The 72089-nt window shown below is 42.9% G+C and overlaps 1 protein-coding gene across 1 annotated transcript; it reads right to left on the bottom strand.

The window, feature by feature from the left end:
- Positions 1-32572: 32572 nt before the first annotated feature.
- On the bottom strand, positions 32573-61073 carry BLOC1S1 (biogenesis of lysosomal organelles complex 1 subunit 1). The gene is made up of 4 exons (XM_088480431.1): positions 60905-61073; positions 54141-54213; positions 44272-44404; positions 32573-33038 (listed from the first exon to the last, which is right to left on the bottom strand). Exons 1-4 carry the CDS (start codon positions 60963-60965, stop codon positions 32928-32930), a joined length of 378 nt encoding a protein of 125 aa, XP_088336557.1. The 5' UTR covers positions 60966-61073; the 3' UTR covers positions 32573-32927.
- Between the last annotated feature and the right edge of the window lie 11016 nt (positions 61074-72089).

Here is a 72089-nt window from a genome sequence, read left to right as displayed (position 1 = left end):
TGCTAATAGTAATATCGCCACATGTACTAAAGTGTGAGTTTATCTAGAATGGCGCTTGGGCGGCCATTCGCAAAATGGCGTCTTGCGATCTCATTTCCAAGATGGCGTCTTGTGGCCAGTCGCAAGATGGCGTCGCTGCGATTCAATTTTAAACTGATCTTGTCTCAGCCAATAATCCAGCTTCGACAATCCACCCTTTGATAGCGAACAACATGCTATCACAATCTGATTTTAAAATATAATTTAGGCTTACATTTATATACTATTTAGTGTTATTATGGGATGGCACAAGGTGGTTCTTAATCCATCAATAATGTCTCTGGGTGGGGACATAAAACTACTATTATACGCACACTGCGGATCTTGGAAGATTATGTGAAAGGTGTGCGGATGCACCAGTCTTATAAAGGCAGTCTTGAAGGGGAATTGAGACTTTACATTATCTGAGGTGTTTTAAAAATAACATTTCAATAATACATTCTATACACGTCTAAATATAATACATTAAATGATGGTATTTCCTAGTTCAGGGTTGTAATGCAGTTCTATATTTACCTCGGTATTCATATTGTCATTACTGACTACCATCATAGTTTCATTCTTTCGTTTTACTCTATTTTTACATTTTCGCACTTCAACACAATAGGAACACACCGGACACATATGCCAATTATTATGATGACAATCAGTATAAGGATCAAGAATTTGCCTATGCTGGCAATCACTTCCTGAACCCATTCCCCTAGACCTGAGAACCATTTCATGCACGTCACCAGGTATCATATTTCTTTTGCCTCTGTGTTCATATTGTGTGTGAAGATATGGTGATGGTGTGTTCTTATGTATACCAAGCATTTCAACATGTGCGAGGGTCATAACTTCTGGGACTACTCTTCCCAGGTAACACAAACCTTCGGAACTCGGGGAGAGCCACTTATACGCTTTTCTTCCACATATAAAATATACATTATCAGGGAGAACATAAGAGATTGTATGCATCATTATCGTTAAGCACATTTCTCTTGCAAACAATCCTATTTCTGGGTTTTCCATCTGGTCCATGCAAGTCTCTGGTTGTATTATTTTAGCACAATAACCATCTGGCAGCTTACCAATAATTTCTTTGGTGGAACTCAATGTATACCGATACCTAAAATCTTTCCCACCAGATTTAATTGAGCGTAACAGATCATGGTTTATGGACTCATTATCAGCTCTTTGTGAGATGGTCATTGTCTGATTATTCCCCGTCACTTCCCAACTCCCGGGTTTATTGGGGTTGGTTATGTTTAAACACAAAAGTGATCTATCTACTTGGAATTGATAGAGTTTGAAATGAGGTGGTTTGGATGAGAGGAATTTTCCATCCAATGTTTTCCCTTTTTGTAATTCTAAAATTTCCGTGATATTCAGTGGAAATGGCACCATCCCCACGTTATGCTGTCCCTGTGGCACATGTGAACACACCCAGCAATCAGTTTGATTTAATACTTTGCCTACCATGCTATGATAATCCTCTAAAGGATACCCACCCCAGTATGGGTTATATTTAGGTTGGCACTGTTGAATACAGTTCTCATCAACTAGGGACCCACAAAGCTCACAAATACAGGAATCTTCAGACGATAAACCTCCACACCATCCCCGAGTATCCGGAATGACAGCTCTCTTAACAATAACAGTACTAAGATTGGTCAGACACTCCCCTGATTGGCATTGCACTCCTCCTGACTCCACTCCATCAGCACTGCCATCAGCTCCCATTTCCTCAATCGGTCTCCCATCACAGAAACTCGATATTCCCGAACCGGCCAGGATGGTGAACACTCTAAAAGAGAATATGAAAATGAACACAGCAGGCCCGTCCATTGTCACAACAAGACCTGCAAATTTCTCTTAGTTCAGGTATCTCACTACGACCTTTTCAATCCTCCCGGAACAAGCTTGCGAGCGACAGGTCCACGCTATCAGTCTTGTCTCCGACTTGTTTCTCCACCGGTTGATTGACCTTTTTGCAGTGAGTGGAATGGACTCAGGTATCTCTCTCAGCCACCTTCAAAGATGTAGTACTTGTCAGCAGCACCTGGTACGGACCTTCCCACCGATCAGTCAAACAACCTGAACGCAAATTTCTGATCATAACATATTCTCCTGGTTCAATATCATGACAGTTAGTTTCAGGCATATCATGGGACAACAATTTCAGTTTCTGCTGCTGTTGCTTTAACTGCTTACTCATTGATATAAGAAACTTTACAGTTACCTCGTTGTTACCCTTCAAGTCTTCCTGTGGACTTATAATCAAATGAGGTTGTCTACCAAACAGTATTTCAAATGGGGACAGATTTAGAGGGGGTCTAGGAGTTGTCCTTATGCTATGTAGGACCAAAGGTAACGCTTCTGGCCATCCTAGTCCAGTGTCTGCCATAATTTTACTTAACTTATTTTTAATAGTCCCGTTCATCCTCTCTATCTTGGCACTGGCTTGCGGTCGGTAGGGGGTATGAAGTCGGCTATTAATACCCATCAGCTTACACATATTTTGAAAAACATCACCTGTGAAATGAGTACCCCTGTCACTCTCGATGATTTTAGGGATACCGTACCTGCATACAAATTCCTGAATTATTTTCTTGGCAGTAAATGCAGCAGTATTAGTGGCCACTGGGTAGGCCTCAACCCAATTAGAAAATACATCAGTGCACACTAATACATACTTAAGATTCCTGCAGGGTGGTAATTGGATGAAATCAATTTGTATCACCTGGAAAGGTCCATTGGTCGGTGGAATGTGGGACGGTTCGGTAGGGATCGCTTTCCCTATGTTCTTCCTCAAGCAGGTCAGACAGGACATTGCTATCTTTTCTGCTTGTGAAGAAAAACCTGGTGCACACCAGTATGCTCTCACCAACTTGCACATACCTTGTTTTCCCAGATGAGTCAGACTGTGTGCTGCCTCAGCCAGGCTGGGGTAATATGCCTTGGGGGCTACTGGTTTACCTTGTCTGTCCTTCCAGAGCCCGGAGGACTATTACCCACATACGTTGGACTTCCAAATGGATTTTTCCTGAATTGAACACAAATTTTGCATCTCAATTAATTTCAGCATATCAATTGTTTGGAAAGACATAATTTTTTTAGTTGGAGAAAACATTTTTAACCCTGCTGCCCATTTTGCAGCTTCATCGGCTCTGTTGTTGTCCAGTGACACCGGATCATCCTCACATGTATGGGCTTTACATTTAATTACTGCCACCGCTTTGGGCAGTTGGATTGCTTCTAAAAGATGTTTTATGTGTCGGGAATGTGCAACTGGTGTGCCTGCTGCTGTCATAAAATTTCTCAGACGCCATAGAGCCCCGAAATCATGCACCACCCCGAACGCGTAGCTCGAGTCAGTGTAAATGTTAGCAGATTTGTTTGCTGCCAGTTCACACGCTCTAGTTAGTCCTACTAACTCTGCCACTTGGGCTGAGTGAGGAAGACCAAGAGGTTTAGCTTATATGATATCTGTGTCATTTACAACAGCATAACCTGTACATAATTCACCTGTGTCTGTTTGTCTATGACAACTCCCATCTGTATAAAAAGTCACATCCACATTCTCTAAAGGTGTGTCATGTATGTCAGGTCTAGCAGTAAAGGTCTGATTCAGATATTTCATACAATCGTGCGTATCATTATGTCCACTGAACTCACCTCCCGCCAGCAACTCGCCTCCTCCACCCTTTGTACATCATGTTGTACATATGGTAAATACGTTGCTGGATTAAGCGTGCTGCAACGTTTAACAGCGATGTTTGCGGGTGCGATTAGAGCTAGTTCCCATTTGGTAAACCTAGCCGAAGAGACGTTTCTGGTTTGAGTTCAACAGAGCAGATACAGCATGGGGAGTGTAGACAATCATATCATGACCCAGTACTACTTCCTCACTTTTACTCACCAATAGAGTGGTAGCTGCTACACTTCTCAAACAAGTGGGGAGTGATCTTGCTACAGTGTCCAATTGGGCACTGTAGTATGCTACGGGCCTACTGGCATCACCATGTTTTTGTGTAAGGACACCTGCAGCACAACCATCGGCTTCCGTACAATACAAATCAAAAGGTTTTTCATAATCAGGTATTCCCAATGCAGGAGCTTTTGTCAGACTATCCTTAAGATTAAGGAAAGCCTGCTCTGATTCCTCTGTGTGTATGACACGATCGGGCTTTGAGGAAGAGACTAATTCCTGTTAAGGGAAGGCCAAACTAGAAAAACCTGGGATCCACATTCTACAGTATCCACACATTCCCAAGAGGGCATGAATTTGCTGTCGATTCTGCGGCAGTGTCATGTTCTGTATGGCCTGGATTCTATCATTTGTAAGATGTTGTAACCCCTGGGTCAGGCAGTGTCCCAAATATTTTACTCTGGATTGGCACAGCTGTAGTTTGTCCTTAGCCACCTTGTGTCCTGTATGCGAGAGATGAAGTAACAAAAGTTTAGTATCATTCAAACATGACATAAACGAGTCAGAACATAGCAATAAATCGTCCACATATTGAATTAGAGCAGATCCATTGGCAGGTTGAAAAGATTGTAAACAGTCGTGTAATGCCTGGGAGAAGATACTGGGGCTGTCTATGAAACCTTGGGGTAACCGTGTCCATGTATATTGTACACCTCTGTATGTAAATGCGAATAGATACTGACAGTCAGGGTGGAGAGGCACAGAGAAGAAAGCAGAGCAGAGGTCAATGACAGTGAAATGGGTTGCATTTGGTGGGATCTGAATCAGAATGACAGCTGGATTTGGCACTACAGGGAATTGGCTCTCTACCACCTTATTAACACCTCTAAGGTCTTGTACCAGCCTATAACCCCTCCCACCACTCTTCTTCACTGGAAAGATGGGACTGTTGGCTACACTAGCTGTACAAACTAAAATTCCCTGTTGCAATAATCGCTCAATTATTGGAAAAACCCCTAACTCTACCTCCTGTTTTAGTGGGTACTGGGGAACTTTTGGAGCTTGCCTACCGCTTTTTAAATTTACCATTACAGGGCTTACGTTTGCCATTAATCCAGTGTCCTGTCCATCCTTAGTCCAAAGAGAATCTGGAATTTGGGACAACATTTCATCTACCTGGGATGGATTTTCATTTAAACTTGTAGAGTGATACATTATCCTTTGGGGAGTGTCCAACATATCCCGCACCTCGTGTGCAACTATCTAAAAATACACCATCAGGGGTGCAATATATAACACATCCCATTTTACATAACAGATCTCTACCCAGCAGGTTAGTAGGCGTCGCAGCAGCCAGGAGGAAAGAATGCCTGGTATGCAACGGCCCAATAGTAACCTCTGTGGACTTTGTTAAAGGATAATGTTCCACTTTACCTGTTACACCCATTGTTGGTACTGTCTCGTTGGTCACCTGTAAATTAATGGGAGATTTTATCACTGACCTGGTCGCCCCTGTGTCTACAAGAAAAGGATATTCAGTACCAGCTACATCAACCTTCATTACCGGTTCTTCCCTAGTACTTCCCGTTAACCTGACTATCTGTAGACTACAGGTATGACCTGACCCCTAGCGTTGGCTACCATTCTCAATAAAGCATTTACAGCCACAATTGGAGCTGGTGCCTGCTGGACATTTGCTGGTCTCTGTGCATATCCCTTATGGGGATGTTCAGGTCTTCCCTGATTTGGGGTTCCTACTCTTTTTACTGTACAGTTTCTACTTAAGTGTCCTGGTTGTTTACAATTAAAACATGTTCGTGGATCGGGTGAAGACATGTGTTGTTGTGAGGTTTGAGCAGAGGGTAAAGGTGGTGGATATGGGTAAGGATAGGGAGGGTAAGGGTATTGTGGGGGATATGAAGTTTGTGAGCAGTATGGGACCTGTGGTTGTATTGGGTTAGTGGAATAGAGCTGTGTTTGTTGTTGCGTGGGGTTAGTGAGGGCATATAACTGTTCAGATGTAAGTGTGTGTGCAGGTGCGAGTGTGTCTGTTGGCTGTGATGTTACCGTCATTCCCTCCAGAGCTTGGATACTGACAGCCATTAGTTTTTCGCTCTGGGCCTCTCTCTTCTTTGAGATGATTTTATCATGTTCTATGGCAGATTCTATGAGGGTATCTATTGTGAGTCCCCTCCAGCCAGGCTGTGAGGTCTGAACCCGAGTCTTTAAATTCTCTTTCAGACCGTCCATGAGTACCCTGACTATCATTCCCCTGTGGTGAGTGCTATCTTTAATATCTTCTATCCCAGTGTACTGGGTGATAGCCTGCAGAGCCCGGTCACAATAATCTTCAGCAGATTCACTCTCCTTTTGCTTAATGGTGAAAATTTTGTTCCAGTTAACTACTACTGGAAAATATATACCCAATTGCGTTACAATGCGGGAAATGTTACCTTGGTTTACTTGGTCTGTTAAGGGAACGTCACCATCCAATACACAATCCGTGATAAATTTTGTCACGTCGGTATTGTGTGGTAGACAGGCCCTTAACACCACACGCCAATCTTTATTAGTTGGCTCATGTGAACTACCCAAATTTCTCAAAAATCTTTGACATTTGGCTAGTTCCTTTTTGGGATCGGGGAAATCATTTATGATGGAATTTAGTTCTGCTCTTGTCCAAGGACAATGCATTACCACTTCCCTCGTGGGCACTACACCGTTCGAATCTGCATGTCCATTCGGAACGGTTATTGTCCGAATGGGATGCAGACCGGAAGCGCTGCTACCTTTGACCTTGTTACCTGGCTGGGGGTTTAATCTGTTGCTGCTACGTATGGTATTAACAACTTCCTCTACAGGTGCAGATGGTGTTAACACTTCCCTTGCTGTTACCGATGGAGATGGCGGCACCACTCATGATTGTGGTGATGCAGCATCTATCATTTTCACATCATGGGAAATGGCAGACATTACAATAGGCTCATCATCTACATCATAAACATTTTCTTTATGGTTGCTTAAGAGAGGGTATAAATTGCTTGTTACATTTTTATGGGTATAATTGGTAACTGTACTTGCACCTCCATCCACATAAGGTGGGGGAGGTGAGCGTGAACTGCTGGCAATACTCTCCACAACGCTACCTTGCTGCATGTGCATGCCATTTTGCGGCTCGCCCTTATTGCAATTCACTGTCGCGGATGTATTCTCTGGCAATGCGCTTGCAACGCTAGTTTGCGTCGCTTGCGCATTTTTAAGCCACTCATCCCCTTCATGCTGCCACAATTTTAAACATTCATAATATTTGGAAAAAATTAAATAACTGGCGCTATATTACTATCATATGATGATTATAGAAATAGGAGTGGGCAGCGGAAGTCTATTAAGCAAAATAAACACATTTAATACCAATGAAACATACACATGTCATACACAATATATATGAAATAAAAATTACATCAAAAAATTTAATAGTATATCGATAAAAAATTGCTGATAATGGAGCATCGATGGTGAGTCAAAAGATTATTCTCTATCTATGGATATTCTGGATATAGATGTGAATTATAAGTCCAGACGGTGGAGTCAGGAGGCAATGTTATTAGGGTTCAATACCCACAGATAATTACCAATTGATGGTCCTTCGGGCTGGCAGTCCAATTAGCAGATAACTGCAAGATTGAGATCGATGGTAATATGGTGAGACTGGTATATATTCTTCAGTCCACAGGAAGAACCCTCAGGATTAAATCCACTGTGCAGATCACTGCAATGCTGGTGGTAGGTAAAGATGTCTCCACGATAGTCTCCTTGTGCATAAAAGTGAAACCTGGTATTTTCACAGGATTCTCTGGATCCACAGTGGGATAGGATAAAAGTCCATATAGAGCATATGTATAGGCTTAACGCGTTTCGCTGGATCACAGAACTCCAGCTTCTTCAGAAGCATGACTGAACTGACTCTAAAGAGCTCCATATATACCCCTTTAAAGGGTGTAACTAAAAACACCTGTGTGTATAATTAATAGACTTCCGCAACATTAAAACTCCTTGTAAACCAAATAATAAATAAAACAACGAAGGCAATCCTTTTCTACATGACCATAAGATATATTATTAATTTATTAAAGGAAAATAAATAAATATAACAACCAACCTCTTTAAATTGTGCTGTTGTTATCAGAAAACACATTCCTAGAACTAATCCGATCACATGACTTCAAAGTGCCATGTGATCTGATTAGAACCAATGATGTTCATGTTGTTTTAAAATCGGTTACTAGGTAACCAAAAGAAATAATAAATATCCCGGATCATCTAGCAGTATCAATATATGTAAAAGGAATAATATAGAACTTATAAGGTAAGAGGATAGTTGTTAACCGGCCATTTGGTTACCACCAAGTATACTCATACTTATTCTGATAATTTATCATGTGGTGAACAATAATGTTTATATTATGTTGATAGATCAAATATAATAGTCCATCTTTATTATACAGTTTGTTATTAACCATACGTTTACTACGGATATTAGTCCGGTGTTATGACCGCTAGTGTCATGAGAACGAGATCGGCTACACTCGTATCATGTAGAGACGGGTTGCCAAGCAACCCGCTGCTTGTATGTTTTACCAGTCACGTGTCTTCGTCACATGTCTAATAGAAACCAATAACGTATTGGTGACAACAAACTATAGTTGCGAAGCAACCCACTGCATACCATCAGGTACTACTAAGTGGTTCCCCATGGTGGACGAGTGAGATAGCGTAATGGTATGATAGAAAAATATTACTAATTCACGTAACCTGTCTAAAACATCAATAATGGGTCCATATCATTCTACAAAGTAAAGAGTGAACCATAACCTTTATGAATACTGATATACCCAATTAAAATAACCACTGTTGAATGGATAGTGCTAAATTCATAGTAAACATATGTGAACGACCATCGATTGTGAACCTATTTAGGGATGTCTCAAATATTGACCACTAAAATCCCAGTTAGATGTCCTGACAATTTCTACTAAATAAATAGAATAGGAAGGAACTATATATCACATTGAATCTATCTAAACATGTAAATACAAAAAATATATATATTGATGGTCATGATAATATTAGCTCCCCCTACTCTACATCTTCCTTTCATCTTATCAATGGATTACTTGTTTCACAATAATTATATGATTCCTATACATACAGATTTTGAGTATATATCATAATCAATTAAACAATTAAACAAATAAAAAATAAAAAATAATAAATAAATAATAAAAGAATATGTATTAAAAAAATATATATAAAAAAAATATATATATTTATGAATAATAATGATAAATAGAATCATATCATGATGTAGCTATAGATCTGTGCATAAACCATTTTAGATGACAGAGTTTAGTTCAATTGTTTCATTCAAACCCGTCGGATGTAGAGAATTGAACTGCAAAGTCCAATATACCTCTTGGCGACATAATTTATTGTATCTGTCTCCTCGTAATGTATGTGGAATTATTTCGATCCCTACAATCGACAGACAGCTAGGATTACCATCATGTTTTGTAGAGTAGTGTCTTGAAACGCTATGATATTGGTAGTGCCTCAAGATGTTACGTCTATGTTCCATAAATCGCACTAGTAACGATCTAATAGTGCGACCTACGTAATACAACCCACATCCACAGGTGAGTACGTATATAATGTAACAACTGTCACAATTCATAAAATGTTGTAAAGTATATTGTTCATTGGTCGTTGGTATCATCATGGTGGTAGTCCTTCTGTCTACATGGGAACACATATTACATCTGGATTTGCCACATTTATAAAAACCCTTTGGTCTTTGAACTAACCAATTCGAACTTTTGTCTTCTGTTTTATCTGTTTTTTGTATTCTAAGATGACTAGGAGTCAAAATAGTTTTAATCGATCTATTCTTCTTGTAGATTACCTGTGGATTTTTTGGTAAAAAAGTATTCAGTAAAAGGTCCTGTTTTAATATAGGATAATTACGTTTGATGATAGCTTTAATAGCCGAAGCTTGATTATTATACTTACAAATAAACGACAAATGTTTATTATCCTCATAATCTATAAAGTTTGATGTCTTAGGTTGAAGTAATTTATCTCTGTCCATTAGTAAGACCTCTGAAAGGGCTTGTTCTAGTAGATCCTCCGGGTACCCACACTTTTTAAAAGAATTAAGCATGCTTTGAGCTTGTATCTTAAAGGTCTCTATATAGGTGCAGTTGCGTCGAAGGCACATAAGTTGGCCCTTCGGGATGTTATGTTTCCAAGGGCCATAGTGTGCACTACCATAATGTAAATAGGAAGATGTATTGACTTCCTTAACATAATTGGAAGTCACAATCTGATTATCAATTATCTCGAGAGTCACATCCAGGAAGTCAATGCGGGTGGGGTGGAACCGATGGGTGAAGGACAAATTATAAGTGTTGGAATTAAGTGATTGGACAAAGGAAGTGGCAGAACAAAGGTCCCCATCCCCATCTCCCATTGGTGGGAGAGCGACTGGGCTGCGTCTCTGGTCTTCTATGGCCATTATATAGATGACCTTTTTATTATTTGGGATGGGGACCTTTATTCTGCCACTAGACGTAACATCTTGAGGCACTACCAATATCATAGCGTTTCAAGACACTACTCTACAAAACATGATGGTAATCCTAGCTGTCTGTCGATTGTAGGGATCGAAATAATTCCACATACATTACGAGGAGGAGACAGATACAATAAATTATGTCGCCAAGAGGTATATTGGACTTTGCAGTTCAATTCTCTACATCCGACGGGTTTGAATGAAACAATTGAACTAAACTCTGTCATCTAAAATGGTTTATGCACAGATCTATAGCTACATCATGATATGATTCTATTTATCATTATTATTCATAAATATATATATATTTTTTTATATATATTTTTTTTTAATACATATTCTTTTATTATTTATTTATTTATTTATTATTTTTTATTTTTTATTTGTTTAATTGTTTAATTGATTATGATATATACTCAAAATCTGTATGTATAGGAATCATATAATTATTGTGAAACAAGTAATCCATTGATAAGATGAAAGGAAGATGTAGAGTAGGGGGAGCTAATATTATCATGACCATCAATATATATATTTTTTGTATTTACATGTTAAGATAGATTCAATGTGATATATAGTTCCTTCCTATTCTATTTATTTAGTAGAAATTGTCAGGACATCTAACTGGGATTTTAGTGGTCAATATTTGAGACATCCCTAAATAGGTTCACAATCGATGGTCGTTCACATATGTTTACTATGAATTTAGCACTATCCATTCAACAGTGGTTATTTTAATTGGGTATATCAGTATTCATAAAGGTTATGGTTCACTCTTTACTTTGTAGAATGATATGGACCCATTATTGATGTTTTAGACAGGTTACGTGAATTAGTAATATTTTTCTATCATACCATTACGCTATCTCACTCGTCCACCATGGGGAACCACTTAGTAGTACCTGATGGTATGCAGTGGGTTGCTTCGCAACTATAGTTTGTTGTCACCAATACGTTATTGGTTTCTATTAGACATGTGACGAAGACACGTGACTGGTAAAACATACAAGCAGCGGGTTGCTTGGCAACCCGTCTCTACATGATACGAGTGTAGCCGATCTCGTTCTCATGACACTAGCGGTCATAACACCGGACTAATATCCGTAGTAAACGTATGGTTAATAACAAACTGTATAATAAAGATGGACTATTATATTTGATCTATCAACATAATATAAACATTATTGTTCACCACATGATAAATTATCAGAATAAGTATGAGTATACTTGGTGGTAACCAAATGGCCGGTTAACAACTATCCTCTTACCTTATAAGTTCTATATTATTCCTTTACATATATTGATACTGCTAGATGATCCGGGATATTTATCATTTCTTTTGGTTACCTAGTAACCGATTTTAAAACAACATGAACATCATTGGTTCTAATCAGATCACATGGCACTTTGAAGTCATGTGATCGGATTAGTTCTAGGAATGTGTTTTCTGATAACAACAGCACAATTTAAAGAGGTTGGTTGTTATATTTATTTATTTTCCTTTAATAAATTAATAATATATCTTATGGTCATGTAGAAAAGGATTGCTTTCGTTGTTTTATTTATTATTTGGTTTACAAGGAGTTTTAATGTTGCGGAAGTCTATTAATTATACACACAGGTGTTTTTAGTTACACCCTTTAAAGGGGTATATATGGAGCTCTTTAGAGTCAGTTCAGTCATGCTTCTGAAGAAGCTGGAGTTCTGTGATCCAGCGAAACGCGTTAAGCCTATACATATGCTCTATATGGACTTTTATCCTATCCCACTGTGGATCCAGAGAATCCTGTGAAAATACCAGGTTTCACTTTTATGCACAAGGAGACTATCGTGGAGACATCTTTACCTACCACCAGCATTGCAGTGATCTGCACAGTGGATTTAATCCTGAGGGTTCTTCCTGTGGACTGAAGAATATATACCAGTCTCACCATATTACCATCGATCTCAATTTTGCAGTTATCTGCTAATTGGACTGCCAGCCCGAAGGACCATCAATTGGTAATTATCTGTGGGTATTGAACCCTAATAACATTGTCTCCTGACTCCACCGTCTGGACTTATAATTCACATCTATATCCAGGATATCCATAGATAGAGAATAATCTTTTGACTCACCATCGATGCTCCATTATCAGCGATTTTTTTATCGATATACTATTAAATTTTTTGATGTCATTTTTATTTCATATATATTGTGTATGACATGTGTATGTTTCATTGGTATTAAATGTGTTTATTTTGCTTAATAGACTTCCGCTGCCCACTCCTATTTCTATAATCATCATATGATAGTAATATAGCGCCAGTTATTTAATTTTTTCTCTATATTGGTTCAGAGGCTGACTACCTCTGTCTGGCTGCAAGAGTGATAGCGCACCAAAATATTTTGCTTATTCATAATATTTGACCTTTTTCTCTCGGGAGCGCATCAGACTAATGTGATCCCGGACATTATCTAGTACATTTTTATCAAAACTACCAATTCTGGGAAACGATCTAACACTCTTCATCGTCATTTTAAACCATACATCACAATACCTTATCGCATAAGTACCGTACTTAGTATGCATAATACGACGGGCCGATCCAAACGGCGCTTCCATTAGCAGCATATCAGTGTCTAACATCTCTACTGTTTGCACGGCTCCCATTCTGAGACAAATCCTACGCATTTCAATAAAGATTTAAACTGGTAAAAGACAATCAAGATACTTTCACTTACCTGTGGACGATTTAAATCGGCAGCGCCAACACACCTGGATAAGATTTGAAAAAGGCAACTTCCACACCCGGATATGATTTAGTAAGGCCACACCTATGGAAGTTTATGTCGGCTACCTCCACGCACCTCTCTACAACAAAGACAACATGTACACCTGCTACTGTGTATAGAACGGTAAGCTGCTTACCGAGCGACTAGCACTTAGCCCTTAAAGGTCATACGGTACCTCTAACTGTAGGGAACAAGTTACCCCTACCAACAAATACTCACTGTTACACACTTTTTCCTGTGCAGAAAAATACATGTTAACCCAGATATTGATAACAATTTAAAAATGTAAACCTCAATGGCTTTGTTTAAACACGTGGCAGCACAACTGGAAGTACGTATACGCTATTGTGCGAACAGTTGCATACATAATAATGCAACTACCACACAACCGTATGACAACTTTTTAGCTGCGTACACAAAAGTGCATCTTTGCTGTGTGCAAAACTGCGACTCAGCCACGTACACAATACTGTGGCACTCCTTTTTAACGTAAAATACTATCAACAAAGGAAAACAAACTTTTTCCTTTCTTGTCCCTGGATTCTAGTCAGCATCCCTTGCTCACACGATAACGGGTAGCGATCTCTCAGCATCAAGTGGTTGCAGGTAAACTGCTTGTGGCCACTATCCACCCTTTGGTGAGATATCGATAACCGTATGTATATCGTGTGAGTAGGAAAGTGACCTCACACTACGAGCCCCCAACTAAGGATACTGGATTTAAACCTCTATGTGCTCCTGCCTAAACCTTCTAAAAACCTGCCTATACCTTCTAAAATTTACCCTATTTGCGTACGCAGTCATACAGTAAAATAAAGACTTCAGACCTGGAATCTGTGGTTCCAAAGCACAAAAGTATTATTCAAGTAAAAGTACAGTCAGTTACACGCTATTGATCTATACACAATTAGGCACAAAGGAATTATACAGACCCAAGTACAGTATACATACGCAGCGCTTCCTGGCCAGATGTTAGGTATCAGCAAGAAACCCCTCGTCAATCAGCATTCAGCACGAAGACTAAGACCCAGTATTGGAACACGCATATTTATACCCTTACAGAAATAGACTACACAATAGAGAGGTTTGTCGCGATACCATTGGTTCCCCATCAGGGTGCTTCTGTTACAGGACATTTAACAGGTTGATTCAAATGGACACAGACCTGCCTCCGACAGCTGGTTTTTCCCGCCTCATGCAAATCTAGGCTGTTAATTTTACAAAGTACATTTTGGTGCTTTAACTTTCTACGGTCCATAAGTTGAGAATGCATGTTGCGATCTTCACACCGATTATACCGGAAAGCTGTTGAGAAAGTGCAGATCAGTATAACACCAAACACAGTTTACTTATCACGTATTAAACCTTAGATGCAGTACACAGTCATTTCTTTACACGCTGGCATTGTCAATGAATCATGTAATAATAACCCTTTTGCGCTATGAAACTATTGCTTTAAGTGTATGTATGCAAGGGAGAACGACACTAAATAGCGTTGTGCGTCTGGGGGTCTGTGGGGTACTTAGCGAGCAGCACTAAGCTGGAAAGGTATCTCTGAGTGTATGGGACTAAGTCGGTATTGGTTGTGTAGGGATCGTTAAAAAGCTGAACGTGCTAATAATTAGCTATTTTGCGTTGTGCACTTTTTAACATCGCGTGTATGTGTTAATGTGAATGCAGGGAAAACACCACTAATTTGCTGCTATTTTGCACTGTTCATTATTTAAGTTCATGGTGATTTTAATGTGTTGGAAAGTAATTTTTCTGTATGTTAAACACCGTTGGTATGTGTTTGGGGAAGATTGTTAAAAAGCTGTCCGTGCTACTTATTAGCAATTTAGCATTGTGTTTTGTGTACTATGTAGTTTGGACAAAATGGCGCTGTGTGACCTATTTTTAAGATGGAGTCTGGTTGCCATTCGCAAGATGGCGTCGCCCCAAGCTAATTTTACACTGATTCTGTCTCAGCCACTAAACCAGCTTCGACAGAAGGAAAGGATGGTGTCCTCAGTATCAAAAGTAGTGGAGATGTCAAGGATAAAAAAGCACAGAGTAGTGGCCCTTGGATTTGGCAGCAAGGAGGTCATTGCTGACTTCAGTGAGGGCAATTTCTGTGGATTAGAGAGGACAAAAGTCAGACTGAAATGGGTCAAACAGGGAGTGGGAGGAAAGAAAGGTGGCAAGGCGGTTGTAGACAATACACTCAAAGAGTTTGGAGCAAAGGGGATGAGAGATATGGGGCCAAAATTAGAGTGTGTCAGGATCAAGGGCAGGTTTATAAGCATGGGGGAGACAAGAGTATACTTGAATGCAGAGGGGAATATTGAAATGATGGGCAAGATGGAATGGGAAAGAGGGAGCGGAGGAGGTGGGAATGGATAGGGTCAAGGGTGAACGTGGAATGGGGAGGAGGACCAGATTAGGACCATGACTTAATTCTCCCTAGTATCTGGAGATTAAGTCACAGTTGGTAAAATGTTTGGGGAAGAAAAGGAGAGGCAGACCTGGGAAAGAAGACAATGGGATGAGGAGGGTCTTGTGGGATGTGATGTTCTGAAGTATGGATTTAATTTTAGATGTTAAGTGGGTGGCAAAGTCAAGGACAGAGAGTAAGAAGGGTAGATGAGTAAGGGGGGGTAGAGGAGGGAGTTGAAAGTGTTGAAGAGATGTCAGAAGTTGGATAAGGGTCGTGAAATAAGACTGTTTAGAGAGGGAAAGAGCAGCACTATAGGTCAAGAGCATACATTGGAAATAGAGGTTGTCTGCAATGGGGTGCGATTTCCTCCACTGTCACTCTGAAGGCCAAGGTGGAGAAGAAGTGAGGGAGTGTTTGAGGTGTAGAGTATCAACACACAGTAGTTTGTTAAAAGTAGTCTTTCAGTGGCAAAGATTTCTGGTTGAATGGTTTCCTTCTGCATTTCTCCTGTTGAGTTATGGTATAAAATATGAATTACACTTTGAAGAAAAATACTATGCACCCAAAAGGCTTGTAGTCTAGAATATACTGCTTACGTATGGTTAACAAGCATGTGTTTTCAATGATTACAAACCACCCTCAAACTACAAAAACAGGGAATAAACGACTAAAACCAAGCAGGGAGACAGCAGCATACTATTAATTTAGGATTTAAATTAAAGTCCTGTCTTAATACATACTAAAAATTGCTAAAATATACATTAAGGACCATTAACCAAAATTATTTTTCAATAAAGCACTTCAGATCCACTAACAGCTTAAACGTGCAGGCACTATTGGAGCATTTACCTGTGGGTAAGAAAAAGAGAGCAGTCACTTCACAGTCCATCTATAAGTCTGGTATAGAAATAGCTAAAATGAACTCCACTATAACAACAAATTATGGTATAAAAATCAAATTACACTTTGAACAGAAACACTTAGAAGAAAAATACTAGACAGACAAAAAATTGGCAAGGCTGTAGAACAAGGCTACATTTACTCAGTATTAAGTATTGCACTAAAGAAGTACACTAGCTTTGATATTTTAAGTTTGGTTTATATTTTGCACAATACTTTTATTTATTTTGTATAGTTCCTTTTTATTTATATTGATATTTCTGGTTCAGTTCCTTAATATTTATATTATACTTCTTTGTTTTGTGCATTTAACACTGGTTTCTTTAAAAATAAAAAATCTCAAAGACAAAAAGCTATTTAGTAGTGTCTGTGTGAACATGTGATAGGGTTGCTACTATTTCAAAAATAAAAATCCGGGACACATTAATTCTCACATATAGGGTTTTTTATAATACTGTGCGGGTTGACTGCACCAGCGAGATCGCGGCGAGTTCTGCCATAGTTTTAAATGGCAAAAACTTATGTGGCAAAACCAGGTTTTAACTTGAAACAGGATGCATAAAAATAAGTGAAAGTGGGGGATTGGTAATGGAATGTAAATCAGGAATAATTATCATTGTTGTTTATTTGTGAGGCACCACAATACTCTGCTGCGCCATACAGACCAAGGGCCTCATTTATTAACGAGTTTTATCATCAAAACGCTGATTGGCTGGAGCACCATTTATCATACACAGTTAAATTTATCACTCGTTTTGGTGATAAAACTCGTTAATAAATGGGGGCCAAAATGTGAAATCATAAAATCACTCATAGGAACAAAACAAGTACATATGATGTTAACAATGGAGATGCAAAAATGAGACAGTGGGTAAGAAAGAGCCTACAGTCCAGTGGTGTTTTTAGGAGGCTGGGAGGCTATTATTGTTAATATACTGTAGTGCCACCATTTTATACAGTACTGTACAGAATATATGTCATTCATATCAGTCTTTGCCTCATTGCAGATTACAATCTAAATTCCTTAACACAACTGCTTATACACATATACATTATAGCAGGGGTTCCCAAACTCGGTCCTCAAGGCACCCTAACAGTCCAGGTTTTAAGGATATCCATGCTTGTGCACAGGGCCGGACTGGGACTAAAAATAGGCCCTAGCATTTAAAGAGCATCCAGGCCCACCTTGCGTCAGCATCTGGCTCCTGGCATAGACCCCTCCCACTTCTTAGTCTATGCTCTTACATATATAATTAATATCAGAACAAAAGACAAGTACACATCATTCTCTATTAAAATACATACAACAGAGCACATCCTGCAGGGGAGTCAAACATTTGGTATTGTGTTGGTTCTGTTAAGCTGTGTAGACACCTATAGATATATCTGTCCAATTCGTGTCGTGGGACAGAAAATCTGTGAATCAATGGGAGCAAATAACAATAGAAATTTGCTCCCAGATGCTGGAAAATTGACCAAATTTTCTTTCCCACCAGACAGATTGGACAGATATCTATAGGTAAAGCTGGCACTTCACTGGTGTAGGTCATACACAAAAGAAAGGGGAGGGCATTTTCCCCAAGCCCTAGTTTAGCAGTTGTAGAAGATTAGATAGTGTCACTGTAGGACTTTTTAGGGCAGGGGTGCTGAACGCAGAGGACACATCTGTGCACACCAAAGCAGAGCCGCAACTACACATTTTGACAAAAGAGCATGTGTGCCGCCATCCATATGGGCAGAACGGAGAGCGCGTGCCAAAGGCATGCGGGAAAAGATTCAGGTGTGGTCTTGCTGAGAAGGGGCGTAGCCACCTAATTTTTCACGGTACGCCACACGGTAGTGTCTCTTTCACATTCCGTCACACAGTAGTGCCCCATAGTCACGTTATACCACATGGTAGTATCCCTTCATCATACTACACTGCACAGTAGTGTCCCTTATTCATGTTACATCACACAGAGGTAACCCTTTCTCACCTTTCGTCAGACAGTAGTGTCCCTTTATCATGTTACCACACACAGTAGTTTCCCTTTTTCACGTTATGTCACACAATAGTGTTCCTTATTTACATACACAAACATGACTATTTGCCCATAACAAATATTATAAGATAGAAATATTATAAACAATATATTGTATACAATATTAATACTACATGGATCTGCAGGTTTGAAATAGCAACATACTAAAAAGGAATAGAGGGAGACAGGAAAAGAGGAGGAAAGGGGGGAGCCAGGAGAGAAAAAAGAGAGGAGAAATTTGGGCAGCTGGGTAGAGAGAAGGAAAGAGGGGACCCAACATAGAAGAATTAGGGAGAGCAGGAGAGAGAGGGGAGAAATAGGAGGACCAAGGGTAGAGAGAGAACATGGGGAGCCAGGAGAGAAATAGGAGAAATATGGGGAGTGGGACCTGGGAAAGAGAGAGAAAGAGATGAACCTGGGAAAGAGAGAGAAGGAATAGGGGAAGATGAGAGAGGAGAAATAGGGGGAGACAGGAGAGACATAGTAGAAAGAGTGGAACCTGGGAAAGAGAGAGAAGGAATAGGGGAAGATGGGAGAGAGAGGAGAAATAGGGGAGACAGGAGAGACATAGGAGAAAGACGGGAAACTGGGAGAGACATAGGAGAAAGAGGGGAAACTGGGAGAGACATAGGAGAAAGAGGGGAAGCTGGGAGAAACATAGGAGAAAGAGGGGAAACTGGGAGAGACATAGGAGAAATAGGGGAAGCTGGGAGAGAGAAGAGGAATAGGGGGAGATGTGAGAGACATAGGAGAAAGAGGGGAAGCTGGGAGAGAGAGGAGAAATAGGGGAAGCCGGGAGAGACATAGGAGAAAGAGGGGAAGCTTGGAGAGAGAAGAGGTATAGGGGGAGACGGGAGAGACATAGGAGAAAGAGAGGAAGCTGGGAGAGAGAGGAGGAATAGGGGGAGACGGGAGAGACATATGAGAAAGAGGGGAAGCTGGGAGAGAGAGGAGGAATAGGGGGAGATGGGAGAGTCATAGGAGAAAGAGGGGAACCTGGGAAAGAGAGAAGGAACAGGAGGAGATGGGAGAGAGAGGAGATATAGGGGGAGATGGGAAAGTCTTAGGAGAAAGAGGGGAAGCTGGGAGAGAGAGGGGGAGACAGGAGAGTCATAGGAGAAAGAGGGGAAGCTGGGAGAGAAAGAGAGAGAGAAGGAATAGGGCAAGCCGAGAGAGACATTGGGCTCGATTCAATTCAATGCAAATTGAATAGCGCCAGTAATGAGCTCCCGGAGCTATTCAATTCAGAACGCTGCTAAGCCCGACTAAGGATTTCTTCTCGCATAGCTCCTGGGATGCAAGCAAAAATCCGACAAAAGTCCAGGCGCAATGCTGTTTTCTGCCCTTAGCGCGGCGAAAACAGCATCGCGCCGGGAAGTTTATTTGGAGAATGCCCGTTCTCAAGACTAAACACCCTGTTTAAGGTGCAAGGGGTGAGAGAAGGGCATTCTCCGACCTAACAACGCACAGGATTTAATAGCTCTGGGAGCTCATTCCCAGCGCTATTCAATACGCGTTGCATTGAATCAAGCCAATAGGAGAAAGAGGGGGAGCTGGGAGAGAGAGGAGGAATAGGGGGAGATGAGAGGGGAAGCAGTCGGGAAGCCGGCGGACGCAATGCCGACCGCTGGCCTCCCAACTGCTTAATCCCGGGAAGGGTTAAATGACAGGCATCGAGATCTCGACGCCTTTCAGTTTACCTATGCCGGGAGACCTGCGCCCAGCATCCCTGTCGAAGGGATGCCGGGCGCGGACAGCCGCGGAGAAGGGGGGGGTTGAGGGTTAGGGCTCATGGGGGGGGACGTAGGGTTAGGCACCCCCCTGGGAGGTTAGGGGAAGGTTAGGGGAAGGGGGGGCTAGGGTTAGGCACCCCCAGGGGGAGGTTACGGTTAGGGGGGGAGAGGGTTAGGAAACACTTACCTTTTGACGATCTGCATTTTCACCCTTGCCGGGCAGACGATGTCAGCATTTGAACCACTGGCCATGCGGCCGGCGGTAAATCATACTGATTCTGATGGGAGATAGAGGGTAGTAATAGGGGGAGAATGGAGACAGGAGGAATAAGGGCAGGCAGCAGAGTTAAGGAATAGGGGGAGATAAGAGGGGAATAGGGGGAAACAGAAAAGAGAGAGAGAAAAATCAGGGGAGATTGAAGAGAGAGTAAGAGGAGGAATAAGGTGAGAACAGAGACAGAAGGAAATTAATGGCGGAGATGGCAGAGAGAGATACCTCTGGAGTGTGCAGAGTCACCATATGCAGTCCCCTGTGTTGCAGCGTCCTGCTGCACTGTGTAGCTGATGCCCGGGTTTCATTAGCAGCATGGAACCCGGAAGTGCGCCTCTTCTGAATGCATTGTACTGTGCCTCAGCTCCTCTTGCGGCTCAGCCTCCTGTGCAGCAGACTGTCTCCATAGTGGGGGCACAGATTCCCACTGCCCCCATTGCCGTGGTGCTTGGTTGCGGGCGCGTCGTGACGTGCTGCGTCACCACGCGGCCGCGCATTTGTGACGTCTGCTTGTTGAGCAAGGCGCCACCCGGGAGGGTGTACTGCCGGGTAAGCCTGGCTCAGCTAAAGCGGCCCATTTGGCCATCGGCCCTTCTGGCATTTGCCAGAAGAGCCCGATGGCCAGTCCGGCCCTGCTTGTGCATCATACTTACCTACTTTTTTTTCTCCTTCCCGGGAGAAGCCTGGGGAGGAGAAGCAAGTGGGTTGCGATGTGGGAGGGGCCTGACACCATGTTGCGTCATTAAGCCCCACCCCCTTTGTGGTAAATTCCCAGTATTGGGGCAAATATAAATAGGGGTGGGGCTAAATGACCCGATTCATGAATAATAGTGTCATTAATCCCCGCCCCCTAAATGGGGACCCGCAATAGACGCAGAAATTCTCCCCATTCTGCCCACTTCACTAGGAAGTGGGCAGAATGCGGGAGAAATGCCTACTCTACCGGGGAAGAGGGGGGTTACCCGAAAAATTGGAGCCTCCCACAACTTCCAGGAGAGTAGGCATGTATATTGTGCATAGATGGTATAATCAAACTGGCTGAGGTACTAATTAAGTCACCTGTGCCTAAGTAGGGATATCCTGAAAACTTAGACTGTTATGGTGCCTTGAGGACTAACGGCCTGATTCAGAGCCGCTCGCAAATGCACAGCGCTCGCAAGTGGCTCGATGTTTGGCCACTGTGAATGCGCCGTGTCCGGCGTGCACATGCGCGAACCCCGCCGAGCGACTGAACTTCAGTGGTTGCGGGGCTCGCTGCAAGACGGGGCGGCTGTCGATGGTGAGTGACAGCTCACCCCGTTTTGTAGGCGGGTAGGGGGGTGGCTGCACAAATGCAGGGAGGACCTACTAGAGCAGGGAGTCCATTCAGGCTTGAGTCTATTAGAGCAGGGAGTCCACTCAGGCTTGCAGCAGCCGAGACCCTACCCCAGGGTCTTGTCACAAGCCAGATGGTCGCGATAGTTGCGACGGGTGGACACCCACAGCCTTGCGAGCGGCCTGGAGACAAAAAAAAAATACGCCCACAGACCCTGCGAGCTGCCTGCGTCAGCGAGCAGGTCTGAATCAGGGCCTAAATGTGGGAACCACTGCACTATAGGGTTCATTTTGATTGCATCCAATTAACCTACCAGAATGTTTTTGAAGTGTTGGAGGAAAGCAGAGCACCCAGACGAAAGTCTTGTGGAGAACATACAAACTCGACACAGAAAGGCCATGATAGGCAGATGAACCATACTTGACTTTTTGATTGCAGCCTCCAGGTCGGCACTGCGGATGGGGGAGTGGCCTCGGTGGAGGGGGCGGGCAGAGCTCGGCAGGGGTGGGTAGGTCTGGAGTCTTGACGTTGCGATCACGTCATCGTATCCTCGCCCCTCGCTATGCAATGTAGAGATTACCGGCATTGTGGAGTGGGGGGCGGGGCTACAATGACTCAATTCCACGTGAATCGTGTCATCGGCCTCCTGTACGCAGCTGGGTGGCCCCAAACTGGTAGACTTGTCCACCTTTCTGGGTGGTCGGAAACGCCACCCGACTTTTGGAACCCTCCCGGCCATTCCTGGAGGGTAAAATTACAAAAAGAATAAGAATTGTCATGGATTGAGGGGGTGCTGTAAGGGGCTATAAGTGTTCCCTTCTGATTAAGACATACTTGCCTACCCTCCTGATTTGGTCGGGAGCCTCCCGAAAATCGGGTGCCGCTCCCGACCTCCCGGGAAGGCAGGCAAGTCCCCTCCTGCCCCCCACCGCAATAACAGGAAAATCCTCGGCAGCGGGGGGCCTGTGACGCGATTCACGTCGAATCGCATAATTTTGGCCCCGCCCCCTGCTTCACGCTGCCTGTAATATCGGCAGCGTGTAGCGGGGGCAGGGCCAAAATGACGCGATCGCGTGGCTCCGCCCCCGCTCCATCCACAAACTCTTCTAGTCTGGCCGGCCCCGCCCCCGTTTGCTGGCCACGCCCCCCAGTCAAGCCGATCTGGCTGCTCCCTCCCGGAAGGGGCAGCCAGATAGTCGGCAAGCATGGATTAAGAACATACATGGTAAAACATGGGGCTGTGGTAGCAATATGAGGGTACACTAGCCACATGATTATAATGGTCATGGAATCATCAGTAATTGCATATAATGGGCATAGGGGCTGTAAGTGTGGGCCATGCAGATGTAAGAAAGTTGGTACATGATGGATGGTTGGGACGGATGTCAGACTATTTACAGCATATTTTTGCTGTATATCAGTATATGTATATATGTATGCCATAGCACACATTAACAATTTACCTTTACACCTCATTCATTCCATTCTTTTTCAAAATACTACACATGTGAAGTATTATCCAGCACTAAATACTATATCCTTTGTACTGCAGTTAACCTAAACACACCATTTGTTTGTAAGGATCACACAGTGAAGAAGGAAAACATAATTCTCATGGCTAAAACAGGATTCATTGCTAGGGCAAGTAGTGAAATTAATTTCCTGCCCACAAGCAGACATTTCAACTGCTTTGTAAACATAACAGGTTACGGGTTGTATTTCCACCTGTACTATGCCATTTTGGTTTTTTATTCATTATTGTTGTTGCAATGAGAATGAGCCCATTGTTTTTACACAGACAGGGATTTTTTACTCCTCACATAAAACTGAAAAATACAGGAACAAGCTGTGCAGGTGACAGCAGAGAACAAAGGAGATAAATGTTATTTATACAGCTCATCATGATGCTACGGTAGTGCTCTAAATGTTTACATCAACCACTTGCTAAAATTGAAAACATTGATTTTGGCATGAAATGAACAAAAAAGAACAGGGCGGACTCAACAGCATGACAATGAAGCACAATTAAATTACTAAGGATTAAACGTTTTATAGTGTTTACTGCTTGCTTCCACCAACAGCATTAGCAAGGAGTCTACCTTATTAGCCTGCACCATAAACAATAATGGTAAATAACTGACTCCATTGTGTTTCTTTTCATAAAGCGTAGAATGGTCATACATGCAATGAGAGTACCAGCATTGAGTCCCATTAAATCTTCATATTGAGAGCAAATGAACGCCCCAGTACTGCAGGGAAGTAATAGACTACATGGCCAAAAGTATGTGGACATATGAACTTCTCATTCCAAACCATGGCCAGTAATATGGAGTTAGTCCCACCATTGCGGCTTTAAGTCTCCACTTTTCTGGCAAGGCTTCCCATTAGATTTTGGAACATGGCTGCAGTGATTCGCGTCCATTCAGCCACAAGAGCATTAGTGAGGACGGGCATAGATGTTGGGTGATAAGGTCTGGCTCGCAGTCTGCAAACCAGTTCACCACAAAGATGTTCGATAGGGTAGACATCAGGGATCTGTGCAGACCAATTAAGTTCATCCACACCAACCTCAGAAAACCATTCTTTTGATGGACCTTACTATGTGGACTGTCAACATTATGTGCTTGTTGCCACAAGGTTGGCAGCACCCAATTCTGTAGAATGTCATTGTACTGTATATAATGCATACTTGCCTAATTTTCAAAACTAGTTTCAGAGAGATTCTAGATGGAATGAAAGTTTGCAGCATTTATTATATGTCCTTTCCCTGAAACTAAGGGGCACAGGATAACCATTAAAAACACCCCCAAAACATTATCTCCTCTCCACCAAGCTGTAAAGTTTGCAGAAAGCATTCGGGGAGGAAGTGACTTTTACATGCTACAGTCCCTTTCTGTGAGCTGGTACATCCTACTGCTTCACTGCTCAGCTGTTGTTGTTCCTAGTCACTTCTACTTCACAAGAACAGAACTCACAGTGTACTAGATCAGCTCCAGCAGATTTGTTGCAAAAGTGGCTTCCTATGACAGTGCCACATTGAAGGTCACTGATCACTTCAGTGCAATCTATTCTACTGCTAAAAATTGACTATGGAAATCTCTGGCTTTATGCTTTAGTTTAAGCACGTGTAAACAATGGGTGTAGTTCAAATAACAAAAAACAAAGACAAATTAGAAGGGATTTCGGCATACTTTGGCCATGTAGTGTACCACCCGTTTGTGGCCCAGACTTAGCCTAAGGTAGTCTGTAGGCCACCCATGGGTGCTTACCCAAACAATACTTCAAAAAGCAACTTGCTCAATCAATGTACAAGTATATGTGTCAGTCACACATTAATTTGCGAATGTACTCAATCAAGAATTCTGATTTTAGCACAAATTTAGAGGCTTATATTTAAGAGATCTCCATTTACTGGCTGGCAGATGACAGGAGTGTCCTGTTTATGGTCACTAGCTTTTTTTTCAGTATAGTTTATTAGCTTGCTGGAGCTATGCAGCAAGCTAAAGGTAAGTTTGGGCGTATCATGTGATGTATTACCAATTCGTTTTGTGGGCAGGATTTGGGTGGGATGTGTGAGGAGCTTTTTTGTATCCCGGATTTTGCTTTTTGAATTGAGAGATAGCATTACCTGTATCTGGTGGGCTTGTGTATCTCCAGGTAATACTTGCTTTTATGTCTGAAATTAGGTCTATTTTGTTGTATAGCAGATGAGTCCCAGGCGATGAGCACTCGTATGATGACCGTGCTCACACACACTAGCATTTATCAATGGTCTGTGGTAATCCTCAGGTACAGCATATAGTAAAATATGTATTACTTCTTGCTTTAGTAATCACTTATTTAAAAAAGCAGTAAAAGTCACTGTTAAAGTTCCATGATATTTGCACTACTGAGAAGGGTGAGGTGGGGCCCATAACAAATGTGTTTGTTATTCCAAAATCATCATAATTTTTTTTTTTAAGCTCAACGTGTTATTGTCTTTACAAGTCTACCACAGCTTCCTTATTAGGTAAAGACAACCCAATATTACCTCATTACATATCTTTCAGGAAGTGCAGATTAAAACTCATTTCTTTGTTGCAGTTGTGCAAAAAGCCACAGTGGTGATGGCACTGTATGATCTACTGCACATAACCACAGCTCAGTGTTGTAAATAAAAGCTGATGGTCCCTCTAATGTACTCCTCTATTAGATGGCCTCCCATAGGGCAGGTAAGTATGTTGCCACTTTTATGATCTGTGAGAAACGTGCTGCATCTCTCCTTCAAGAAGCATGTGATGTTTGATCTGCGATTGAGTGTGATCAGGGATGGCTCAACATTGCTAGTGTAGCCTAGCCATGACATGGAGTCTAGAAAAATGTCTCGGACTACTTTATCCCTGAGTTTCAGTGCTCATTATACAGACTTAAAAGCAGGAACGGACTGGTGCTGTAGCTTAGCCCTGGCTGTCCCCCGTGGGCGCGCGTACTCTCAAAACGGGTGTAGTTAGGTTCCACAGGGACGTGCTGCGAGTCACAGGGGCTTGGCCTCAAGGCATGCCACCGTCTCTTAGTATAGTATCCCGGGTGCTGCTCAGAAAGGATTACCAGCCCATAATGTGCACCGCGTGCTGCACTGCCGCCACTCCTTCCCTCTACCTAAGCTCATACCATTAACTTCAGCAGTGGGGTGGAGGACGGGGACACCTCCAAAGTCCGGAAGGTGACTTCCACCCTGTGCAGCAGCAGCCGCACTCCTTGAACCGGCCCTGAGGCCATTGGTCCTTCTGGCATTTGCCAGAAGTGCCAGATGGCCAGCCTGGCCCTGCTTAACAGAGTGTATTATTTTATGTGCCAGATAATGTCAATAAAACATTTCCCATAAATGTAAATTATGTATTACTTACTAGCTGAATTAAAAAGTGTTGCCCGGGTTCACATCTTCAAGTTATTACATTTTATTATGTGATGTCACGAAAATCCACGCAGTGGAAGGCCCAGAACAGGCTCCCTGGGTCAAAGTTCTGCCTGGCGCTCTCCACCGTGAGGTCCGACTGGGACCCCAACCACTCCATTAAGCATCCCAGACCAATTGCCACCCCTTTGTGAAGTTTTTATCCAAATCAATCCAGTGGAAAGCCCAGAATAGGGTCCCTGGGTCAACGTTCTGCCCAGTGTCCCTGGGTCAAAGTTCTGTCCAGCGTACACCAACGGGAGATCCAATTGGGACCTCAACCCCCTTGTATGTCTTTTGTCCAAATCATGTGATGTCATTCAAATCCATTTAGTGGAAGCCCAGAACAGGCTCCTTGGGTCAAAGTTCTGCCCAGTGTACACCAACAGGAGGTCCAATCGGGACCTCAATCCCCTAGTCTTCTGGGATCCAATCTTACCACTGAAGTTTTCGTCCAAATCCATCCAGTGGAAGGCTCAGAGCAGGCTCCCGGGGTCAAAGTTCTGCCCAGTGTACACCAACGGGAGGTACGACCGGGACAATAACCCCCCTAAAACCTAGCCAGGATCCAACTGGACCACCTCACGTTGGTTTCATTTCATTTGGTGCAGGGGTGTCCGGATGCATAACCGGACAGACAAACAAATAGTGTCGTGTGTATTGCATGTATGAATACTTTGTAGATACAGTATGTGTGTAAGGTACTATGTAGACAAATAGCAATAAAGCTAATGGCTTGATTCAGCAAACAAGTCCGATGGCGGGTGGACTTGGCATGTGCAGAATGCTCAGAATCCTCTACGACACTGCATGATTTCCTGGCCCCAGCTGCGCAGTTCCAGCGGCCATTCTGAGTAAACTAAGGTTGATGAGCGATGGCTGCGACCATGATCTGATGCTGCATCTTCAAGATGCAGCACTCAGATCTGTAATGCCAACGGGAGGCAGCTTTTGTCCTCAGACGCCTCCTGCTGCATTAGCATATTTTCGCATAGCAGCAGCAAAGCTTATAGCGTACAACTCAATCAGGACTTATATCCAGTATTTAATATAGCTATCCACAAAATGGCCGAGTAGCAAAAAATTATTTTTTATCCAAAATATACTACTATGTGCGTACTCACACTGTTTCCAAATACACATCCCTACATGGATTTTGCATCATTTGATTTGTCTGTACCTTACAAAATCCCATGACGACTATCCAAAACATACAGTAAAGAGAAGAGGTTCCCAAACGCGGTTCTCAAGACACCCCAACAGCTCAGGTTTAATAGATATCCATGGTAGAATACAGGATCTAAATCAAATTGACTGAGTGACTAATTAAGTCAACTGTGGTCAAGCATGGATATCCTTAAAGCCTGGACTGTGAGGATAGCTTGAAGACAGAGTTTGGGAACCTCTGATATAGAGAATGTGTGGCATATTATATAGATGCATTGTGGTTAAAATCTGTGAGTCTGAGCCATTTCTAGAAAAGGAACTAAATGTAGTTACCAGCAATATTTGTCCTTTGTAGTAAGATCATACTGTACCTTAAGAGCAGGTGCCCAAACCACAGAAGGTTTTATGTTGGAAGTTCCCTTATTGTCAATAGTCTTGAGTGCCACATCTTTTGGTGATTCAGAACTACAACTGTATCCTAGGTTTAAAAAAAAAGCTGGAGGGCGCCATTGATTTAGTTTCAAAAGATGTCACAGCAACATTGGCTAGAATAAAGTGGTATCTATGAATTTCCTAACTGGGAACTTAAAAGCAACGAACTTAAAAAAAAATAAAAAAAAATACTGTAAAATAGTACTTTGTGCTTTCTCTCCTCGTATTAATAGAAAGCAGAAGTCCCCCATTAGATTAAACTGTCAGCTCAACATCAATAATGCACATTAACCAACATAGTTGTGAGCAAGACAAAGCTATTATGAGATGTTACTGCAGCAGCTCACAAACAGATGGTCAGAGCATGTTCTCACACAATGCTGTCATTAATGGGTAACTTCCTCTCTCCACCAACGAAAAGACAGGGCATAAAACAAAGCCTGAAATTGTGCTGAGAGAAAACAGCAGGTGTTCAGTATATATATCTGCCTGTGATGTCACACTGCCCCTCCTTACCATTGTAAATGGGAAGAGAAAGGTTGGTCAAATGCGTGCCAATAACCAGCTGCCTTTAGTAAATAGTATATAAAGGCATATAATGACATGTCTGCACCTGTAGAAAAAGAGAATCCTCAGGCAACACATCTTGTGTCCTTAGTTAACACTAATATGGCGCACGAGCTATATTGTGTATCAAAGCATCTTTTTTGGTTATTAGGTCAATCAGTCATGTGCTTGGGCATCACAAAGTACAAAATACATAATGTAAAAAGTACAGATTATTTATAAAAGCACAAGGCTACGTCGTAAAATCATTCAAAGAAGAGGTGGCCATCCCTACATCAGTGTTCCTGCCAGGTTGTTTTTGTGCCCTGTCCTATTCAAAAGCGCTACTAAGTGAATGAGGAGTAGGGGAGTGGTTTGGCTGGGAGGTCCAGGCACACGGCTTTCTTTAAAGCAGCAAGTTTGGCACCTCCTTCGCCCCCCTGGGATTGCCCTATCACGAAGAGCTTTACGCGGTCTGGTCCAGATCCATGCTGAGCTGCGGCCATTCTAGAGCTGCAGGGTGTAAAAGCCAAGGCATGTAGCTTTCTGGCAGCACCTGGGACCCCACATCACTGTACACCCTCATCAGACTTGGCCTGGGTACCTTCTCTCCTGATATGCACAATGCGAAGGAAGACTGTAACCGCTCACAGTTTTGCTTAAATGCCCGCATAAGTGCGCCCTATGCCAGAAAGCTACACTCTGGAAGCCAATATTTTTCTGCCCCCTCTCCCCCAGGAGTTACCATCCAAGCAGCAATTGTTTTATTATGTACAGTCATGTCCATAAATATTGGGACATTGACATAATTTTCAGATTTTGGCCTCTATTCACCACCACAATCGTTTTGAAATGAAACAAACAAGATGTACTTTAACTGCAGACTTTCAGATTTAATTTGAGGGTAATTACATCCAAATCGGGTGAACGGTGTAGGAATTACAACAGTTTCAATATGTGCCTCCCACTTTTTAAGGGGCCAAAAGTAATGGGACTATCAACTCAAAAGCTATTTCATGGACAGGTGTGGGCTATTGCCTCATTATTTCATTATCAATTAAGCAGGTAAAAGGTCTGGAGTTGATTCTAGGTGTGACATTTGCATTTGGAATCAGTTGCTGTTGACTCTCAATATGAGATCCAAAGAGCTGTCAGTATCAGTGAAGCAAGCCATCATTAGGCTGAAAAATCAAAACAAACCCATCAGAGAGATAGCAAAAACATTAGGTGTGGCCAAATCAACTGTTTGGAACATTCTTAAAAAGAAAGAATGCACCGGAGAGCTCAGCAACACCAAAAGACCCGGAAGACCACGGTAAACAACTGTGGTGGATGACAAAATAATTATTTCCCTGGTGAAGAAAAACACCTTCACAACAGTTGGCCAAATCAAGAACACCCTCCAGGAGGTAGATGTACATGTGTCAAAGTCAACAATCAAGAGAAGACTTCACAAGAGTGAATATACAGGGTTCAGCACAAGATGCAAACCATTGGTGAGCCACAAAAACAGGAAGACCAGATTAGAGTTTGCCAAACAACATCTAAAAAAGCCATTACAGTTCTGGAACAACATCCTATGGACAGATGAGACAAAGATCAACTTGTACCAGAGTGATGGGAAGAGAAGAGAAGGAAATGCTCATGATCCAAAACATACCACCTCATCAGTGAAGCATGGTGGTGGTAGTGTCACGGCGTGGGCATGTATGGCTGCCAATGGAACTGGTTCCCTTGTATTTATTGATGATTTGACTGCTGACAAAAGCAGCAGAATGAATTCTGAAGTGTTTCAGGCAATATTATATGCTCATATTCAGTCAAATGCTTCAGAACTCATTGGACAGCGCTTCACAGTGCAGATGGACAATGACCCGAAGCATACTGCAAAAGCAACCAAAGAGTTTTTTAAGGCTAAAAGTGGAATGTTATGCAATGGCCAAGTCAATCCCCTGACCTGAATCCGATTGAGCATGCATTTCACTTGATGAAGACAAAGCTGAAGGGAAAATGCCCCAAGAACAAGCAGGAACTGAATATATTTGCAGTAGAGGCCTGGCAGAGCATCACCAGGGATGAAACCCAGCGTCTGGTGATGTCTATGCGTTCCAGACTTCAGGCTGTAATTGCCTGCAAAGGATTTGCAACAAAGTATTAAAAAGTGAAAGTTAGATTTAGGATTGTTTAGTTTGCCCCATTACTTTTGGCCCCTTAAAAAGTGGGAGGCACATATAGAAACCGTTGTAATTCCTACACCGTTCACCTGATTTGGATATAATTACCCTCAAATTAAATCTAAAAGTCTGCAGTTAAATCACATCTTGTTTGTTTCATTTCAAAGCCATTGTGGTGGTGAATAGAGGCCAAAATCTGAAAATTCTGTCAATGTCCCAATATTTATGGACCTGACTGTACATTGCACGCTATGTGTCGTGTAGCCTGATTGGTGGATGGGCTACATGGGATGGTCTGATTGGCATTGAAAGAGTATGTGGGGGACAGAGGGGCATTGATGGGGCATATGGAGTGGCGAAATGGTAATATTACATATAATACTATGCTAAACTTAAATATACCCAATTCATAATACACTGCACAGCTATAGCGACACATATCGTCCAAAGTTTTACTCTTCAAAATTAGAATGTGCCCACTTCATTGATCAGCACCCTGAACACTACCTATACATATTGGCGCATCTAATATGGCTTTCAACTTCTCCAAAGGATTGCATGTTAGATATAGATGTGGGGCAATGGAATTATAGTCACCAGTAGTAGCAATGTCTAATAAAGACATCATGACCCACAAGGTCATGAATACGTATGTCCTCCTAATCCAGCAGGTTGTCTCTTTGGTCATTATTGTCTACGCAGTACCAACATGTAACCTAACGTGATGTTAGGGTTGTCCTTCCACCTTTTCATTGTGTGACACTATGGCAATAATACCACTGCCTCTCACAACTACTCAACTTCCCCCTTCCAGCAATCACTTTGACCTTCCTTATTTGACTGAGGAAGTAAAGATAAAAAAATTACAAAGTAAAATTTTTAAGCTACTTAAATCTTAGACAATGGTTGAGATTTATTTTACCACTGCCTATTCAACATATCAAGCATCTTATGGGCAGAGCTACAGGAGGGCTTCAGACTGCCACTGGGGGCAACATGGATTGAATTAAACCCACAATTTTAAATATCTGAATGATCATATTGGCGAGTCTGATGGTTATTGTACAGTGTTGCCTTTCCAAAAAATATTATTGATTTGGCTTGGAAAACATCAGATCAGCTGGTAACACCTTAGCTTAATGCGAGAGGTCTTTTTCCTGAAAGCAGCAGCCTTTCTAAATTCTAGTAGTTCGACCTAAGGACCAAATAACCTGATCTACCCAACTATTTCCTTTCATTTGTCTAGGTTTCAATGTAACCATTTGTTTTCTCAGGTCATTTCATGAGTCAAAATACAAAATCAATTCAGATATTTACACAAATAGTTGGTACATTTATTATTTTCCAACTATAAAATGTTGGTTATTCATTGCTATGTTGCACAGTGCATCCAGATTAGTCCTCAGTTGACAGCTTAGAAGTAAAGTGTAGCCGATAAGCCTAATACATTTAGAGGACACAGTATAAAGCCTTGGAACCATTCTACAATAAAGAGTTCAGTTTTCCAAAATATCCATAAGGTCTTTAAAACCACAGCAAGTTAGTATTTGCATAGGATCCGTCATTCAAATCAAGTAAACCGCAAACACTTTAAACCAAGTTATGGTACAAAAACAATCAGGCTTGTTGAATCTTTTGTTCCAGTCTCCCACAGTGTTGCAGCTCAGGAGGCAGAAGGCTGCAGCTGGCCCTTATACACATATTCCAATGCAGTGGCAATTATACGCATGTCCTTTTCAATACTTCTGGCCCAATTCTCCACATCACCAATCTCCTATAAGAAATGCAAGCAGTACAGGTTATTGTTGAAGCATAGATGGTGTTCCTTACCATGTGTTTCACTTTTCAGAAGAGCAATGCTTATTTTACTGCTACTATTTGGCGTAGCCTATGTCAAGGTGCATGCCTAAGTTATGGTCCTTGGTGCTGCACGTAGTAAATCAATCTGTGCTTAGCTTTGTGGGAATGTAGATACGCTGGAAATTGTCACATCAAAGTCTGCTTCCACTTTAGGATCACTTATTTAACCAACGTTATATAAAACGCTGCTCAGCTTAGCCTCGCTTATGCTTAATTAATCAAGAACGTGATGGATCACTGTTTTCAATTATGTGCCACTATTGTGTGTTTGAAGCTTTTCTTACATTGCTTGACGTTTGCTTGGAAATGCTGGCAAAAGTTGAACTTTAAGATGCGAAATGTATTGCATTGAAAGTACTTGGGCTCTTATGGTAAGGAAAAAAAAAGATAGCATGCCTTTCTATTAAGGGGACAGGAGGACACCACTGATCAGATCTGGTCATCGGCCAGTGAAAATGTTTCTACAATAGTTAGCTGTATTATCAATAATTAGCTGTTCATATTGGCCACTGCATACGGAGTCTGGGAAAAGTCAGTTTAAGACCCCATGGGGTCTCTCGGCAAGATGCTGGTCCTAGTACAAAATCATGGGAGATCTCCAAAATGTTTATAGTAAACAGAACTTGGATGTTACCAAGTATCTAGACGTTACTAGTGCTGCCTGCAACAAAATCACACCAGTGGTGTCAGTAAAGCTTCTTTATACTAGAGATGAGCAGGTCAGTTCAGTTTTGCTGAAAACCGAACTCAGCTGAACTTTGGGGTTCAGATACCAAACGAGTCCTGGCTCGGATCACTTTTGTGGTTCTGAGTAGAACAGAGCCCTGGTTCGAGTTTACCCATAAGTTTGGATCTGTGATCTAAAAACCAGAACTCTGGTTTTGGATTGCATGTAAACAGGTCCAAAGTACATGATTTTAGCGGTTTTTATAAATTTTGAGGGTAGTTTTGCCAAAACTATAATATTTGAGTTTGGTTATACCAAAACACGGGGGTCCACACACATCTCTACTTTATCCCTAACCCTGATGATGTCCTTTAATAACCCAGGTGTTTACAATTAAGGCAATCAGTTATTCTAGTGATAATACTACTGTCTACTGCTCTCATCACCATGGCAAGCTATACCGGAGCTAGTGAAAGAATTTACACACATTGTAGAAAAGGCATTCAAAATATGGATAAAGTTATTCATAAAAAACATGACAATTTCGGGTTTAAATATTACCAATGGAATTGCCTGTTGCACAGCTTAAAATCAGCTTCTGTGGGGGGGCGTGGCCTAGCAAGCACTGATGGGAGACGCGTTTTAAGAGAGCTCCTTCCTGACCACCTTTAAAAGTGCCTTTTCTGCTGTTCCTGACACCCCTGCTTGTTCCCACATTGGCCTTATACCTGCCCACACTAAAGGAGAAGGGTCCGCAGAATCGGAAGGTATTCTAACTGCCTTTGCGGGTTGCGGCCTTCCCAACCTCCTGAAGCCGGGGGCTTTATTTCCGGACCCGTTGCAGCGGTGCCTCTGGGTCCGCGGCGCCTGGTCCCACCGTTACACTCGTGGACAGCTGACCCTCCCTCCGCATAGAGGACATCGGGTGGACCCTACCATCCTTGCCTCCAACGACTTGAACTGCTGACGACACCCGCCGGAGACACCGTGCTGCACTCCCGCTCTGCTGCACCAGGCACGGCCTTCCTGGAGCCCTGTGCGGGTTGTGGCCTTCCCAACCTCCTGAAGCCGGGGGCTTTATTTCCGGACACATCACGGCGGTGTCTCTGGGTCTGCGGCGCCTGGTCCCGCCGCTACACCCGTGGACAGCTGACCCTCCCCGCGCATAGGGGACATCAGGTGGAACTTATCATCCTTGCCTCCAACGGCTTGAACTACCAACAACACCCACCGGAGACCCCGTGCTGCACCCCCGCCCTGCTGCACCTGGCGGGGTTCCTGGAGCCCTGTGTTGGGAGATCCTGCTGACTGCTGGCTCCTGATTGTGGTGTCGCGGCTGTGGCCCTGCGGAGTCCTGCTGGTGCCCCCCCTGGTGCCAGGGTGTTTGCCCTGGAGGTGGTGTCCTGGAAGTGGTGAGCTCATACATATCTCTCACCAGCTCAGTCCCCTTTGCACCGCTCTTATTCTACATGCCTTGGGGGCTATCACATAATCCACTCCCTCACTCTGCCTAAAGGCTGTTATATTGTGCCCTTAAAAGTGGTGTTAAGGGGTTACAGCACCTCGACAGTTCTTAACTTACAAGATATAAAACCCCTGCTCTATGTGGGCTTGGCTCCCTCCTGTGGCGAGTTCCTGTCACTACATAATTTTTAGAGGAAATTGTTCCATATTTATATATATATATATATATATATATATATATATATACACATACACATACACATACACACGTGTGTGTGTTTGTATATATGTATTAATTTCCTTCTTCCACTCCACCATCTCTGCCTGCCTTCACCTGCTCACCAAAAGCTTCCTATGTAATTTGTCCCCCTTTTCAGTGGAGCTATAATGTGAGCCCGGAGGCTCTATGTGACCGTTTCATGCTTGCTATGTAGTCTTACTAACAGGGGAATGTGTTACCCGCCATCCATCTATCTAACACACTACATGACCTTATGACTCCTCCTCAAGTCTATTCCTGATGGGCAGGACCAAGACAGTTACGCAGAAAAAAGATCCTCGGACACCAAAGGCCGATTCTTCTCAACGTAACCTTCGTTCATATCTATCCATCTCACATATTGCGGATTCACCTGTTGCTGACTCCTCACCTGTGCAGATCACCTCTCCCACCATGGCCCTCTCTCCCGTACCCAGCGACCCTCATGCTCAATTGTCCCAATTACGAGGGGAAATTACAGAAGTATTAACCCACGTCCGATCTCTCCCCTATAAACAAGACATGCAGGCTCTGGAGTCGCGAATCCAGGACTCTATGCAGACTCAGATCTCGTTAGTACAAGCTGATGTAAAATATCTGGGATTCCGCATGGTTACCCTTGAAGAGGAGAAAGAGTCAGTCGACAACCAGTTATCTCATCTTCAAGAGTTAATCTCCCAACAAGCATTAGACATGAGGACATTGCAAAACAGACTGGATGACCTGGACAACAGAAGCCGCAGAAACAATATTCGTGTCCGGAGGCTTCCTGAGGATGTCCCTCCATCTGGTTTGATTGATGCCCTAAGTAACATTTTTGTAGAAATACTGGAGCTTGACCCCAATGATCCTGTGGAATTTGATCGTGCTCATAGAGCTCTGTGTCCGAAGGTCTTGCAACTGATCGTCCAAGAGACGTTATTTGCCGGGTCCACTACTTCTCACAAAAAGAGGAGATTCTCCGTAAATTCCGCAACCTGGAAGGTGTGGAGTTCAATGGTACCCGTCTACAAATCTTTCAAGACCTTTTTTGGCGGACCCTCCAACAACGACGGTTATTGAAACCCCTTACAGACTCCCTGCGTAAACAAGAAATCAAATATAGATGGGGATTCCCGTTCTCTCTACAGGTCACTCATGCCGGTAAACATCTAGTTCTCCAGTCTCCCGAGAACTTACCTGATTTTCTGTTCTGCTCTGGGCGTGGAGCTTATTACACTTCCCAATTGGCAGGCCTTTTCACTTCCTCTACTTGCTCCTCCTGGCCGTCCGAGAAGAGACCGTTGGCAAGAAGTACAGCACCATAAATTGAAACCTAAAGGTCCTGACCCCCCTCCAGCATCAGACCCCACTTGATATACGTTTCATATATTATGAGGTCCCCCTTCATTGAGGCGGTATCCATTACTGGCTCTTTTTTCTAATTTTTTTTTTTTATTTACAGAAATGTTTTTACAGAAATGTTTAGAATTGGGCCTCTCAGGCCTCTTTTGTTACTAGAGGCTTATTAGACCATCTTTCATTTACCTATTTTTCTTTTTCTCAAGGTCCATTTATAGTCAGATATATCAGATTAAATAAGTTACATAATTTCCTAGTTAAATTGCTACTATATACCTTTTCTCTATTTGCCTGTTTATGGAGATATTCTGACTACATTTACTTCTTCTATGAGGAGTTATGTGATTATGTTTATTCAATTTATAATAATAATATTGTGTTTTCTACTATTGTGATTTTTTCTTTTTCTATTAGATGGCGTGGACACTCTACCCCTGTGTGCCCCCTACAGCTAATTTTTCCCGTGACAAGGGTTCCCTGGTGGTCCCCTTATTGTCCGGCAGTTTTTTTTTCCTCTCATCAATGTTTTGCTATATTATTGCAATTTCTGTTTTTTGTCTCCCCCTCATCTCTTCTTGTTTTCTCCCTTTCCCTCCTTTTTCTCTTATTTAGTCCCTCTATTAATTTTATTGTTTTATCAGATCTATTCTTTTGTATCATGTAGCTTTAGCCCTACTTTCCACATATGGCTGCTTCACTCCGCATAGTCTCTATTAATGCCAGGGGACTGAATATCTCAGAAAAGAGAACCCAGGCCCTTCGTTCTTTTCATGCTGATAGAGCAGATATCGTTTTTGTACAGGAAACCCACTTCCATCACTCCCCCTCTGCTCCTCGACTTAGTAATCAATTTTACCCTATAACATATTATAGTAATTATTCCCAATCGAAATCTAAGGGAGTTGCTATTCTATTCGCTAAACATTTGCCAGTCACTAATTTGGAGGAGGGGAGATGCCTACTGGTTAAATGCTCTATTTTTAATCAACCTTTCACATTTGTTAATATTTATGCACCAAACCAGGGTCAGCCAACCTTTCTTGAGAGGGTTCTGGATAAAGTTGATACACTCCAACAGGGGATCTTGATGGTAGGTGGAGACTTTAACTGGGTTCTGGACCATCTCCTGGACACCTCATCAGGCTCCTCAACAGTCCCTTGTTGAACATCAAGGAAGGTAAGACGGTTGCTTTATACTCATCAGCTGTCCGACGTCTGGCGTATTTCACATCCACTAGACAGGGACTACTCATATTATTCTAGTTCCCATCAGTCCTATTCCAGGATAGATTACATATTAGTTGGCCATAGATTTCTCCACTTGATACAAGACACTTCTATCGGAGTGACAACCTGGTCTGACCATGCTCCGGTGAGGGTAGACATCTCCCTTGGATTTTCTGATCCAATCACCAGATCCTGGCATTTTAATGAGTCCCTTCTGTCTGACCCTTACTGTAGATCTCAGTTGGAAGAGGCCATTGATACATATCTAGAATGTAATATCAGCCCGGATGTATCTAGCCTCACTATATGGGAAGCCCATAAATGTGTCCTTAGAGGAAAATGTATCCAACTTGGTTCCTATTTAAAGAAACAAAGGTTGGGACAGATAGAATATTTATTGCAGAAAATACAGGTTTTGGAATCTACTCACAAAACCTCCCTTTCCTCTGATGTTTATGTGGATTTAGTCCAAGCTCGTTCAGCCTTAAATAAACTTCTACTGGAAAAGGTCAAACATTCTTTTCGAAAATATCGTAATCGATATTGTTGGGGCAATAAACCCGGAAAGATGTTAGCAAGAGCTCTGCGAACTCAAAGAGCCCGTTCCTTTATCCCTTCTATTAAAGATGGGAGGGGATTCGTTTTCCATGATACCCATAAGATTGCAGAAGCTTTTTGCTCATATTATTCGGCATTGTATAATTTACCTGCCCCCTCTGCCTTTCCTGATGTTCTTGGGAAACAACAGGCCATTGAGGCCTACCTCACTAGAATTGGATTTCCCAGGCTGGACGACCTTGCCAGCGGGGACTTTGAGAGAACTTTCACTCTACCTGAGTTATTGGAAGCTATTAAATCCACCCCTTCCGGGAAAAGTCCTGGCCCTGACGGATTCTCTATAAATTACTATAAAGCTTTTAAGGACAAACTGGCTCTCCCATTGTTGGAGGCCTTTAATTCGGTTTCCGATAAGACCCCCTTTTCAGGCCAATCCCTAGAATCCCACATAACGGTCATCCCTAAGGAAGGCAAGGACCCCTCCCTCTGTCCCAGTTACCATAAAATCTCCCTTCTTAACATAGACGTTAAACTATATGCGAAACTTCTAGCAAACAGATTAAAGCATTTCCTACCTTCTCTGATTCATAATGATCAGGTGGGGTTTGTCCCAGGCCGGGAAGCTAGGGACAATGGATCCAAAATTATAGCCCTTATTCATTATATCTCGTCTACTGACACCCCAGCAATCCTACTGTCTACTGATGCAGAGAAGGCATTTGATAGGATAGATTGGAGTTTTATATCTGGAATATTGAGACACTTGGGACTAGGCCCTATTTGCCTTCAACGCATCCTTGCTCGTTCTCCCTCTGCCCGCATTAGGGTTAACGGCTCCCTTTCTGACTCCTTCTCCATTAATATTGGAACTAGACAGGGTTGTCCCTTATCCCCCCTGATTTTTATTGTTTGTATGGAGGCTCTCTCAAGGTAGATCAGACTGAATCTGAACGTGTCTGGCTTTAGGTTACATAGCGATGAATATAAATTAGCTTTATTTACCGATGATTTATTGGCCGCAATTACAAATCCTGTTATTTCTCTACCGAATTTGGTGGAGGAATTTAGGATATTTGGAGATCTCTCCAACTTTAAAGTCAACTACTCTAAATCGGTGGCCTTAAATATTACGGCATCTCCACAGATGGTTTCAGGCCTTAAATCAGCATTCCCTTTCACCTGGCACCCTTCCCAACTTGCATATCTAGGAGTTCATCTTACTAGAGATCTCTCCCACCTGTTTGAGGCCAATTTCACTCCCCTCCTGAACGAGATACATTCGAATTTGAGATTATGGAAATCAGGACCCTTCTCATGGTTTGGGAGGCTGGGCATTCTCAAAATGAATTCTCTCCCCAAGATCCTTTGCTTGTTACAAACCCTCCCAATTCAACTACCTCCAAGATGGTTTCTGGAAGTCCAGGCCCTCATTAGAGAATTTGTCTGCGGAGGTGGCAGGCCACATTTGAAATTAGATGTCATGTTCCGCCATAAAGAGCAAGGGGGTTTACGCCTCCCAAATATTAAAGGTTACTACCAGGCCTGCATCCTACACAGAATTTTGTCCTGGTCAGACCAGACACCTCTAAACAATGGGTGCAAATTGAGAATCAGATGCTGAAGATCCCCTTATTAATAGCCCCATGGCTCCCTGTCCTCCCCAAAATCTCTCATCCTACCATAGGCCCTACTTTAAGCTCTTGGAAAACATTACGAAAGTCCCCCTCGATATCTTCATCCCACTCCTCCCTCACCTCATTCCTTTTTAACGAACAATTCCTCCCAGGTATGGACGTTAAGATTTTTCACCCCTGGTTAGCGGCAGGACTTTTTAGGTTCGGACAGCTGGTGAGTGGCGGTAACTTTGTGCCCTTTGATGAGGTCTGTGGGAAATGGAATATACCCTCTCGGGAATACTGGCACTACCTCCAGTTACGTCATTTTCTGCAGTCTCTTGGTCCCCCTAAAACTCTCTGCTTGCCCTGTACGCCATTTGAGCAATTATGTATTAGCCCTGTCCCTCCGATTCACACTATCTCGCTGATTTATAATTTTCTTTCAGCAGACGCTATCCTCTCTCTCCCCAATTTTACCAAGGTCTGGGAACTGGAGCTTGGAGTCGACCTAACTGACGATGAGTAGGAGAAAATATTTAAGTTGGCTCACGCTTGCTCTCCTAGTGTTGGCGTTAGGGAGACTCAATATAAATTGTTATCACGTTGGTATAGATGTCCAGATACTCTCTCCAAGATGGGGATTGGGGTCCCGAATATATGTTGGCGCTGCTCTGGGGCCCCAGGTAATCCACTCCATATCTGGTGGCAGTGCCCTATCCTTCAGCCTTTTTGGAATGAAGTCCTCAACCTTTCTGCAAAAATTTTATACGAACCGGTCCCTACTGAGCCAACGTTTTGGTTGTTTCACCTATCATCTAGGCCCCTCTCAAAGTACAAGAAAACTTTATTATACCATTTGAACAACGCTGCTAAAGCAGTTATTCCGGTGAAATAGCGCTCCTCCTCTCCTCCGACAGTTATGGAATTGTTCACTAGGCTGGATCTATATATGGACATGGATGATATACTGTCCTCTGCTGATGGTGATTATGAGTCCTTCAGAGATACTTGGTGTCGCTGGATGGATTTCAAGGACTCGGTGTTCTTCAAAAATATCTTATCCGCTTCCCGCCCTTCAATTTCCTAGATCAGTCCCAAATAATGATAAAATCTGCGCCCTTGCATTTGGTTCAGACATTAATTAACGGCTATACTTAACTTTTTTTCATTACATTTCTCTTAATCCCTTTTTAATAAGTACTGATAAACCTGAGACTATATTATGTGATCTGAGGTGACTGCTCTTTTTCTTCCCGATTTATTATATCTATTCCCTTCCCTTCCTCCCTCCTCTCACCTTGTTGTCTAGTTATGTCTTTGTCTACTTGTGTTGTGTCTACATTCTTTTTATTTTTTATTCTTTTTTTTCTATATAAATGGGTCTTCTGTTGTGATATTTTGTGATGTCACTGGCAATTTTTGTGACTGAGTTTTAACATTTTCCAGTGTCTTACTTTTTCTATATTGTCTTTTCCGGCAACGACCCGGATATTGTCTATAAGTAATTGTATTGTTATTTTACAGATTTTTCTACAATAAAATACAATTTGCACTAAAATCAGCTTCTGTAACACACGTGTGTCTACATTATCTCCATAGGTTAGCAGAGCAAGATGGCTGGTTTTGCAAGAGCAGTTTGTACAGGCTGTGGGGAGGAGTTGGGTGGAGTGAGGGTGTTCTCTACAAACTAAGGAGCAGGGCACAAACTACATTATTATTATTATCCTTTATTTATATGGCGCCACAAAGGTTCCGCAGCGCCTTACACAGTACATAAATGAGCACACAAGAAAAACAGTTAATAGTAATACAAAACAATGCAGGACAAGGACAAGGTTATAAACTCAGCTGCAAAACACAAGCAGCAGGACATGAGCAACCAGGTGGTAGGTGCCATTGTAGGGAGTTAGGAGTAAATTATACTATAAGTAGGGGGAGGAGAAGCACGTGAGGATGAGGGCCCTGCTCGTGAGAGCTTACATTCTAAAGGGGAAGGGCAGACAGACAGGGGTGACACAGAGGGGTAGATAGTGAAGAAGGAGCATGGAGCAGTGGGTTAGGATATGTGCTGCGGAATGTGTGTGTATAAGACGACCTGATGTTATGTAAAAATTAAGTCCTTCATACATCTATCTCTATGATAGAAAATAGATTGTTTGTGTTATTTACATGAGAGATGTACAAAGTAAAGTAGAAGCACTTTAATTTGTGTGTTACATTTTAGCATCTATATACAGCCTGACAAGAAATGCAGCTATTATGGGACTGTCCCGCCATCCTAATACAGTAGTGACTACTTTAGTTCCAGCTGCTGGGTGCTATGCCATGCTCCTGTGAGTGGGTGCATCTCACATGCTAGACCCACTCACAAATGGGTGCAGCCATACATGATGTGGTCCCACAGGATGTTGCAGTACCCGGGCCCAGAATTTCTCTTGGCAGCCCTGGAGGTGACAGACAGAACGAGGAGGGAATGGGGCTTAGTAGTGGGGTAACAAGACCATGGAGGGAGGTGGTTGAGAGTGGAGGTATAGGAGAAGTGGGGGAAAGAAGCAGAGGGTTGGAAGCAGACTGATGAGAGAAAAAAAGGAAGAACAGCAAGTGGAGGAAACAGGAGGGGGAAGAGAGGGACGGATAAAGTAGAGGATTATGTGGACATAGAATATGGGGGTTGTGTGAAGTAAGGGTGTTCATGCTGTGGACAAGGTAATAATTGAGATGTAAACTGGAGTGGAGGCTGTGAAATATAGAGTCAGTGTGATATAGAGACAGTGTAATGTGGAGGCTGTGTGATGTAGAGACAGTGAGATATAGAGTCAGTGTGGATTAAAGTTGTTAAATGTTCAAAAATACATGTAAAGAACAGTGCTGCTAATGTATGAGCGCAGCTCCAAAAGTGATATATAAAGGAGAGGTATGTGAGTAGTGGGTGCAGGAATTAGTTTATAAACAAATTATTAATGTGGATAGATGTGACACAATTGGAAAAGGCAATACAAAATGAATGAGGACAAAATTACAATGTACCCGAGCTGATCCAGTCCAAAGTGTTCTGATCAACAAAGATCAATCAACAAGAGCAGCACACAGACAGGGGAGCACTTGCAGTGTCCAAGCAGTGAGTGCAGTAAGTAGTTGCCTGGATACAGCAGAAGAGCATGTTCAGGCAGCATAAGGCAATTTCCACACTGCAGAAAGTGTTGAACATTGCTTCTGCTCAGATATAGCGGACCCTGTTCTCATCATATACTTTTAAAGGAACCAATTTTGAGACCTCATGATGCCCTTCAGCAAAGAGGTCAATGTTTAGGCATACTCTGAGCAAAGTAATGAAAACAGCTCACACACAAAACCAACACATGTAATAACATCAGTCCCATAAATGAGGCTAACACAGAGACCTGTTAATTCCTGATGATTCATATTGTGTGCTTCATGCCTGTACGTCACAGCTGTGCTTACAAAAGAGGTTAGTCACAACACTTAGGGCGTATTTACTAAGCCTTGGAAAGAGGATAAAGTGAGCGGAGAGAATATTCCAACCAATCAGCTCCTAACTGTCATTTTTCAAATACGGCCTGTGACATGTCAGGAGCTGATTGGTTGGGACTTTATCTCCGTTCACTTTATCTCCATCCAAGGCTTAGTAAATAGACCCCTTAATGTTGTATCACTGTTTAATCCATTACATAGTGCATTTAAACCAAAGTCCAGCAGCAGCACTAGATTATTTCAGAATGATTATCCTATAACATGATGTTTCTCCTTTGCCGGTTGCGAGGAGCATATATCCTTACCAGTCCAATTTCTACAGCAGACTAAGCAGTGTAGTCTACCAGGAATCATGATGCAGATCAGATGCAGGGTAGTTAGGAGGCTTCGTCTAATGTGTCCCAGTTTTTAAATAGGGAATATTGCAAGACATGGAAAACTTTAAAATTGTTTTAAAAAATAAATAGATGACAGTGCACTTCACCAAGGCCTATATACTTATATCACTGGAGAAGGAACTCACTTTCAGAGCCTGGTTGAAGTTCTCCACTAGACTGATCCACTGTGTAGTCTGCTTGGCGAACTGTGCAGCCTGTGTCTGTAGTGTCTTCACCTCATGGTCCAGCTTCCTTTGATTCACATAGGCCTGCGCTACACTGCATTGGTAAAGGGAAAGAAGGTGAGAGCTGATGCAATATACTGTATGTAATATTTGGGATTTCTTCTCTTGGATGAATCTAGTGTAAATAACAGGCACATTTTGTCTGACAGTATTGTAGATGCTCCCATATATAAAGCAATGCTGGCCAGTGGCTAGATCACATGCATGGCCAGTTTTATGAAACCAACCAGCACTCAGGCCTAGCTGCTGGATGTACAATAAGGGGCAGATTCAATTAGACACAAAACGTGGTTATCATGGAAGGCTGATCCTGCTTGCCGCCTTATAGAGGTGCTAGCAGAATCAGCCTACAGTAACTGGCCGATATACTCGCAACGCAAGCTGCCGATGGTAATTAAATCTCTCCCTTATTTGGATGGATGATGAACAAATCAATGTCATATGCTGCCATTACACAACTAGATACAGCAGCCCCCCCCCCAGTCTGCTTCTGATTCTATTCAGTGGTTTATGTGGATTGTCATTTTCAGGAGCACCCACACTGTAATGGGGCCCATACATCAGGCAGCTATCGGCACAAGTCCTCATTCTGCCGATGCTTGGATTGGAGCATCTGTGAAATCCAACATGTTGGATAATCCCGATTTACTGATTCCAAACCAAAAATGTTTGAAATTGGCGAGTCGGGGTTTTTCAACATGCTGTAATTTGCCGATTCCCGAGACAGATAGCAGATCATCAATGTCCGCTGATCTGCTTTTTTGATCGCTGAATCGGATTGGCCTCTGCAGAACAGGGAATCGGCCCGTAGATGTATGGCTTCATAACTTATGGCCAATTAGGTCTAAAATTATCTATGTTATCAGAAACATTTCAGTGTGCATATATACATTATTATTGTTATTATTAGATACTTATATAGCACCATCATATTCAGCTGCACTTTACAATTTTGAACAAAAAAAGTGATAAAACGAGACTGGGTAATAACAAACAGAAAAAGATGTAAGAGGGCCCTGTCCGCAAGCTTACAATCTATAGGGCGACCAGTCTAAGTTAAAAAAAAAAAAAAAAAAATCCCTGAACAATGCAACTAGAATCGGAATTTCACTTTGAAATGGAATTATACCCAGTTCCTAAGAAAAACAAACAAACAAAAAAAGCTTAATTTACATACAGACATTTCTGGTTTGATTTGTGAAGTACGGCATCACCAAGAAACAATAGTGGAACAGTGCCACATAGTGGACAATTTAGAATGGACAATACTAGTTTAGAAATATCCAGACATGACACTTGCTGCACTCTTAGCCCAGAATGATCACCTTTAAGAATCTCAGTCTGACACTATCAAAAGCAGTGACAGGCAATTACCATAATCTGGCTACACTTTAATAGTCATAATATAAATCTGTTACTACGTATATAATTTTCTGATTACAAACACATGAAAAATCACATAGCAAGCTGGTTACGTGTTCCAGACAAAGATTATGTGCCTGAGTGTGCTGGGCATCCTGTGTGGCAGCATGCATTGCCAATGTACTGGTGATTACTGCACACTAGTATGTAAATGTCACGGTTGCCCAGCTCTACTGGTAAAAAGCTCACCTTATCTGCTGAAGGTCATGTGGTCAGGTTAGTGCCTCTCTGATTGATTAAGAAGCTGGAATGGACGATTCTGGTGATATACTTCTTTTGAGTGTTAAAATATACTAGCAGTATAACAAATGCTGGGTACACACTAGACGATATGCAGCCGATATGTCGTCCAATCCGGCGGATTGGATGATATATTGTCCACATCGTCCAGTGTGTACAGACCGATGGTGTGTGCTTCCGCGCGCCATCAGCGACACCGCCCAACCTGCATGCAGGTCCGATGGGCGACAGTCAGCGGGGGGGCAGGCTGCCGAATGCAGCATGGCTCCCATTGCCCTGTCATTGCTCCCAACATCAGCAAGTGTGTATTCACTTGCCAATGACGGGACCCCCGCCGGGTCTTGCTGCACAATAGGTCGGCTGGGTACACATCGTTAAATGTGTACCCAGCTTTAGTGTTTTCAGGAAATAAATGGTGCCGGTAATCAGTCTGTTGAGCACATCACAAAAAAAGTACTGGTGACATCAATCAAGTAATCTGATGACTGTCATATTTAATATTTTAATAAGAGAAGTAAGAAGAGGAAGAGAGGGAAGGAATGTGGGTGAGCCCTTTGTACCTCTGACTGACCTGGGAAAGCCAATCTCGGGAGACCTATGCTCTGTGTATGTGGGTCAGCACATCAAACCACCCTGCATGCACGGTGCAGCATCCCTACCACTAGTCTCTCAATAGCACAAGACGTACACTAGCCGTGTTGGGCTTAGTGACTGGTACATTTATTTGTGCTGTTTTATTAGGTAGATAAATGAGGAAACAATGCTAAAGAAAAAAAGAGAGAGAAGTGGCCACCAGCCAAAGCCAGAGATAGCTAGGGGTAGAGTTACTAAAGATTCTACAAATTAAAAGTGGATGTGTTGCCCATAGCAACCAATCAATGAGATTTTAGTAATCTATTGCATACGAGAAAATAATTGACAGAATCTGATTGGTTGCTATGGGCAACACCGCCCCACTCGTCTGTTTTAGAAGCATTAGTAAATCTACCCCTTAGTGTCTAGCTTAGTATTAGTGGATGAGATGTGTCATCCACGCTTTACAGCTTCTCCATCACTTAGCAGGCAGTGGATATTTCCACCTCTTGAAGTACAGGTTTGGGATCTTTTATCCAGAAAGTTCCAAAAAACAGAAAGAATATTAAAATAAAATTACAGCTGCTGCTTACTGACAAGATCACTAACTATCCATATAAAAAGTCACTGCGAGGAGCAGCGCTAATCAGCTTAATGAGAAGGTAAATGCCAGGGGCAGTTTCAAGGAAGACGTGGGTCATTTTAGATGCAATGTAAAGTATGTAAGATATGGGGTGGGGTGTTATGTAATAGGGCCATTCCATGTGACGAAACGGGGCATTTGGATACATTTAAAGTGCAATCCCTTTCCATGTATAAGGTTGAATAATGAATCTAGAACTTTTTTTTCTATAATAATAAATTAGTTAAAGCTTAAAGTTAATTCTAATAAAATAAAAAAATATATATAAAGTTAGTAATTGTTGCAAAAAAAATTTCAATGTACATATGACTGAACTGGACTCAGACACAATACAAAATCCTTCCGATGTAACATAACATTAAACTTCTGTGAAATTAGACCGGGCTGGGCTCTGATTTTTCCTGTGCAGGGTAAGCAGACCCAATGGTTTAATAATATATTAATCTAAATATTTGTGCATTTGTTCTTTGTACAAAAAATAAAAAGCAATTGTTTTGGTGACTGAGTAGAGCATCCAGAGTAACGGAAAGGGACATGTGCAGTTTCGTTGTCTAATGTCGCATGAACGCAAGTCACACAGTTAATTATTTTATATATATATATATATTAGTAGTAAATATACTACAGTTTGTGTACAAAAATTTATATTATTATTGAGTCATAAAAAACTTTTAAACGTCCTCCTGAAATACTGCTATTCACATGCATTGGCTTCCAATAGTAGCTAGCAGCAGGATTAGCAGTTACAGAAATACTAGTGTTGTCACATATCTCTTCACCAGTACAGGAAACACTGATGTTTTTTGCACCAAATTTACCTTGAAAAATCAGTGATTTTGCTAAATTATTCTTTGTCAGTTTGGTTTAAGGATTTATGGAATGGCCCATAAAGCTGAACCAGCCTTATAACGGATTGCTTCTTTATAATTAGCCGCAATCTCGCAGAAAAACAGACGGCTCCGTGAAATCGGAACCTATTACATAAACCCCATGGTGTGCCAAATTACAGAAATAGCCTTTATCAGGAGACCCCTAACCATTGCATTCTGCAAAATAGATACAATACCATACTCATGGGCTATTCTGTGAGGTGATAGTTATGTCCATGCCTCCTGCCAACAGTATGTACTGCAAAGGAGAGAAGGTTGTCTGAGCACAGGTGTAAAACATAACCTGAAACCCTTGAAATCAAGTCACCAGGCAGTGAGTGTCTCCTACATTGTCCGTATTTCTCCTACTATACACGTTGCACTTCCACTCCTGCTTCACTTCCTTTCCTCATGGAGGAAACCTTTTCATAATGCTAGACACTCTCCAAACCAGAGAGCCAACGTGTGGTGTGGCCTTCATACCCAGCGAAGCCTGGGTCTCTGATAAACCCTGCCACATACTCGCCTACTCTCCCGGGACTGCCGGGAGCCTCCCCAAAATCAGGTGAATCACATCATCATAGTCCTGCCCCCTGCTTTATAAAGACGGTAATATCGGCATTATAAAACAGGGGGCGGGCCGTGATCGCGCCAGCACGCCCACGCACCACCCACTGAAGCTGCCCCAACCCTCCCTTCTGCACCGACCTGGTAGCCCACTCCCAAAAGGGGCTGCCATGAGCATGTTGGTAAGTATGCCCTGACACAGGTTGTCGACGGTCGAATAATATTACAAAATTCTAAAGCACATCTTCATCCCAAACTTCAAACTGAGGACCTGAAAGCCAAGGATATCTTTAGCACCTGTATATAACTCTGATAAATGTTTGTATATGTTGTAATGGAGGTGGCACTTTGGAAATATTTTGGCTTGTAATGTTTAACATCTGGCAACAAAATAGAAAAAGTTGCCCTTGATCTGGCCTAATATAATGGTCAATGATTCAACTTTTAAGAGCATTTTCCTCTTTTCCTACAGGACAGTATATGAGACTATTACATATTCAGTAAAAACACCTCTGGGGATTAAATCAGAGGTTCCCAAACTCGGTCCTCAAGGAACTCTAACAGTCCAGGTTTTAAGGATATCCACGCTTGACCACAGGTGACTTCATTAGAATAGAATACCATCCCTTATCGGAGGCCCCGTATCAACTCTTGATCGATACATGAACTCCATAATAAAAATAAAATTATCTATAACATCAATGATAGAAATAATATTACATACACGCATAGATGGATATATATCTATCTCTATATAATGATAGGCGGCACTCCGTGACTTAGTCAAACAAGCAAAGTTGTATCAAAGCATCAGAGCACCACTGTGCTCTTTTCTCAAAATTACGAAGGATTACGACATTGTAATCGTGCAGTCGTTTGTCAGTCTGTGATGTGCCTGCACTGACGAGCAGTCGTTCAGTGTAGGCACATCAATCATCTGCAAACATGCTGAACCTAACATTATCGTCAGGTTGTCCAGCATGTTTGCCCGATGATAGATGTCTAAAACGACCAGCATCACTGGTCGTTTTAGACATTTTTCATAACAATTTGCAAACGATTAATGAACGATTGAACGATAACGTTATTGCTCAATTTAATCGCCTAGTGGGCAGCTTAACACATCTTGCTCCCCTTTCCTGGCAACACCATTAAGTTCATAAACTAACAAAGGTGTAAGGCAATGTGAAAGAAAAATCTTTCTGTAATTTTAGTTAAGAGGAAAGGGATTTACACTTCTTGACAGCACCTCTATTTATTATTTGATTTTGCCTTCACATAGCCAAAAAAGGGGGCCACTCCAGTTACCCTAGGCTAGGAGCTGCAGTACATCTATACACCTCTGTTTGAGAGAAAAGTCATGCTGCTCTGCGACATTGGGATCCCATCACATTCTTGGACACCATAGCAAAATTTGGAGGAGGACTTGGTGATGCCAGTCCTCTTCCAGATGCCTCTGCTTTAAGAATGGCAGTGCTGGCATTGGAAGAGTGAGCCAGATTCACATCAGGACCCTGCTGTGGCCACATCTTCAGCAGCTGTGGCAGTTCCACCACTGCCGGGAAAGATTCCCTACCCTATTTACAACAAGGAGGGGGGAATCATCATACAGGAGAAGGCTGTCTAAACATCCATTTGCAAAAACGACATGAAGAAGAGACACTTACATCTGTGGTGGCCACGGCATTTTTGGAATATGGCGCAGCAGCGATCCAATCACAGCTCGCGGGCCGGTAACCAATCAGGAGCGGTCGCTTCTGATTGGCTACCAAGACCGCAAGCTGTAATTGGCTCACAACCAATTCCGTATTCAATATGCCACAGCGGCTATCAGTGCCTCTTCATATCATTATTAGAGTCCATGGATGGATGCCTGACTGTGCATGATTGCAGAGTTAGCAGGTGGTTCCAGAACGCCGTTCCGTATTACGTCTTTTTTTATATTTACAGTACCAGTCAAAAGTTTGGACACCCCTTCTCATTCAATGTTTTTTGTTATTTTCAAGATAGTATATTAATACTGAAGACATCAAAACTATGAAAGAATACATATGTACAAGTGCTCAGCACCTCTGGGAACTCCTTTAAGACTGTTGGAAAACCATTCCAGGAGGCTACCTCATGAAGCTGATTGAGAGAATGCCAAGAGTGTGCAAAGCTGTCATCAAAGCAAACGGGGGCTACTTTGAGGAATCTAAAATATAAAACATATTTTGATTTGTTTAACACTTTTTGGTTTACAACATAATTCCATATGTGAAAATAATTTAAATAAACAAAAACCATTGAATGAGAAGGTGTGTCCAAACTTTTGACTGGTACTGTATATATATTTATTCATACAAACTCGGCACTCTCTTATTTCTCAAACTGTAAATAAAGGGAATGTTAGTTCCAAAATATTGCAATAATTTGTCCAGCTGGCCAACCACGTTCAGGTCTTCCCATCTGGCCAATCCCTACACTGACTCTTAAAAATATGAGCTTCGTTCTGTCACATTTGGTTCCAGCTAAAACAGATTTTAAATGCAAATTATGCTTCTTTCATAAGTATGGGTCTTGGCTTCAAGAGACAGAAGCAAACAACACAAAAATTTTATTTTATTGTGGTCACACTTACTAGGGCACCCTGCTTTTCAAATGTAAGACAAACTTTGTCAGTTTATTCCCAGGTGCTAATTAATATATATGTCTGGGTGGGGTTCTGTCTCTTTAAGCCAGGACGCATACTTATGGAAGAAGCATAATTTGCATTTAAAATTTGTGTGTTAGCTGGAACCAAATGTGACAGAGCAAAGCTCATATTTTTGAGAGTCAGTGTAGGGACTGACCAGATGGGAAGACCTGGACGTGGTTGGCCAGTTGGACAAATTATTGCAATATTTTGGAACTAACATTCCCTGTATTTACAGTTTGAAAAGTGAGTGCAGAGTTTATATGAATATTTTCTATGTAAATTGTGTGGTCACATAACAAGGGTACCCCAGATGGTTGAGTGTCGTGAATTAAGCCCGATTATATATATTTTATGAGGAGGCCAGGGCTCTGCTGTTTATAGATCCTGGCAGCTGACGGATGATGAGGGCAGGGTATACATTAGGGGGTGGAGCTTGCATCCATTTCTCCAGGCTGCCTTTAGCAGGGCTGGTGGACGGAGAGGAGGATTGCCCTGTTTGCTTCCTGCAAGGTGGACGGAGCAGCCGCCGGTCGGCCGGCACCAGGCTGCCGCTAGCAGGGTGGCGGGAGGGAGAGAGGAGGGCAGTGATAGTTTGAATTTGCTGCTCTATTCTGTCTGTAGCCACCGGGTGTGGGTGCTGCCGGCGTCGTGCTGCCCGATCACAGCGATTGGCACATGGGAATGAACGAAGAGAGGTCCCTCTTTTCACACCCGAATGTATATTGGGTACAACTGCAAGAACTTGGGCCGGTGGGCTAAGGGTAGCGGGCGAGTGGAAACGGGAAGACAATATATACGTCCTCTTCATACGTCTCTCCCAGGTTTTGGAGAGACCTACCTCAGGGCGCGGAGTCTAGTCCACTCGATGGTATTCACCATTGACCCCTCCAAGCGGGATGTGGGTTTTGCTGCACCAAGTAAACAGGTCGCAGCCCCTGAGCCAGGTACCTGGAGAAAACACAGAGATAGATATGGGAGGTCTATATAAGCACTGATGAGCAAGGATGATACTCCAAAGACTGATAGGTGGGTTGCACTGGTAATCAGCACTTGGTAAGAGATGCTGAATAGCGATGGTAATCAGGACTTGGTATAAAACACTGAGAATCAATGGTAGTCAGCACTTGGAATGAGACACTGAGAATCGATGGTAATCAATAGTTGGTATGAGATGCGGTATAGTGCTTCCAGCAGCACTGATGGTACGAGACACTGTATAATTCTTCCAGCAGCACCAATGGTTTGAGACACTATATAGCGATTGTAAACAGCACAAATGGTATGTGACGCTGTATAGTGCTTCCAGCAGCAGGCAGGAAGGGATCTAGAAGTCACAGACTGAGTAGCCTTGGAAAGGAACACAGCAGAGCCTGGGATGCCTTCACAGTAGAAAATCCACTAAGGAGCGAAGTTGCACAGGCAACTTCCTGCTGCAGGAAGAGCCCTAAAATACCCCTTGATAGCTTGTCATTGGCCAGAGACATCAGCTGACCGACCGCAGAACTACCATAGGAGGGATACTGATTAGATGACATGAACAAACATGGCCACGCCCAGGACTGCACCAACCAGGATGCACGCATGAAGGCTCTAGCAGTCTGAGCAGATTGCTCAACCACTACCTGTCTCCATGGCTGACGTCCAGATGCTTAGGAGCCCGAAGACGCTATTGCAGACGTGAGTAATCCAGATCCCAGGCTGCATCCAGACACCTCTGAGATTGGTGGCTGCTAGAAGATCATCTTCCAGCAGCTGTCCACTGGTCTTTTCTGACTGGTCGCATCAGATGCGACCATGTCAGGGAAAGCCCAGCCTGTGCATTTTCTTCATCCAGCTGGTAAAACCTTGGCAGACATAGAGCTCAAGTGTTAATACTAAAGGCTAGATTCAGTAATACTAGTAGTAGTTTATACCCATTTCACATTGCAATCCTGGGTCGTACTCAGGATTTTGTACCTGGCTCCATCCCGGGTGCAACCCCTTTCAGACTGGCAGCCTGACGAGACTTATTGCCAAGTCGATTACCTCACCGCCATCATGTGCCGAGCTGGCGCTAGGAGTTGAGACTATCTCCAAGCGTCGGCTCTTCCTATGCTGTGAACGGGACATGGGTCGCAACAACCTGGGTTACCCACTCACACTGCACCGTGAGCCGGATTGAACCCTGCTCGTTACCCAGTCCTTTCACACTGCACAATAACCCGGGTTGCTGCACATTCACATGCAATAACCCGGGTTATTGCTGGAAGTGTGAAGGGGATATAAGTCTGCTTTCCTTGATTGTACCACAAGTCACTCTAAACATCTCTGACTTCATGGAATTCCCTTTGGAGCGTGGTGTTTTTTTAATGCTATGTTACAATTGCTCAATAATTATACTGCAGCATGTTTGTTATTCTTTAGCTGTTCCTGCCAATGAATGCTAGTATAATTTGTAATAAACTTTAAGCTGTAATGGTGTCAAACAGATTTGTCCTCACCTCAGGAATCCCCTTCGGGGATGCGAGCAGAAACCCGACAAAAGTCCCGGCGCAAGGCTTTCTGCCCATCGCGCCTGGAAAACAGCATCGCGCCGGGAAGTTAGGTCGGGGAATGCCCGTTCTCGCGCAGGGTGTTTAGTCGCAAGAACGGGCATTCTCCAACTAAACACTGTGCAAAATTGAATAGCTCCGGGAGCTATCTCCCGGCGCTAATTACATCACGGGCAATTGAATCGAGTGCTTTCTATGAAAATACCCTTAGTAAATAGGCCCCTATATCCCTTCATTCATTTACTCACCCAACATTTAGATGATCTACTAATGCCTCTGTAAGTGTTGTCGCTGCGGCAATGGCCTCTTTCCTTCTCTTTTCTGTAAAAATATAAATCAAATTGTTTACTTAGAATTTCAAAGTAAAAAATTCCAATAAATTAATGACAATGCAAAGATATTGATTTTGGCCAACATTTTTTTTCTCTGTACAGAACATTTTTTTTTTTTTTTTTTTTTAACTACAGATAACATTGGTACATAAGTACTGTAACTAGCTTACCTACCTCCTCCCCAAACTCGCCATGTGCCGATGTTACTCTTCATATGTATATCAGTGCAATATATGTAACTTCACAATTGCATCATATAGAACAGTGTTGCCTAACCTTGACACTCCAGCTGTTATGGAACTACATAACCCAGCATGCACTGCTACAGTTTTGCTATTAGGGCATGCTAAAACTGTGGCAGGGCATGCTGGGATATATAGTTCCACAACAGCTGGAGTGTCAAGGTTAGCCAACACTGATATAGAATCTCCAGAGCATTTCCCACATTTGCTTGTATGTGTGTATTTAATGTACATTTGAAGGCGAGACCCTTTCTCTTGGGCTGGCACTCCTCCTACCTGCCCCAAATGATTTTAACTGGCATGGGTCTTTTACATTGCAGTACACACATTTAAGGGGCTCTATTAAAGGTAAGTCCTAGATAGATTATTTAATGTGTCAGTATTAGGGATGTTAGGAGGTTCACCATGACGTAGTAGGTGGGCAAACATCTTTGGCCAAACGTACTAAGAAACCTTACTTAAAAAAAAAAACATGTTAATTGTTGGTGTTTATTATAAATAGTTGATCATTAGAATGCTTAAAGCTTATAGCGACTGAGAAATCTGATATTAAGCAATCCACATAAGACTCCATCTTGTGACAAGATGGAGTGTGCTTTTAAGATATTTACAGCTTTAAATGCAGAACATGAGTTTTGCTAGCCTTTGAGTTTCAGAAAGCCTTAGGATGTGCAGATGTTGTCAAACAAAATAGCCTATGAATAGACTGTGTATTCTAACCTCCATAACAGTTCACTCCCTCGTGTATAGATAATAATGTATGGCATACTAACAATGACCGCTGTATTAAGATGTAGTGTGAAAATACTAATATGTTGCAATGTGAGAACACTGCTTTATATTATTGTATGACACATAATTATAGTCAGAGGAATCTACAAACACAAGACTGTGTGTTGATTTACCTCTCCAGAGTACTCTGCAACACAAGGGTCTAACATACAATAAATGAGCTTTGATCGGTGATTACCCACAGAAGATTTATTAACTGATCTATCACGACAAATCTTGAGTGTACAGAGACAGTAGTATAAATAAAATTCATTGGTCAGATTGTCTTTCTGGTTATGCATTCGGTCACCCCTGCACCGATTGGGATAAAACCAACGCGAGGTGGTCCAGTTGAATCCTGGCCAGGTTTAAGGGGGGGTTAGGGTCCCGGTCGGACCTCCCGTTGGTGTACTCTGGGCAGAACTTTGACACGGGGAGCCTGTTCTGGGCCTACTGGGAGCCAGGCTTTTCACACATTTCTGCTCGCCACCTTAGGAGAGGGTGAGCTGAAATAATGGGCACCCGCAATATGTGCGCCTGAATGCAGCAACAATTGAATTGATCTGTCGTCCAAAAATCATTTGAATTCCCCCCCTATGTATGTACTGCATCTAGATCAACTGAGCTCTAGAGAAAATTATTACAGCTAAGACTCACTGCAATGCGTCAAACCAATACAGCACTCAGCGAGTAAATAACAGCTCATCACTGTAATGGCCTCCTGGGAGCCTTGTTGTTCAGGAGGCTGTATATACTAGAGATATGACCAGGAGGCTATATATAATAGACAAATACTTAAGACTACACTAAGGAGTATCAATTCAAAGTCATAACTTATGTACAAGTAGGTTTCTTGTTCTACCCCAATTCACAGTTTGTAAAATATCATACAGTGTTTTTGGTTCTTAATCAAATGTTTGTGAGCAAGTAAACTCACCACTGTAGAATAATATGTATATGAAACAATTATAAAGTGAGCCACTACAACAAAATTCTTCATAATTCATGTTTTGAGCTACAATAATCCTGTATCTTCTGGAATGATGCTTATTAATGTTCAATTAAGTCATCTTATTGTCTTGATCTAGCTTATGGATCCAAAAAAGCCTGCATAGGTCCTCCACTGCACGTGAGGATGCTGAGTCAGCAAGTGCTAGCTCATCCATACCATAATGACAATTTCATCTCGCCAACTGCTACTCTTACACGTAATTTAGGACTATGCTCATTCAAGACACGTCATCTGGCCCCTAATGTAACAATCTTGGTATCTTTATCTTGGCACTTTGCCTCCACAAGAACTGATGCTACCTCAAGGCCTAGTGCATTGCCACTCTCTAATACTCTAGCCTGCTCCCTCCAAAGGCCTGGTGCCCACTGCCAGGCTTGAATCCTTCAACAAGGCTCGTTACCTCTGTCTTGGCCTGTGCAATATTTAACAAATTTAGGACATGGCATAAAACTGCACAGTTTCCAGCGTACTCTTTTTGTGTTTTGTACAATAAGTGTCCCCTAATTCATCGGAATTAGGGGACACTTATTTAGCAGTGTAATCCAATGGATCAGTGTGGTAGTTGTTTTATCAGGAGAAGGTAAACAATTAATAATGATTAGTTAGCATTTAAGCTCTCACAAGCAGAGCCCTCCTCCCTCATGTTCCTCCCTAATCTTTTTCAGTTACTCTGTCTCTGTGTGCCTGCTCTTTGATGGGTACAGGTTTATCTAGTGCTGATCTGACTTCACCTTTCAATGACTCATCTCCACTTGCCCGTCAAGAACAAGCGTACCCCAACCCTTGTATTCTTGTGCAGAGCTGGATTAAGGGTGGGCACGTCACCCCAGGCCCGCCTGTCTCAGAGGGTCCCCTGCCATTGCAGTGCAGCAGGATGGCACTTCGAGCTGTAGGAGGCTGAAAGGGAGGTGAAGTTGAGACAGGGGGCGCGGCTACACGGCACTCAGTCAGTACCAGGTCAGCAGCATGGGAGAGAGAGGAGGGGATGGAGGAGCTACTGTGTTACAGACAGTGAGTGTAGTGTACCCTCTAAGATGAGAGGCACTTTATTTTCTGTCTGTATGTATGTATGTCTGTAACAGTATGTGTTCCGGACTATTACCGGCACTGAAATCCCGACGCGGTCAGAAGCATGGCGCCGTCATCCCGACCACCGGGATACCTAAGATATCGGGGGGTTTAGGTTTAAGGTGCAGGGTTAGGCACTAGAGAGAGGGTTAGGGACCGGGGGGGGAGGTTAGGGTCGGGCACTGGGAAAAGGGGGGGGGGAGGTTAGAGTTAGGCACCAAAAAGAGGGGGTTAGGGTAGGCAGAGGGTTAGCATACCGACCAACAAGTGTCGTTATGTTAACCCTTTCGAGATGCCGGCGTCTGGATTCTAACTGCTGGGTCCCGAGCACCAGCATCTCATACCGATTCCTCTGTAACTGTATTTATGTATGTCTGTCTGTCTGTGTATGTGTGTCTGTGACAGTATGTATGTGTGTGTGTGTGCTTATGTATGTGTATAAGTGTGTAACTTTGGGTATGAGTGTCTGTGACAGTATGTATGTGTGTATGTATATAAGAGTGTAACTGTGTGTATGTGTCTGTGACAGTATGTATGCGTGTGTATGTGTGCTTATGTATGTGTCTAAGTGTGTAACTGTGTGTATGAGTGTATGTGACTGTATTTATGTATATGTGTCTGTATGTGTGAGACAGTGTGCATGTATGTCTCTGATGGACTGTATTTATATGTCTAATGCAGTGATTCCCAACCTCAGTCCTCAAGGCAGTCCTGGTTTTAGTGATAGCCATGGTTGAGCACAGATGGTTAAATCAATATAACAGAGGTACTAATTAAGTCACCAGTGCTCAAGTATGGCTATCCTTAAAACCTGGACTGTTAGTGTGCCTTGAGGACCGTGGTTGGGAACCCCTGGTCTAGTGTGCGATTGTGTGTGTGTATAGTGTGTGACTACGAGTATGTGTGTGCGACGGTGTGTCTATATGTATGCGTGTAACTGTATGCATGTGACTGTATATATAGTGTGCTACTATGTATTTCTATATATGTGTGGAGTGACTATGTATGTATATATGTGTGTGACTATGGGGAAGATGTACTAACAGCAAGGTGCGGTCAAAGCTCTGAAAAACTGCTGTTTTTGGATGTATGACTGCATTCCCCATAAGTATCAAGCTACGGAAAGCAAACCCTTCCGGAGCTTGTAGTAGATTAGCATCTCCTTCTATAGATGGTGTTGTCTATAGAAGCCTGTTGGCTTCTTTCCCCATAACTCACCAAAGGGGATCCAGTATGATGTCTCCCAGTGTCCCCGTGGCCGCACATGTGCAGTAGGACTCCAGGATCATAAACCCGGGAGTCCTCACATTACAAAGGATAGCTCTTATCGGAATAGCTGTCCTTTGCGTAAAAAGTCGCAAATCTTCACGCATGAGGCGTTAATAAACGCTACTGCATACAATACAATAAGTGTCGGGCTGTATCCCATACAAAATGCGATGTATGGGATACAGCCCACCAAATGTATGTTTGTATGCATACCCCCTCAACCACCTTCATTTTGGTGAGACTGTCCTGCATATCAGGGAGAAAGGTAGGGAGGTAACACTCTCACCTGCTCTGCAAGGCTGAGGAATAGATTGACATACCTCCAGTGTGACATTAAATAGGGGCATGATGTATTGCCATGCCCCCCTTTTCATGTGTGCACCAAAGGCTTGCACACGAGAGAACGATCCCAGTGTCCCAAATGATGCTCTTTAGGGACCACCAGTCTTAAGTGCCACGGGCCCCAGGGGCGTTTCTAGAGAGGAGGGGGCATGTGTGCAGTCTCCGACACGGGCCCCCTCCTCTCCGCCCAGCAGCGCACTGTGCTGTGCACGGCCAGCGCCAGAGTTATACACTCTGGGCACTAGAGTGTGCCTAGAGTCTATAGCGTATGCACAGATCAACGGGGAAATGGCCGTAGCGGCCATTTTCCCTGTACTGCGCATGCGAAAACGACGGGAAAATGACCGCCGCGGCCATTTTCCAGTCGTTTTACAGCACCGGACCCCCGCGCCGACGTGGGACTCCGGAGAGGTAACATTATGGGTGCAGGGTGTACGGTGTGGGGCCCCCCTGGACCAAGAGGCCCATGTCCCCCGCACCCATTATAGTTTTGCCCCTACTGGGCCCCCCCCCAAAGCCTTAATCCAGCTCTGCACGTCATCCCTATTTTGTCAAGTTTATTGCCCTGTATTGTCCAATAATATGTCATTGTACATTTACTGTACCATTGAGCTGTCACATACCTCCCAACATTTGAGGATCATAACCCGGGACATCCGCGCGCCGAAGGTGTGCGCTTCTGAAAAGGGGCGTGGTCCATCTGTAAATGGGGCGTGGCCTAGCGACACATCCCGTTTACATCACTAATGGGCGTGTCCAGCATCTTCGCGATGCTGGGCTGCCCACGGGCTTCCTCCCCGCACTGTTAATAGATGCAATGCACATGGCATCCATTCTCTCTGCTCACCCGCTGCTCTGCTATGCAGAGCAACGGTGTGTGCTCCCCCCAACTTCCCTCCCACCGCGGGACACTGCGCCCCACAGGTGGGACAGTCCCAAAGAGGTATGCCGTCATGTTTTATTGTTATTGTGTATTTACCCTGTACAGTGCTACGGAAACTTTGTGGCACCTTAAAAATAAAGGATGATAATAAAAATAGAACTCTAAAACACACAACAATATCCCCAATGCAGAATTTACAACTTTAAAATTAATAAATACCATATAATGACTTAACAAACGAGACTGCAAATTAAAGTACAATGTTCAAAAGCGTGGGTTTAGGTCTATAGTTCCTAAGCTTTTTTGAACCACGATGCCCTAGAGTATCAGCATTGTTTTCAAGGCACCCCTAAGCTAAAAAAGTTTGAAAATCAGAAAAAAAATGGAGTAAAGTGAAGTAAATTGTGCTTACGGTACTTTTCATCCTTAGGGTCAGTTATGTGGTGGCGGTGGACAGTATTGCGCTTCTATTTATCCACATATTTACATTACATTGACCAGAAATAATTTGATTTGGTGCTGGACCACCAACCTGAGTCACCCCTGCAAGTGTCCCAAGGCACCCCATGGTGCCGAGGCACACAGTATGGGAACCAATGGCGTAGGTGTTAAAAGGATTCACAAACCTGCGCTTACTAACAATTGGTGTGACACTTCTTTATCATTAGTGTCAAGATCTTGTTTTGATTTTGTTAACGTTTTCTAGTGAGTGCATTTGTTTTATTTACGGTAAGAAATACTGACACTTTACATTGTAACTCTGCTAAATTGGCAGCAGCCACAAAGAAGGGATGGGAGTTAAAACTTGATAAACATATTTATATTATAGAACTACGTGACATATTTCATTAAACACAGTAGTAAGGAAACACATTACATTCGTGTTGTGTTGGGTAACATTCTAATTACACTTTCATAACATATGGCGCTATGATTGACAACAACATCCACCAATCAGAATAATGCAGCGCGCTCTCCACAACACGCGTTACTATGGAGAACGAAGCCCTCTAAACCCGAGCCAAGACTTTAGTCCGAGGCTTCAGAGTGAACGCTAGGCCCCGTCGGGCGGAGGGATCAAGCAGCCGCTCACCTTGCAGTTCCTTCCGCTCATTCTGCTTAGCTTGGTGCTCCTTGAGCAGCCGGGACAGCATGGTGGGTGGAGGAGGTGAGAAACCCGGTCGGACAGATGAATGGGGACGATCAGCGCCGCCGCCCAGCCAGAGGAAGCAGTGTTCGGCGGAAGTGCAGGGAGAGCTTGTGATGGAATATTTTATATTCGTTGTCCAAATCGTCACTGCGCCATTACATATAGGAGGAATACTAATGTATCTGCTTATGTATGTAGTGTTCATCTACATTTTATAGTATAAGCACCAATTGTATTACAAATTATGTTAATTGCTTATAAAAAAATATTGAAATGTAAAATCCTAAATAATTCTAACAATTTGGACAGAATCATTGCCAAGAATACTATTTACAGGGACACTGCTAATTCACTGTACTGTAATCCATAATCATGCCTTGTTTACTAGGTGCGTAAGTAACGTACTCGCCAATGTCATACCTGCTTACGCTCCCAGAACTTCCAGGAGACTCCACATCCACAATTAGGGTTACCCAATCGAAGGGTCTCCATTTCAATGATCTCATCATTACTTGCCATTATTGCATACCTCCCAACATGATCCATTCCAGGAGGGACAAAATGCTCTGTTCCTGGACCTCCCTCTTAATTTATGATTTAGGGATTGGCAGAGCGATTCACCCCCGAGCCTCGGCAGTAGCAACGGGACTCCGAGTGAGTCGCTGACAGCTCCACCCCCTACATTGCTCATCCGACCTGATCATACTTCTATACTGACTAATACTGCTTTTACGCCTAAATCCTGGGTCTGACCTGAGATTTTCAACACAGTTCCAAAACGGGTCAGACCCAGGACAGACCTTTTCCACTGCGTTGCCGATCAGGATTATTCCCAGATCTGCTGTGTTCACACTAGGGATGTGCAGGCTCGGTTCTACTCGGTTCCGTTCGGATTTTTTTACCGAATCTTATTGGGTATCAGCTGTCATGAGTTTTGGATAGCCAATAAGATTCGGTAAAAAAAAACGAACGGAACCGAGTAGAACCGAGCCTGCACATCCCTAGTTCACACTGCACACGGGTGCAGTGGAACACTTCTCCCGGCGCTTGCAGATGACATCATCTCCAAGCGCCGAGAAACCCGGAAGTCCCCATTCTGTAAACGGGAGCTGGGTCGAATGACCCGTGGTACACGTTTACACTGCAGGGTTTCAAGGGTTGTTCCCGTGTAAAACCCTGAAGTTACCTGGGTTGGATAGCCGGGTCACTCGACCCGGGAATCCAACCATGTCCCCTTTTACACCAAGGAGCTACCCGGGTTAACCCTGCAGTAACCTGGGTTTTAGCTCTGGTGTAAAAGGGGTATTAGTGCAGAAGTATGATCAGGTCAAATCAGAAGTGTAGGAGGCGGAGCTACCACTGACTCAGGCTCCCACTGACAGAGGCTAGAGAGAGAGGTGAGTGTCTCGACACACCAAACGTTGAGTGACTCAAATCATTCGAACATCTGAATGATTAGAGTCATTGTGTTGACAGAGACGGATGGCAGGTTATAAACTTAAGGCCAGTTCATTGCTGTCTGGAAACCCACACACCTTGCAGAGGAACATTACCCCCAAAGAGTCCCCAGTGTGTGCAGGCAGGGAACAAGAGAAGGGTATAGGCTAAGATGCAGAATGGAGAGACTGACAGGCGACTCGGAAACACAGTACCCAGCATGCTTTGCCCTCTCTATTAACATTGGTAAAACATCACCCTCCGTGCATCGAGAATAAACTATTGCTTCCAGTCCATTACTGTTTGCCAAACATCTATGATCGTTTGATAACCCTCTCCTGAATTTTATGGAGCTCCCCTGTGCTAAGAGTAAATCTGCCTCTTGGAGGTCATTGTACAGCGGGGGCAGGCACGCAATATTGCATTTCATAGTGCCATACCACCTCATGTCCCACCACGATCACCCCCTCTGGGATCTCACGACAGACCCGGACCCCTCCATCAAACCCGGGCACGAGTAATTTGTACTTCTCTCCCGCTCTGCGCCCCTGTTCATTGAAAGTGTGCTTTTAGGGAAGCATGGCTTCGGAAGTGCTGGACACATCGTTAAAAATCATTAAAGATATCGTGTAGTGTGTACCCAGCTTTAGATTTAGGAGGTATGTATAGTACTTATTTGCATTTTAAATATCTATAAATGTTATCTTCTAAAGTTACAAACATATGCTATACATGCTAACAATTGCAACTAGCATGGAGAAATAGAATGATGTAATGCATTTGGTTGTTACTGGAAATGCAGAGACCTGTCAGTTTCCCTAGAGATTGAACTAGTTGTCAATATATACATCTAATGACGAGATTCTATAAGAATTGCGTCATTTTACCGCAAGGAGTGGGCCTAATGATGTGTATAGACTGGCCCGCCCCCATCGCTACCCACCTGCATCTCTCTCCGGGCTTCTTCTGGAGAGGAAAATAATAAAGTAGGTATGAGTTACGTAGTCTACAGACTGTGGGCCTGATTCTGAGGTGGGAATAGAGGGAGAAAGAGCAAGTAACTGTGACCTTGACAAACCATGTTGCAATGCAAGGGCTGCAAATACATATTTTTGTATGTGTGGTAAATACTGGCTGCAGTTGCATGTAGCCCACACATGCTGGGCAACTTTCTTTTTACACTGCAAAATTTGATTTTCAATTTGGACACGCCTCTCTTACATGTAATGGCCCCCATACATCTGCGACGGATTGCTGCAATGTTGCGATCCTGCAACCTGGCATCGCAAGATCAGTGAAATCCAATACGATCAAAATATGATTGTAATTGGCACATCTGTTTAACATGGTGAATTTCACCAATCCTGCTTCCCAACTCAGAATCAGGCCAGAGTGTGTGTCTAATACTATAGTACTATTACTGCTGTCTGCTAATTATCTTTCTGTCACAGGAGATCATTCAGACCCGCTCGTTAGTTGTGTTCTTTCGCACCCAGCGTATGCAAATCCGGCTAAGTGACGGCATGGCAGGAGATCTCACGGCAAGGCATAAGCACGCCCACTATGTCTTGGCGTGCGATCACTTTGTGTATGCAGGCGCCCACCGGCCTGTCTTAAGACGCCCACTAGCGCACGTCATTTCCAGGAAGTGTATGCAAGCATGGGGTTGACTATACCCTGCCGCAATCACTGCGATCACTTCAGTGTGAAATACAAGCAGGTGACGTGTACAATGACACTGCCTCTTAATCATGCACGTCTCTGAAACAGCGTTGAAGCACTCAGGCACGCCTGCGTTCGCACCTCCACTGCCTCGGTTCTAGTGGCCTGCCCCTGTTACCACCCAGAAACGGCTTCTCCTGCCACTCACTCTGCTGGGCAGTATATGCGCAAAGAGGGAACACTTCCTGACTGGTTCGCGCACGTGCACTGCGGTGCATGCACAGAATGCGAACATCGGCCAGCTACAAGCGAACGCTTCTTAGCGTCCGGGTCTGAATAAGGTCCACAATCCTTAAACAAGCATTAATCCAGTCCACTACAAATTCACATTGCAGACAGCACTACCATATGAAAAAATGTATTGTGTTTTGATACTTCTTTTTTTAAAACACAATCCCAATTATCCTGAAATCCCGGGAATGCAAAATGAGTTTGTGATTGGAATCCTTAGCTGCAGGCCCTCACTGGAAGTTCACCCAGATAGGCTATACCCTTCAGCCTGAGTGGGCTGACGGCTGTTAAAAGATCAGTACTGAAGGATGGAGTTTGACAGGGAGAAATTTCTTTCAGCATACAAAGATGGCTCAAATATAATAGCCTACCAATTGCATGCACTGACAAGATTTCTGCAATGTAGCATTGAGATTTAAAGCAACAAATTTTTATGAAGACAAACCCAGCCTGGTTTTACTTTACAAAAATGCCACTTTACATTTTGAGGTTACATTCTTGCCACTGCTCGCAACTCACAGGCTATTACATTTGGGCCTACATTGGAAACAAGGCCAGAATGTGTTAGCATCGCTCTTGTGCACCCAGTGCAAGTGTGGCACTATGGGCAGATGGTGGCAGAGGAACTTGTTATTAACGGGTTGGGTACGGGATCTTGACAGTCAGGATACTGACAGCAGTATCCTGTCAGATTTTTGTAAGTATTATAACCCTAACCCTCTCCCTTAAGGCCGGTACACACAATGCCGATGCCGTTAGCAAATGAATGACTGCAGGGCCCCCACTGACAATATCGCCAGGTCCAACAGGCAATGTTGCAGACAATGCGCAGGAGCACGCATCGTCAGTGACATAGCGGATACACACTAGACAATGTGCCTGATATGTCGCTCCGATCCACCAGATCGGACGACATATCGTCTAGTGTATAACCCACCCATCCCGTAGCCTAACCCTACTTTCCTGCAGCCTAACCCTAACCTTCCCATCCCACAGCCTAACCCTCCCCCTAGTGCCTTACCAGAACCCTAATACTTACCTCCACAATCTGTCGGTATTCTGACAGTCGGGATGCCGTTGTCGGTACTGTGACCGTTGGCATCCTGACTGTTGGGATGCAGACTACATCCCATTATTAACATTGCACTAACCTTAAATAGAAGTTTTCCAAGAAGAAGGTAAGACTGTTAATTACATATATAGATAGATAGATTTAGATAGATAATTCTAGAGTACCCTGTATTTTCTAGGTACAGTATTGTATGTATTTGATACGAGAACATTGTAGTATAGAATAGAGGGGTAGCAGCCTTAGAAAAACTAGGTTCCTCTCCTAGGGAATTGAGATTAGATGAGAAAAGTGTGGTTCTTTGTGTATACTCTACGTTTGTAAAGAATAGTTAAAAGAAAAGATAGTATAGGTATAGGTAATAGATGAAAGAAGTGGATCTGCCTAATCAAATAGTAAATTTATTATGGTTTAAGCTTCAAAACAGAAGTTTTTGCATTAAACAGATATCAATAAAAGCACAAATCAGTAGTAGAATTAACTGGTTCTAATTTCACTGGTTATAATGGTTTTCCATAAGTTAAATAATAGTAAACATTAGTGGCATCCTGAGACCATTCATGTGTGTGGTTGCTTCTCAGCCAAGGGAGTGGGCTCACTCACCATTTTGCCTAAGACCACAGCCATGAATAAAGAATAGTACAAAAACATCCTCCAAGAGCAGCTTCTCCCAACCATCCAAGAACAGTTTGGTGATGAACAATGCCTTTTCCAGCATGATGGAGCACCTTGCCATAAGGCAAAAGTAATAACTAAGTGGCTCGGGAAACAAAACATCAAAATGTGGGGTTTATGGCCAGGAAACTCCCCAGACCTTAATCCCATTGAGAACTTGTGGTCAATCCTCAAGAGGCGGGTGAACAAACAAAAACCCACAAATTCTAACAAACTCCAAGCATTGATTAGGCCAGTATGGGCGGCCATCAGTCAGTATGTGGCCCAGAAGTTGATGACAGCATGCCAGGGCGAATTGAAGAGGTCTTGAAAAAGAATTGTCAATACTGCAAATATTGACTATTTGCATAAACTTAATGTAATTGTCAATAAAAGCCTTTGACACTTATGAAATGCTCGTAATTTTACTTCATTATACCATAGTAACATCTGACAAAAAGGTCTAAAAACACTGAAGCAGAAAACTTTGTGAAAACCAATACTTGTGTCATTCTCAAAACTTTTGGCCATGGCTGTACATTGATCGAGTTGTATTTTCAAAACAGGAAACACCTGTATGAGAGTTTAAATCTTCAGTTTTTTGAGTCAGAAATACATGCAAGTTTACATGTTCTGTGACTTTATTACATTGGCGGAGTTTAGAAATGTGAGTTTTCTCTCACATTTTCTAAACTCTCACCCTATTACATTACACCCTATTTACAGTTGTATATATGCAGAATTGGTAGTTCCAATGAGGTAGACGGTACTAGCAGTGTTTCCACTTTTCTTGTTAGTACTGTGGTTCTTGTTCTAGACCAGTGGTTCTCAAACTCGGCCATCAGGACCCCACACAGTTCACATTTTCTAGGTCACCCAGCAGGTGCACAGGTGTATTCATTACTCCTTGACACATTTTAAAAGATTCACAGGTGGAGCTAATTATTTCACTTGCGAAGCCGTGAGGATACCTGGAAAACAAGCACTGTTTGGGGTCCTGAGGACCAAGTTTGAGAACCTGTGTTCTAGAACATTGGCCCTGATTCAGAGCCCGGACGCTCTGACCAGAGCGCTCGCTCTGAATCAGGGCCCACCTCCATAACTATGGAGCGTCCTCCTGGACGCTCGTATAGCTGTGGGTCACCACCCACAGCCTATACGAGCGAGCAGGATGATGGTCTTGACCATCGCGACCATCGCCAGTGCGAGCAGAAGCCTGCGGTTGAGTTTCTCAACCGCAAGGCCAGGAGTGATTTTGGCTCTATCAGAGCCAAAATCACTCCCACTGACATCACTAGTGATGTGAGTGGGCCGGCTTCTGACGGTAGGCGTTCCCTTGGGAACGCCTCCGTCTGGCAGGCACGCCCACCAAAGGGGGCGTGCTGTCAACATCGACAGCACGCCTCCTTTGATCAGACACAACGAGCGAAGGAAAGTCCTTCGCTCGTCGCGTCTCGCGCATGCGCACGACGGAGCTCCCTCCGTCGTGCGCATGCGCAGTGCACACCATCGACCCACTTGCGAGCGGACAGCCGCTCGCGACTGGGTCTGAATCAGGCCCATTGTTCTCTAACAGGGAGTGCACAGTTTTGAAATGCTCCTATCACTCCATTGCTATGAAGCAGCAATGCTATCCACTTTGTCACAAATCCACCATATGGTGTCCTAGTTTTTGCACTGGGCATCTGCATTTTTGTAAATGCTACCATGGATTGTAGTTTTAGCAGATTAATCAATATGAAAACTCACAGATATAATGATAAATACTAAGAAAAATAAAACAAAAAATGTCTCTCTCCCAAATAACCTTTGTGCTTGTTCCATTTTAGCTGTGTATACTCCATGCTTTATAAACAACCCACCATGCTTTCTGTGTTTTATTTTACATGATAAATCTCAAACCAGATTAATTACATCATAAAATGGATTAAAAGGAAACTATGCTTTGATGAGATTTATAATGTTTAATCTGTTCTAGCTCTATCATGATGTTTCTAGTCAGTGAGATTAACCCATTCTTTTATCAGTGTACAACTTATAGAAGACATAATATTGCCAATAACTTTACCACTAAGGGCCGTATTCAATTAGGCTGCGAAAAGCCGTTTTCAGAGAAACTTTCGCCGATGACGTCATTTTCGCCGATTCCATTTATACCCGTTTTTAATTTGTCCGACTTTTCGCCGGTGGGAAAAGTTTGCACATTGCAACCAGCGGAAAAGTTTCGCCAATGGATACCCGGCAGAAAAAAGTGCCGAATTGGTGTTCTGGGGTGCAAAATTGCGGCAACCCCCCTAAACCCTTTTTACACCCCCTTGACGCTAATTGCATAAAAAAACACAACAAACCCCACAAAGGACACCCCAAAAAAGCACTTTGAAAAAGTAGGCGAAAAAATTCAAAGTGGGGGTTCAAATTCAAAAATTAGCAAAATAGCCTTTGGGGAGGTCTGCAATTATGGGGGAGGTGTTTTTTGTATTGCAGGTCTTTGCTGAAGGTGTGTTTTTGGCGCTTTTTAATGTTTGACTTTAGCAACTTTAAAATATGCTTGCACCCATTTTCATATACCCCAAATTTGATGGGACTACTTATTTTCCTTCCAAAAAAATTGCTAAATGTTATTCTTCACCCCTGTCCCAAAGACGCTAAATAGCGCCTATTGAGACCATTCAAAGACCCCAAATAGCTTTAGCAGGGCTAACCGGGTGTACCCATAGTGAACCCCCATGTCAGAGCATCTTTTGGGGGGTGTCAGGCTGATTTCCCCAAAAACTACTGTACTTTTCGCCTGTTTGCGTTTCGCTGGGTCCCGTTTTCGCCAATTTGGAATTGAATCTCGGAATACGCAGGGACGTGTGCGATAAGTTTTCGCCGGCAAAACCTCCGATGACAGCGAAAAGTATGGACATTTCGCTCCAAATTGAATACGGGCCTACGTTTTGCCGAAAACTGCTTTTCGCAGCCTAAGTGACTACGGCCCTAAATTCTTTATATTGAGGAATTACTGGCAGTGAGTTGTTAATATTTAGGTAAATTATCACTGCGTTTTAAACTGCATCTAAATTTAACTCACATTCTCCCCATTCCGTATCAGAAATTTTGGGATAAATGTAATAGGGTGCGGAGTTCTGACATCGGTGAATCTCGTGCGAGACTGCCCGATGTTTTAAAGTAGCAGTTATTTAACAGGCAAAATTAACCTGGTTTTGCCTGTTAAATTAGTACAACTTTAAAACATAGGGCAGTCTCTCACGGGACTCGCCGATGTCAGAACTCTGAATAAAGTCACTGCAGCCACTGTGGAATGTTTCATATTTAATAAATATTGAATCTTTTTTTAAATTGTAAAGTACTATGACATATAAGATATATTTACAGATGAAGATTTGCAAGCCCACCCAGGTATGTTTTTCTTTTGTTGTTTATAACATCTATAATATCATATAATTTACCTTTCATTCCTTTATAGGACAGTGCTTTAATAAAAAAGCAAAAAGAAAATATGACCATTTATTTAGTAAAATTTGGAGAGTGGTTCTCACGAGAAGGCCCTTCTCAACTCTCCTGGTTCTCACCTTTAATCTATACTTATCTCCGGTGTGCACCCACTCACAGTGACTCTGAACTCTCCTGTCTGCCCTTCTTAGGCACAGGGTCACCGATTGCTCCTGTTAATAACTGTATATCATTTGTTGTATAATTATTTAACTGTACTGACTGATCCCTTCTTGTATTGTTTGTTTATTCTATTATAATTCTCCATGTACTGTACAGTGCTATGGACCCATGGTGGTGCCATATAAATATAGAATAATTCCATAGACAAAAAACCTTGCGGTTTCACATGTCCCATTAAGGCTTCTTTGACATGATCTGAAATTTCACAAAACCTACTGAATTTCTACCCCTCAAATTTAAAAAGAGCAATTCAATTCTGATCTTGAAGGCTGACACCTTAATGTACATTTTCTTTGCGCAATACAGATATGGTATGCCATCACACCCTGTGGTTAACTGCAGATTCAGCACTCACAGAGCGAGATTGTTGTCACTCACAAAATGGTGGAGCTGCTAATTCACAGAATAGTGTGCTCATTGGAATACACACATGCAGTCTATGCAACTTGCAGCTGGACGGGCATAATTGGATGGCAACAGGATGATTGCATTATCGCAGAAAACTAAATTTAGTGAGGATGTGTGGAGGTCACATAGATGGAATTCTTGATTTCAAATGCAGATCTTATGCCAAGAATAGGGGTGGTGCAAGTGTGCACTAATAATGAAATACAGCACCCGGCTCTTGCCTACCTCGTCATACAGCAGTTGTCCCTGCTGCTCTCTCTGCTACCTCATCATGATGGGCTTCTCCTGTATTTACCCTGATGCCAGCATCGTTACCTATTCTCAGGCAGATTTGTAGTTGCTGTCATGTGACTGTTGACATCATGGAGACACTTTTCAATTGGTTTCCCTATTTAAGCCTCACTCTGGTTATTGCCCACTGCAAGAGTGTTAGGCTAACAACCTTGCTCCAGCTTTTTAGTGTGCTATAATTATATAATCCTACTGTGTATGACCCCAGGCTTGATATAAACTTCTGCAAAATTGTTGTGGTTTATCTGAGACTGCTCCAGTGTAAGAAACTTGACTTATTTCCTGACACCTCTCTGCATTTATCCTTGTGGCTAATATGTGACTTCTCTGCATAGGAGCTCTAGCTCATCCCTGACACTCCTCTGCATTATCCATCTGGCACAGCCAAGTACGCTAATGTAATAGACCCTGGCTTGCTCACATCTCCACCAGCATCTTGCATACCGGGCGAACCAAAAGCAAGACCTCCTTGCAGGGATCCCTGGCGAAAATCAGTGTGTTACACTTTGTGCCTCTGATCATGGCAATCCTAGTACAAGCTGATAGTAACAAGAATCTTAAATACCAGCTGAAATGTGACATAAACCAAGTGGATGGATAGGGGTGGTACTACAGCGTAGAAGCATACAACTCTGTGGGAAGAGCAGTCATTTATTATTTGAATGTGTGTCTTCTTGTGGCAAAGAAAGTGAGACAGAATAAAACCACGCGGTTCATTTTGTTGTGACTGTGTGGAAACAAAGAACCCTGTGCAAGAAACATGGATTCCTTCAAAGACAGCAGTAGCCCGGAGATGGATGCCTGCATCCTTACAAAGCTCACTAACAAAACTCCATATCAGATTCATTTCAATGCAGTAAGAGGTTGATGTACCAAGAAGTGAAAAGCATGAAGAAGTGGTCCAGTATATCATCTGCCCATAGCAACCTATCAGCTTTGAGGTAGCATTTATCAAGTACATTCTATAAAATTATATGTAGAAGCTGATTAATTGGACAACTCCTAAACCCCTCCCCACACACACAAACACACACCACCACCAACCTTCCCCCTGTCCCTGGGATGGACTACCAGACTTTACCTTCCGGGACATAGACTACTGCAACCATAACCGGAACATAGACTACAAAACACTTGCCCCACCCTTTTCCCAAGGACATAGACTACCAAACCCCCATTCTCCGGGGTAAAGACACCTGGGCAGCACTGTCTCCTCCCGCATCTCTGCCGACTCCCAGGGAAGAGGCAGCCTTGTTTTGAATCCAAGATGGCCAATGTAAAACTGCTCCATCCAGATAGAGCAATTCCTTGGATTAAAAAGAGAGTCTGCCTCTTCCCTGGGAGCTGCTTGAGATGTTGGGAAAAAATGTCTGAGGCTGCCTAAGTAGTGTGCGGGCATACACCTCATCCACACGCTTCTGTTTGCCACTAGCATTTCAACACACTAAACCCACTGTATTTTATAATATAAAATATTACATTTAAAACTAAAAAGTTGGTAGTATTATCATCTTAGTTAAAGAACTATTTTATTTTTGTGCACTTTTCCTTTTGAATAATTAAATTCTATTTTGCAAACAAGTGTATATCCTTACCTACGTTGCAGCATTAGTTAGATCAGAGGTGCCCAAAGTCCGC

Source organism: Taudactylus pleione, unplaced genomic scaffold, assembly GCF_031769625.1.
Source record: "Taudactylus pleione unplaced genomic scaffold, aTauple2 ptg000005l, whole genome shotgun sequence".
Classification (NCBI taxonomy): Eukaryota; Metazoa; Chordata; class Amphibia; order Anura; family Myobatrachidae; genus Taudactylus; species Taudactylus pleione.
The sequence above is the reverse complement of the archived record's forward strand: the minus strand, read 5'-3'. Positions and strand labels throughout refer to the sequence as shown.

Bases quoted from the DNA above. Each gene is read 5' to 3' on its own strand.
- BLOC1S1 (XM_088480431.1), bottom strand. From the start codon at position 60,965: ATGCTGTCCCGGCTGCTCAAGGAGCACCAAGCTAAGCAGAATGAGCGG. The intron at 54,214-60,904 runs GTGAGCGGCTGC...ATATTTTTACAG, and splicing joins TGAGCGGAAGGAACTGCAAG to AAAAGAGAAGGAAAGAGGCC. The intron at 44,405-54,140 runs GTGAGTAAATGA...TTACCAATGCAG, and splicing joins GTAGATCATCTAAATGTTGG to TGTAGCGCAGGCCTATGTGA.